The sequence below is a fragment of the Coregonus lavaretus genome (assembly GCF_964263955.1).
Source record: "Coregonus lavaretus genome assembly, chromosome: 18".
In the NCBI taxonomy this organism is placed as follows: Eukaryota; Metazoa; Chordata; class Actinopteri; order Salmoniformes; family Salmonidae; genus Coregonus; species Coregonus lavaretus.
In genome coordinates this window covers 20,337,825-20,409,913 of record NC_140005.1, presented here as the reverse complement: position 1 = coordinate 20,409,913, position 72,089 = coordinate 20,337,825, and the positions used below count along the sequence as shown (strand labels likewise).

Genomic DNA, 72,089 nt, shown 5'->3' with positions numbered 1-72,089 from the left:
TCAGCTTACTGCAGTGGCCTGCCCAGTCACCAGATCTCAATCCAATTGAGAATCTGTGGGATGAGATGGAATGAGCTATAAGGAATAGAGATCCACTATCAGCCAACATCACAAAACGGTGGGAAGCATTGGAGTCAACATGGGCCAGCATCCCTGTGGAACACTTCGACACCTTGTAGAGTCCATGCCCTGACGAATTGAGGCTGTTCTGAGGGCAAAAGGGGGTGCAACTCAATATTAGGAACATGTTCCTAATGTTTTGTACACTCAGTGTACATAGTTCATTCATTTGATGGGGTTGTTCAAAAAACATTATTCATGTTCCCCTCAGCAATCCCTTTCAACAAGTTGATTGTTTCAGGTTCAATGGCATTGACCTGTAAGAGCACAGCAACCAGGCTCCTGGAAGAGGAGATTTAGAGGAGAAAATGGGGAGGATCAGCTATTCTCTCTGAAAGCCGCCCCACCAACATCACCAGACAAGCTCTTTCCTCAAACCTGCAAGGCCAAGGGAAACAAGTGTGCATGCTGAATACCTAGTAAAGGGAACGAGCATGAGCCAGACAACACCAAGAGAACCAGGCATACTGAGGACTGCCCAAAGTAGGGTGCAGTGGAGAGGAGCGATGGGCCCAAGTAAAGTAAGTAAACTTTCATTAACCTGTGACCATTCCAAAAATGTGTCAACTGGTGTAGCTAACCACCAGCAGTATAACATGTCTCTAACACACTAACAACTTGTCCTGAATTCTAGGAAGTAGAAAATGCTTAAGGTAAAAAATGCCATTTTTAACTCATGTCCAGCAGCCACCCCTCCACGCCTTCTGATAATCTTAATTAGGTTTTAATTGCTAATATAAAAGACAGCAGGAGCAAAGCCGGACCCAGATAGTGTAGGTGAGAGAAGCAGCACTTCCTTACTGTTCACCAGCCGGTCAACATGTCTCTTCATCAAAACCCACAGCAGGTCTCTGATGAGCCAGATCCATCATCTCACCATTACATCTATAATTCCCCATTTACATTTACGTCATTTAGCAGACGCTCTTATCCAGAGCGACTTACAAATAGGTGCATTCACCTTATAGCCAGTGGGATCACCACTTTACAATGTATTTTTATTTTTATTTTTTTATTTTTTGGGGGGTTGGGGTTTGGGTTGGGGTAAGGGGGGGGGTAGAAGGATTACTTTATCCTATCCCAGGTATTCCTTAAAGAGGTGGGGTTTCAAATGTCTCCGGAAGGTGGTGAGTGACTCCACTGTCCTGGGGTCGTGAGGGAGCTTGTTCCACCATTGGGGTGCCAGAGCAGCGAACAGTTTTGACTGGGCTGAGCGGGAACTATGCTTCCGCAGAGGTAGGGGAGCCAGCAGGCCAGAGGTGGATGAACGCAATGCCCTCGTTTGGGTGTAGGGACTGATCAGAGCCTGAAGGTACAGAGGTGCCGTTCCCCTCACAGCTCCGTAGGCAAGCACCATGGTCTTGTAGCAGATGCGAGCTTCAACTGGAAGCCAGTGGAGTGTGCGGAGGAGCGGGGTGACGTGAGAGAACTTGGGAAGGTTGAACACCAGACGGGCTTCGGCATTCTGGATGAGTTGTAGGGGTTTAATGGCACAGGCAGGGAGCCCAGCCAACAGCGAGTTGCAGTAATCCAGACGGGAGATGACAAGTGCCTGGATTAGGACCTGTGCCGCTTCCTGTGTAAGGCAGGGTCGTACTCTCCGAATGTTGTAGAGCATGAACCTACAGGATCGGGTCACCGCCTTGATGTTAGCGGAGAACGACAGGGTGTTGTCCAGGGTCCCGCCAAGGCTCTTCGCACTCTGGGAGGAGGACACAACGGAGTTGTCAACCGTGATGGCGAGATCATGGAACAGGCAGTCCTTCCCCGGGAGGAAGAGCAGCTCCGTCTTGCCAAGGTTCAGCTTGAGGTGGTGATCCGTCATCCATACTGATATGTCTGCCAGACATGCAGAGATGCGATTCGCCACCTGGTTATCAGAAGGGGGAAAGGAGAAGATTAGTTGTGTGTCGTCAGCGTAGCAATGATAGGAGAGGCCATGTGAGGATATGACAGAGCCAAGTGACTTGGTGTATAGGGAGAATAGAACTGAGCCCTGGGGGACACCAGTGGTGAGAGCACGTGGTACTATAGAGATCGAAATTGTTTTTGAGGTCGGACAGGCAGATGGCGAGGCTTATATTAACCCCCGCTGTACCAAACTAAATGCTAGGCTGGAAGCAAGGGAAAATAATGTGCCAGTTGAGATACAAGAGATGATTCGGAAAGCAACAAGAACAGTGGCGATTTTAGCATGTACATTTTGGTGGGGCAAACTCCCCCCCCAAAATGTTATGCATGCCAGCAAAGCCACTACACAACTGTCATGACTTGCCCTCATGGGTTGAGGATCAAAGGCCAGTTTTATGACCGGTCGTAAATTCCTTGCAGAAACGTTATTTTCTGTGCAATGCAATATTGGGAGAGGGAATTTCCCTGTGGAACAAATGAAGTCTTCCCGCCAAGACTCCAACATCCAAAAGTGGATAATTAAATACTTCGGTGGCGACTTAAAGAACAATCATGTCAAATTTGTCACTATGTTGTGATGTCATTAAAGACGGTGGAACAACATGACTGTATCTCTGGGGGTGTACACTTCCCAGTTATGAGGTTTGTGTCTAATTGTTGTATAAAACGAATGATTAAGTATAATAATACTTTTGTGAAAATAACAATGTGATTTTAGCATTCTAGATGAGATGATTGTTTCCATATTGATTTCGCAAGTCCCCTGTAGCTCAGTTGGTAGAGCATGGCGCTTGCAACGCCAGGGTTGTGGGTTCGTTTCCCAAGGGGGGCCAGTATGAAAATGTATGCACTCACTAACTGTAAGTCGCTCTGGATAAGAGCGTCTGCTAAATGACGTAAATGTAAAAAATTGTTCTCAGTCAGTGGCCACCCCCAGATGAGCACAAACATGATTAAATGCCCCCTTTTCTACTCAAGTATAAAACCCCTCGTGACAAAACTCTCCTCAGACCAAGCAGATTACGATATAAGCCGGATGTTGCAAATGGTTGAATTTCTACTAGACCAGGAAGCGTGAAGCTGAAGCTACCTGGCTTAAAATGGGTAGACCAGGAAGCCCCACGGCTTAAAATGGTTGACACGCTACAGACCAGCAGATGTGAAGTGTGAGCTAAACATTACAAAATTGTGAAACTCTGAAACTCTCAACCTCTACATGAGGTGAAGAAGAAGACAACGCACTAGACCTTATCATCTCAGTCTGCAGCTGGCATGTATAGTCGTCTAGAGACCTTTCACTAAAGACACGAGTTGGGAAGGACAATCCCTCTCAGACAACCGTTGGTACATCTGAAGTACCTATTCTAACAGATCAACTCTACGAACTACAGGGTACGCTGAAGTAATCCATTCTAACCACCACTATGAGCAGAAACTCTACCAAGGACATTGGGATCTCTGGTGGGCAAGCCAGAGTCCTACATCATCAACTCAACTATCGAGGACAGCTACACGTAAATACATGTTGCATTTCTAATCCGAATGAGCGGGTGCTAAACATTTGTATTTCCGTGAGCGTAGTTTCCAAAGTATCAATGATAGTTTGAATCTCTGTCCCTCCCTTCCAAGCATTCATGCTAATGTTAGTCCAGTCCACAAGGGACCTGTTTTCATTGTATTAAGTTAGTAATCAATACCCTATGTGTGTGTGTGTTTGTATTGTGTTATTATTTAGTTAGTTAGTAAATAAATAATCAAGCCAATTTGTGTATTGCTGATACATCAATAAAGTTAGGGTTCTTGCAGGTTCAAGGATTATGCGATGTTCAGAATGAGACTGATAAGAGGTAATTATTTAATAAGTGACTTATTCTCCCACTTAAAAAGATGAGAGAGGCCTGTAATTTTCATCATAGGTACACGTCAACTTTGACAGACAAATTGAGAAAAAATTATCCTGAAAATCACATTGTAGGATTTTTTATGAATTTATTTGCAAATTATGGTGAAAAATAAGTATTTGGTCACCTACAAACAAGCAAGATTTCTGGCTCTCACAGACCTGTAACTTCTTCTTTAAGAGTCTCCTCTGTCCTCCACTCGTTACCTGTATTAATGGCACCTGTTTGAACTTGTTATCAGTATAAAATACACCTGTCCACAACCTCAAACAGTCACACTCCAAACTCCACTATGGCCAAGACCAAAGAGCTGTCAAAGGACACCAGAAAAAAAATTGTAGACCTGCACCAGGCTGGGAAGACTGAATCTGAAATAGGTAAGCAGCTTGGTTTGAAGAAATCAACTGTGGGAGCAATTATTAGGAAATGGAAGACATACAAGACCACTGATAATCTCCCTCGATCTGGGGCTCCACGCAAGATCTCACCCTGTGGGGTCAAAATGATCACAAGAACGGTGAGCAAAAATCCCAGAACCACACGGGGGGACCTAGTGAATGACCTGCAGAGAGCTGGGACCAAAGTAACAAAGCCTACCATCAGTAACACACTACTCCGCCAGGGACTCAAATCCTGCAGTGCCAGACGTGTCCCCCTGCTTAAGCCAGTACATGTCCAGGCCCGTCTGAAGTTTACTAGAGTGCATTTGGATGATCCAGAAGAGGATTGGGAGAATGTCATATGGTCAGATGAAACCAAAATAGAACTTTTTGGTAAAAACTCAACTCGTCGTGTTTGGAGGACAAAGAATGCTGAGTTGCATCCAAAGAACACCATACCTACTGTGAATACTGTGAAGCATGGGGGTGGAAACATCATGCTTTGGTGCTGTTTTTCTGCAAAGGGACCAGGACGACTGATCCGTGTAAAGGAAAGAATGAATGGGGCCATGTATCGTGAGATTTTGAGTGAAAACCTCCTTCCATCAGCAAGGGCATTGAAGATTAAACGTGTCTGGGTCTTTCAGCATGACAATGATCCCAAACACACCGCCCGGGCAACGAAGGAGTGGCTTCGTAAGAAGCATTTCAAGGTCCTGGAGTGGCTTAGCCAGTCTCCAGATCTCAACCCCATAGAAAATCTTTGGAGGGAGTTGAAAGTCCGTGTTGCCCAGCGACAGCCCCAAAACATCACTGCTCTAGAGAAGATCTGCATGGAGGAATGGGCCAAAACACCAGCAACAGTGAGTGAAAACCTTGTGAACACTTACAGAAAACGTTTGACCTGTGTCATTGCCAACAAAGGGTATATAACAAAGTATTGAGAAACTTTTGTTATTGACCAAATACTTATTTTCCACCATAATTTGCAAATAAATTCATAAAAAATCATACAATGTAATTTTGTCTGTCATAGATGACGTGTACATTTGATGAAAATTACAGGCCTCTCTCATCTTTTTAAGTGGGAGAACTTACACAATTGGTGGCTGACTAAATACTTTTTTTCCCCACTGTATATATCTAAGAGTTTATTTCGGGAGATGGTAACTCGTTAAACAACTTATTCCGTGGTGCCCCAAATTCCTAATGAGTTAATTGTTACATGATTAATTTAATCGAGTGACAATTAAACATAGTTAGTTGATTTGATAAATAACAGTCATACATTAAAATAAGTCACATCACGACACAACACTAAACAATACATTAATTGCACTATAATGGTGACAAACGGTGCCCACAAACTGTTAGGGCCTACATAAAGCTGTCCCAACTGCAGAGCTTTCTTTTCAGCACCATGGAGTGAATCCTTACCACCGCTACACCTGTCTATCAACAGAGCCTTGTCTGGCAGCGAAACAGTTCATTCAACCTCATTTACTGCCTTTTTAAAAAACATAGCTGATGTGGCTGACTTGCTTAAACAAATGTGGTTTCTACTGACAATTGAGATGTACAAACTATGGCATAAGGGAACGATGAGCGGATAAGAGGCAATCCGTAATTTCGATTAAGACATTAATGAGCTATCTAAGATGGACGTAGTCAATATAACTATTTGGTCAGCACTTTTGAAATGTACAGCGACAGAATTCAGAACATGGGCTGTTCTTACAGTATTCTCCCTGTACACCAAGTCAGAACCGTAGGATAAATAAAGCAGACAATGAATGCTCTTACAATATTCAATGATTAAGTAAGCATTTCACTGTAATGTCTGCACCTGTTGTATTCGGCGTATGTGGCCAATAAAATTTGATTTGATTTGATTTGATGATTACATTTCTCTAAAACAGGCTATAGGCTACATGTGCACCACCAAGTTAGAACAGTAGGCTAAGTTATGAGGGGAAACGGGACTACATTTTTAGGGTGAGGGTTACTAACAGCTTACTACACAACATACTCTTAGTATTACTTTCTTTGCTACAGTATACGTATCTCCCTGGCATATTACATAATTTATGCAGCAGCAGACAATACATTTTTGGACTCACCTTATTGTGCTGTGCTCACTTGAACAGGAAGGTGGCGCGGCCGTCCTTCTTGTGGGCATATTTTGTCATCAAACTTTGTCATCAAAGTCTGTCAATCTCTGGATTTATGGTGCTTTCAAGACAACTGGGAACTCTGAAAAAAACAAGGTTGAATCATGACGGCAGTGATCTTCAGGTTGGAGCTCTAGAAAGAGGCCCATGTTCTGAACTTGGAATTCCGAGTTGGATGACTGTTCAAAACGTATTTTCCCAGTCGGAGCTCGTTGTTTTCAGAGTTCCCAGTTGTATTGAACTCACTGAAGTCTGAGATTTCCCAGATCCGAGTTTCCAGTTGTTTTGAACGTGGCAGAAGTCACGCTGGATTGACAGCATGGCCAATGTGTTCAACCTTTTCTGGCCCATGGTGTTGCATGTGAATGTTTATCCTTTTAAGCTTGGAAACGAGACCCTTAAACCCAGACTTGGACCACACACCCGCTCCACTGAATAGCAGGCTAGTGATTGCTTTGCAACGATTGCAGTTCGCCACTGATTCCTTCTAAACCAGTCATGGTTGAATTTGCGATTTCCAACTTGTTTTGTAATGTTTATGTCCAATGGTCGATGAGCACCGATACGTTTTATCTATAATTACTCTTCATATGACAAGGATGGAAAAGGATTTGCCAGTAGATTGTCGACTTGATTCATGATGATCACTGCTTGTCTTGCTTGCTAGCTAAGATTTTGAAAGTATGATGTTGACATGATTAGTCCGATCAAATTTACGGTAGATATAACGTGATTTGATGTAATTTTATCTGTGGCCAATGCCCTTGTGCCTTCTTGGATGGGCACTTCTAATGTAAATCTATGGCAGCACCCAAGGGGCTTGAATTTTCTAGCACTCCCCATAGATTTTGTGGTGATGTAGTGTCCCCATGAGTGACAGAACACTGAGCCAATCACGGCGCAACTAGAGAACATTACCAATCCCTACGCTCTGTATTTTCTGCTGGCTGCCCCACCACCACAGAAAGCACTGAGCTAGGCTGAAACACCTGCATTTTGGAGCTGCCTTACTCAGGAAAGCAAAAAAGAGATTATGTTTGTATGCAGCTTTATTAATGCAATTATATATTTTTTTACATTGTTTGCAAACTGATATGTGACACATATTAATGCCAAAATAACATGCAGAACAGGCAACAACAAAACTATTAATATATATATATATATATATATATATTTTTTTTTTTTGCTAAACAGTTGAGGTTCAAAACAGGTCGGGCTCCCTTGACTTTTTCAACATTTTGTTACATTGCAGCCTTATTCTAAAATTGATTAAATTATTTTTTCCCTCATCAATCTACAAAAAATACCCCATAATGACAAAGCAAAAACAGATTTATAAAAATAAATAAATGGAAATATCACATTTACATACGTTTTCAGACCCTTTACTCAGTACTTTGTTGAAGCACTTTTGGCAGCGATTACAGCCTTGAGTGTTCTTGGGTATGATGCTACAAGCTTGGCACACCTATATTTGGGGAGTTTCTCCCATTCTTCTCTGCAGATCCTCTCAAGCTCTGTCAGGTTGAATGGGGAGCGTCGCTGCACAGCTATTTTAAGGTCTCTCCAGAGATGTTCGATCGTGTTCAAGTCCGGGCTCTGGCTGGGCCACTCAAGGACATTCAGAGACTTGTCCCAAAGGCACTCCTGCGTTGTCTTGGCTGTGTGCTTAGGGTCATTGTCATGTTGGAAGGTGAACCTTCACCCCAGTCTGAGGTCCTGAGCGCTCTGGAGCAGGTTTTCATCAAGGATCTCTCTGTACTTTGCTCTGTTCATCTTTCCCTCGATCCTGACTAGTCTCCCAGTCCCTGCCGCAGACAAACATCCCCACAGCATGATGCTGCCACCACCATGCATCACTGTAGGGATGGTGACAGGTTTCCTCCAGACGTGACGCTTGGCATTCAAGCCAAAGAGTTCAATCTTGGTTTCATCAGACCAGAGAATCTTGTTTCTCATGGTCTGAGAACCCTTTAGGTGCCTTTTTGCAAACTCCAAGTGGGCTGTCATGTGCCTGTTACTGAGGAGTGGCTTCCGTCTGGCCACTCTACCATACAGGTCTGATTGGTGGAGTGCTGCAGAGATGGTTGTCCTTCTGGAAGGTTCTCCCATCTCCACAGAGGAACCTTGGAGCTCTGTCAGAGTGACCATCGGGTTCTGGATCACCTCCCTGACCAAGGCCCTTCTCCCCCGATTGCTCAGTTTGGCCGGGCAGCCAGCTCTAGGAAGTGTCTTGGTGGTTCCAAACTTCTTCCATTTAAGAATGATGGAGGCCACTGTGTTCTTGGGGACCTTCAATGCTGCAGAAATGTTTTGGGACCCTTCCCCAGATCTGTGCCTCGACACAATCCTGTCTCGGAGCTCTACGGACAATTCCTTCTACCTCATGGCTTGGTTTATGCTCTGACATCCACTGTCAACTGTGGGACCTTATATAGACAGGTGTGTGCCTTTCCAAATCATGTCCAATCAATTACATTTACCACAGGTGGACTCCAATCAAGTTGTAGAAACATCAAGGATGATAAATGGAAACAGGATGCATCTGAGCTCAATTTCGAGTCTCATAGCAAAGGGTCTGAATACTTATGTAAATAAGGTATTTCTGTTTTTTATTTTTAATACATTTGCTAACATTTCAAAAAACCTGTTATTGCTTTGTCATTAAGGGGTATTGTGTATAGATTGATGAAAATAATTATTTAATCAATTTTAGAACAAGGCTGTAACGTAACAAAATGTGGAAAGAGTCAAGGGGTCTGAAAACTTTACGAATGCACTGTGTATGTTATTATAAACTGTGTGGTTCAAGCCTTGAATGCTGATTGGCTGACAGCTGTGGTGTATAAGACTGTATACCACGGGTATGGCAAAACATTTATTTTTACTGCTCTAATTACGTTGGTAACCCGTTTATAATAGTAATAAGGCACCTCGAGGGTTTGTGGTGTATGTCCGATATACCACGGCTAAGGGCTGTATCCAGGCAGACCGCGTTGCGTTGTACATAAGAACAGCCCTTAGCCGTGGTATATTGGCCATATACCACACACCTTCGGGCCTTATTGCTTAACTATAACACCAGACAAGTTTTTAAAAAATGCAATAAGTTGAGCAGTCATACATTAGCAATCATACAAACAAAAATCTATGAATGCCTAAGCTCTATTTTCTTGCCGCTCTCCCTCTGCAGGGCTTTCTCGGCTGCTCTGATTCAGTAGCTTGCTCAATGTCAATTTCTCGAGATACAGCGTTTCCCTTTTTGGGCGTTTTTCCTCTTCCTTTTGTAGCTGCCACAACTGTAGCTTTGGAGATGGTCTCTGGCACTTCCTCCGTGACATTAGGAGACTGAGTGTTGCTAGTGGCCTCAATGGGAGCTGCATCAGTAGACTTTGCTCCTTGTGTTGTTTTCTTGACAGGTTCCTGTTCTTGACAGGTTCCTGTTAGCAGTTAGAGGTGTGTCTGTGATGGCCAATACAGCACGGCTTGGAACGCTGCTCGTCCAATCAGCACCCAGGATCAAACAACCAGTTTTATAATATATAATTGTAGTGCAGGTATGTAATAATGTGGTCTTAGCAAATGTTTTAATAAATGTCTTAATTATGGTTCTACATTCACCCTCTTGATTTCAAGGATACATTTCCCCGTATACCCTCAAATATTTTAGGCTTTTCCCTTCAAAAGAAATCCTCAATAACCGATCCCAAGTGGTAACTTAACTCCAGAGGACCTTAGTTGTATTTCCCGGTAAAAGCTCAGACTGAGTGGTGTGTCAGCGCAGGATGTCCTCAGAGACAGCTGATTTATCCCTTTAGCTCCAGGACAGCCAGTGTCTCTGCTTCCCTCCACCATCCTACTTTAATTACTGCTAACGCACGCTCTCCATACCAATGAGCCATTGTGTTTATGATGCAACCTCTGTCTCCGCCAATGCTGATGAGATCTTAATCAGGTCAATATGATTCAGCAGATTCTGTTAACTAAGCAAATATAACCTAATCCCAGGAGGCCAAACTAGGTCAGGTCAATTTCCCTCAACCGCAGCATGGTAATAGATACATGATGATATCGCAGACCACGTCAGCACAGCAGCATATTCAATAAAATATTAATAACTACTCAATGACAAGAGTTCTTATCTCAGCAGAGGGAGCTAGTTAAAGCTAGAATCCTTAATTGAAACAATAACAAAGCAGGCAGCCCGCCTCTGTTTTGGTAAAAGGCTGAGGGATGAGCCTGGAGAAATGTAACTACTCTTAAATTCATAGACAGAGCTATTGATGCAAGGACTGACCATCCATGATATCACAATTTATAGTTTTAACCATGTTTTGAGTCTATAGAGTATTTCTTTTAAATTTTCATTGTTTACAAACATTGGAGTAAAGGAAGCTTATATTCTGGGTTTTGATGGGATACGACAGTTGAACTAAGCTCATGAGCAATTAATAAATTATATTCTTCAATAATCAATATGTATATATACTGTATCATTAATTAATAAGTCCAAAAATGGATTCTATCTTTAAGGTAATTATATGAGTCATTGATACACTATATATACAGAAGTATGTGGACCCCTTCAAATGAGTGGATTTGGCTATTTCAGCCACACCCATTGCTGACAGGTGTATAAAATTGAACACACAGCCATGCAATCTCCATAGACAAACATTGGCAGTAGAATGGCCTTGAAGCTCAGTGACCTTCAACGTGGCACCGTCATAGGATGCCACTTTTTCAACAAGTCAGTTCGTCAGATTTCTGCCCTGCTAGAGCTTCCCCTGTCAACTGTAAGTGCTGTTATTGTGAAGTGGAAACGTCTAGGAGCAACAACGGCTCAGCCGTGAAGTGGTAGGCCACAAAAGCTCACAGAACGGGACCGCCGTTCAACACTCACTACCAAGTTCCAAACTGCCTCTGGAAGGAAAGTCAGCACAAGAACTGTTCATCGGAAGCTTAATTAAATGGGTTTCCATGGCCGAGCAGCCGCACACAAGCGGTTGGCACTATGCATTGCGTCGGCTGGAGTTGTGTAAAGCTCGCCGCCATTGGACTCTGGAGCAGTGGAAATGCATTCTCTGGAGTGATGAATCACGCTTCAACATCTGGCAGTCCGAATGATGAATCTGGGTTTGGAGGATGCCAGGAGAATGCTACCTGCCCCAATGCATAGTGCCAACTGTAAAGTTTGTTGGGGTAGGAATAATGGTCTGGGGCTGTTTTTCATGGTTCGTACTAGGCCCCTTAGTTCCAGTGAAGGTAAATCCTAACGCTACAGCATACAATGACATTATAGACGATTCTGTGCTTCCAACTTTGTGGCAACAGTTTGGGGAAGGCCCTTTCCTGTGTCAGCATGACAATGCCCCCGTGCACAAAGCGAGGTCCAAAGCGAGATCCATGCCCGACCTCACTAATGCTCTTGTGGCTGAATGGAAAGCAAGTCCCCGCAGCAATGTTCCAACATCTAGTGGAATGCCTTCCCAGAAGAGTGGAGGCTGTTATAGCAGCAAAGTGGGGACCAACTCCATATTAATGCCCATGATTTTGGAATGAGCTTTTCGATGAACAGGTGTCAACATACATTTGGCCATGTAGTGTACAAACAAGCCCACCTCGTAGATTATGACTAAGCGGAAAGTTGCACAGTATGCTACTTGATAAAAGTTGTGCTCTCCATGCGTCCGCTTATCTTGTATTCCAGTGGAGTGCTTGCTGCCCTTGGCGGCTATTTCAGAGCTGGGTTCCTTCAGAAATAGACTTGAGCTCTCAGACTAAAGTGAATCCTAGCAGGGAGTCTGCAGGCTGTGCTTGAGTTATTGTGTTGGCTCCCACAATTCTCTCCAACTCCAGATAATCTGTAGGCCTACTTGTTGATATTGCCAGCTTTGCCTTTTGAGGTGCATAATATTACACATATATTTTAGGATTTGTGATCTAAGGGAGAGGTCGAAATGTATACAATAGTTACCTGGAGGAAAATGGGGGAGTGTAATGCTTTTAAAATTTCAGACGGAGAGGGTTTAGTATTTTTTTTATTTAGTCTAGGGGAGGGTCATGTAATTTGTAATCAATTAAATGTCATATTGCTCAGGGTTTGAGAATTAGTTGCTTAGTCTCTCATGTGTGCTCGACGATGCCCCTCATCCCTGACTCTCTGCTGGGTGTGCAATATCAAGTACGCCTAGTGTGGTCTCAATAAAATGATCCATAGCCTATAAAAGCCTTTCTTAAACCCCGGTCCGTGGACCGACAACAGTCTGTGGAGGAATGCTTGATGGTCTGCAGCATACAGTGCCTTCGGAAAGTATTCAGACCTTATTGGAGCTGTCCTGTGACCAAGGCCTGAGTGCTCGCTTTAATGAGATGTGCCTATCCACATTCTAGCTGTTCAGCAGCGGAGAATACCAGCAACTCTGTGAGATGGCAGTGAAGACGTTAATCCCCTTTCATTCTCCCTACTTATATGAGACCAGTTTCTCCTCTCTTGCTGCAACAATATCTAAATATGGCAACAGACTGGCTGTTGAAAACACCTTGACACCTCTGGGGTGTCCCTGGCACAAAAAAAGTTTGAGAAAGGCTGGCTTATACTGTAGATAAGCCATATTCAAGTAATTTACATACATTACTATAAAGCGGCCACCGTGGAGATGAAAGTAGGCTAATTGGAGAAGACCTAATTCTTTTAAACAGTCTTCATTTTAATTGTAATTTAGGCTACTAACAACAAGAGTTCGTTGTGTTGGAGCCTATTTCTTCCTTTTCAAGAAATAAGAGGTAGGTCTGTTTGACAGACGAAATTATAGTCTACTATCCATAGATTTGGTCAGCCAATTCCTTCAGTCACCATACACTCCTTAAATATCTCAGTGTCAGTGAAGAGCTTGGTGTGTTACGTTAAAACCAGGGCTCAAATTGAGGGGGTATGTGAGGGTATTGTGGCTTTTGTTAAAGAAAATGGCTAAAAGCATAGGCCTACCCCTTGTTAACTTAAGATTTGTAAAATATATATATATATGGACCTGTTTATATAAAGCGATCTATAACGACGCTTTAGTCCGCAATGCTTTATTCTAGAAACAAGCTGTAAAATGCTGGGGAAAGACGTGACTCCGATGCATATGGGATATATTTGGTTTGTCTCTATGACATTCAGAGTTTTCTACAGCCGACGAGGAGACAAAAAATGTACTTTACATTTCAACAGACTATTAAACAACATACTAACTGTAAATCAGTCTGGAGCAAGCCAGGTAGCCTAAGGAACAAAAATGAATTATTTAGGCTATATTACTATTATTTCAAGGCCATTTAAGAAATCAATTATAAAGCATTTGTGACACTCTACAGGCTGGCAGGAACGCTTAGTACTTCAACAACATGCCTGTACATTTAGCATTTAGGCTATATACAATTAAATATACATTTAAAAAAATCTTAGAATTAAATAATAATTAAACGAAAAATGCCTTATTAGGCTATACAGTCATTCAACAGTGCCTCTGAATTCACTTTTAGAAACTTGAGTTTGCCAGTCTTTGGTTTGAGTATCATGTGGTGAGCTATGCATGCCTAGTTTGTTAATTTAGCCTAGCAGATGCTCTTATATTCCCATGACCTAATCACAGTCAACACAAATCTATTTTGTAACAACAATATCATGGAATAAAATATAATACATTAGAAAATAATAGTGCATACCTGATGATATGTGGCTGTTGTATTAAACAATGAATGCCTTTTTCTCTAATTAATGGATGATCAGATACTTCAGTTGTAACTGGTTCTGTTGAGCTAAATTTTTACAGTTGATAAACAACTTTAGCACTGTCCCAAACTTAGATTATCCTATTTTTTAACAATAGCCTGTATAGAAATCAAAACATCTCCAGTGCTGCAACATGCAGTCATTCGTTGTCATGCTCTGTTGTGATATTAAAAAAGATTCTGCTTGTCTACAATCATGTAAAATGAAGTAGAATTGCATGAAATGCATTTATAAAAGGCCATTTCTTCTCGGACCACAAATAAGATAATAGATTCATGCAGTGCTTTTATTATAATGGATATCTTTTCACCCTTGTCCGCGGTGGTCTGCAAATTCACAACCTTCTGGCTAGTTTGCCATGTAACGCTAACAAAACTAATAACAGTTTCTAAAACTGCATATCTAAGGCTCTGGTCTGTCCTAGTAGTGAGGGTAAACAGTAGACATGGTCTCTGCTATACATTTTATGTTTTAATAATTATTTTGGGTATAGGGGAGGGACAGTTTTTTTCTTTTAAGCGTTCAGGGAGGGTCGGGTAAAAATATATTTCATTTCAGAGATACGATTTTCTCCAGGTATTCCTCATTATAAATAATGTACAGTCCCTAATACAGAAACAGCTCAGGATCTGTGGGTGGCATGTCGTTCTAATTTATATGTACATCAGTTTCATGCATAATTTTCATGTATCATTTTCATGCATTTTCCTAGGCTTTGACAAAAAGTGCAATTGTATGTGGTTAGAATTTTAAGTGATCCAAAAGAGTGCAGAATAAGAATTGTCATTCCAGACTGGATCATTGAATATGTTCAGAGATGACAAAAATGCACAGGGATTGCATTTGTCATTAAATACACTATACCTTCCATTCAGATAATAGAATGAAAGGGATATAGTTTAAATATGCAGAGTCTGAATGAGCAGGACCCATGAGGCTGACTAATTGAACAGATGTATGCGGAGAAAGCAGAGATGCCAGGATAAATACTCTATCTCCCATTCCCTGCTCGCTCTCAGCCAGCTGCAGCCCACTAGAATGGCTGATCAAAAATTAAGGCTCATGTAAAGCCAGTGTGGTATCATCAGTCATAATGACTGAATTAGTCTCTAGGGAGAGGACACGTCCACATATACTGAATCAACAAGTCTCTCAAGGCACAGCAGAGAAAAATAACATAGCTACTTGTGGATGGCAAAGAATCCTCACACAACTTTTATGACTTAAAAAATCATAGAAATCATGAACCGGAGTTAGTCTGGGACCTGATTCAACGAGACCTTTTCATTTTACCAGTAAACGGCAAAAGGCACACAGCCCATTAGGAGTGTTTAATCTTGTCTGTCCTAATTGGAGAACACCTGAGGATGCCTGCCTGGGTCTGGGATTACCCAGAACACACTGAGGAAAACAGGATGTACTCCTTCACTATCATTATTCTGCTTCTCCCTCGACGACTTCCCGACAAGAAAAATAAGACACGCCAGGCCAACCCCTCCAGATTAATTAACTAAGCTTTCATATTCAGACATGGTACTGTATTAACTCCATGGGATGCATACAACCATCACAGTTCTGCAGATTTTGTTGCGAGGATACAGAATCAATAGACCATTTGTTCTGGTATTTACATTTACATTTTAGTCATTTAGCAGACGCTCTTATCCAGAGCCACTTACAGTTAGTGAGTGCATACATTTTCATACTGGCCCCCCGTGGGAAACAAACCCACAACCCTGGCGTGGCAAGCACCATGCTCTACCAACTGAGCTACAGGGGACTATTGCCCTAAGGTATCCTGCTTCTGGTCTCAGGTTCAGGAATGGCTGAAAAATAATAACAATTATCAAAAATTAACCCTAGAAATACCTTACATGACCAAAGGTATGTGGACACCTGCTCGTCGAACATCTCTTTCCAAAATCATGGGCATTAATATGGAGTTGGTCCCCACTTTGCTGCTATAACAGCCTCCACTCTTCTGGGAAGGCTTTCCACTACATGTTGGAACATTGCTGCGGGGACTTCCATTCAGCCACAAGCGCATTAGTGAGGTCGGGCATGGACCTCGCTTTGGACCTCGCTTTGTGCACGGGGGCATTGTCATGCTGAAATAGGAAAGGGCCTTCCCCAAACTGTTGCCACAAAGTTGGAAGCACAGAATCGTCTAGAATGTCATTGTACTTTTTCCACATTTTGTTACGTTACAGCCTTATTCTGAAATGGATTAAATAAAAACAATTCTTAATCAATCTACCCCATAATAACAAAGCGAAAACAGGTTTTTATAAAAAAAAATCTAATGTATTAAAAATAAAAACCAGAAATACCTTATTTACATAAGTATTCAGCCCTTTGCTATGAGACTCGAAATTGAGCTCAGATACATCCTGTTTCCATTGATCATCCTTCAGATGTTTCTACAACTTGATTGGAGTCCACCTGTGGTAAACTCAATTGATTGGACATGATTTGGAAAGGCACACACCTGTCTATATAAGGTCCCACAGTTGACTGTGGATGTCAGAGCAAAAACCTAGCCATGAGGTCGAAGGAATTGTCCGTAGAGCTCAGAGACAGGATTGTGTCGAGGCACAGATCTGGGGAAGGGTCCCAAAACATTTCTGCAGCATTGAAGGTCCCCAAGAACACAGAGGCCTCCATCATTCTTAAATGGAAGAAGTTTGGAACCACCAATTATTTTCCTAGAGCTGGCTGCCCGGCCAAACTGAGCAATCGGGGGAGAAGGGCCTTGGTCAGGGCGGTGACCCAGAACCCGATGGTCACTCTGACAGAGCTCCAGAGTTCCTCTGTGGAGATGGGAGAACCTTCCAGAAGGACAACCATCTATGCAGCACTCCACCAATCAGGCCTGTATGGTAGAGTGGCCAGATGGAAGCCACTCCTCAGTAAAAGGCACATGACAGCCCACAGTTTGCAAAAATGAACCTAAAGACTCTCAGACCATGAGAAACAAGATTCTCTGGTCTGATGAAACCAAGATTGAACTCTTTAGCCTGAATGCCAAGTATCACGTATGGAAGAAACCTGGCACCATCCCTGAAGTGAAGCATGGTGGTGGCAGCATCATGCTGTGGGGATGTTTTTCAGCAGCAGGGACTGGGAGACTAGTCAGGATCGAGGGAAAGATGAACAGAGCAAAGTACAGAGAGATCCTTGATGAAAACCTGCTCCAGAGCACTCAGGACCTCAGACTGGGGCGAAGGTTCACCTTCCAACAGAACATCGACCCCTCAGCCAAGACAACGCAGGACTGCCTTTGGGACAAGTCTCTGAATGTCCTTGAGTGGCCCAGCCAGAGCCCATACTTGAACCAGATCGAACATCTTTATATTTAATACATTTGCAAAAATTCTAAAATGCTGTTTTTGCTTTGTCATTATGGGGTATTGTATGTAGATTGATGAGAAAAAAAAACGTTTTTAATCAATTTTAGAATAAGGCTGTAATGTAACAACATTTTGAAAGAGTCAAGGGGTCTGAATACTTTCCGAATGCACTGTATGCTGTAGCGTTCAGATTTCCCTTCACTGGAACTAAGGGGCCTAGCCCGAACCATGAAAAACAGCCCCAGACCATTATTCCTCTTCCACCAAACTTTACAGTTGGCATTATGCATTCAGGCAGGTAGCGTTTTCATGGCATTCGCCAAACCCAGATTAGTCCGTCGGACTGCCAGATGGTGAAGCGTGATTCATCCCTCCAGAGAACGCGTTTCCACTGCTACAGAGTCCAATTGCGGCAAGCTTTACACAACTCCAGCCGACGCTTAGCATTGCACATGGTGATCTTAGGCTTGTGTGCGGCTGCTCGGCCATGCTCGGCCATGGCCGTTGTTGCTCCTAGGTGTTTCCACTTCATAATAACAGCAATTACAGCTGACCGGGCAGCGCTAGCAGGGAAGAAATTTGACTAACTGACTTGTTGGAAAGGTGGCATCCTATGACGGTGCCACGTTGAAAGTCACTAAGCTCTTCAGTAAGGCCATTCTACTGCCAATGTTTGTCTATGGAGATTGCATGTCTGTGTGCTCGATTTTATACACCTGTCAGCAACGGGTGTGGCTGAAATACTTTTGTATATGTAGTGTAGCATTTTTGGAAGATTTGGCGAGACCTGGTCAGTCAATGGATAATATATTAATACTCTTAGCAAAAGTATTTATCTTCAACTCGCAATTGGTGGATTCTATTCGATTAGATATATTCAAATTGTATGTTAAACATCACAGCATAGTTGAAAGATATATGGCTTATAGAAATCCAAAGAGGGTGGCCAGCAGAGATAGGTGGGATGGGCTGAGGGAAACCGAGGGTTGGAATGTGGAACTGGAGATGAGTGGGAGTGAAGTTGCTGAGTGAGCAACCTGGTTTCAGAGCATTTTGTTTTATTCTGTATGTAAATCTGAGACACTCTATTTAGTATGATATGTTACATTTCGTATAGTATGTATTAATGTGTGGATGTCCATCACCCATTTCGTATGATATGTTACTAATTACAATTCGTATTATATGTTACGAATTTGCAAAACGTACAATATGTTACGAATCTGCAAAACGTAAAATATGTTATGAATTTGCTAAACTGAAGATATTTTACGAATTCTAGCTAGGTGGTTAGGCTAGGGGTTAGCGTTAGGGGTTAAGGTAAAGTTTAGGAGTTAGGTTAAAGGGTTAAGGTTAGGGTTAGGGGAAGGGTTAGCTTAAATGGTTCAAGTTAGGGTTAGGGGAAGGGTTAGCTAACATGCTAAGTAGTTGCAAAATAGTTAAAAAGTAGTAAGTAGTTGGAAAGTTGCTAATGAGTTAAAATGCTAAAGTTGTCCATGATGAGATGTTTGCATTATACGTATACATCAGAGTGGACAGGGCAGAACACCAGTCCATTGTGCACAGATCCCTGTGTCTCCCTGTGTTTTTCCACTGTTACATATTAGCTGAACACTACCTCTCTGGTTGGGCGGTGGTAGATAACTGACTGGGGCTCACTAGATTGATCTCTCTGTATGTAGTGGAGGGGAGTCTGCTCGAGTGTCTTGCTTTCCTCATCTCCTTCTAATTGTACTAATGGCCTTTGATTTGGTACGAGGACACGACAGCTTGAGTTCAGGAGAAGTTTTCACACACAGGGAGGAAGCAGCTGGCCTCCTGTCATGGAGCTGGTCCATGTGTCTCTCTCTGAGGAGACCAGGTCAGTGCTACTGTCGACGGCACATGTCCTTTTCAACTGTACAGCCTCTCTTGTGGAAATGTTTTCCCAACTTTAATAAAGAAGTTTCACCTCTAGCATTCAGTGTTTACTTCACAGGAATAAAAGATAGAGGGAGTCAGAGTGCGTTGTTGTTGTTTAGGGTTATATTTCAGTGAAGGAACCCAGGCCAGGCCAGCACAGTGCTGACTGAGAGGACTATTACAGTGAGTTGCAGGCTTTCAGCTGAGGAGCCTGGCAGCATGCTAGGACCTGTCAATCACAGGGGCCTCAGCATGTTATTGACCATGAAGTTGAGCCCCTCAGAGCCCCCGCTCCCTCTGCTCTCCCATCTATTATCGCCTCCCTCGTCCCCACCATGGCCAGATGGTAATTACAAGGCTGTGTCATCACTCTTCAGATTCAAGATAGCTAATATCAGCTCTCACACTGAGGCACTTTGGACAACCAGGAATTAGACACCCAAATGCAATTGCCCATTTTACGGGCTCCTAACCAACTGTGCTATTTTGTTAGTTTTTTCGCATTGCTTGTAACTTATTTTGTACATAATGTTGCTGCTACCGTCTCTTATGATATCAGAACAGCGATTACTCACCTCGAACTGGATGAAGATTTTTTCTATAATGAGTTCAATGCGAAGGATATACTGCTTCTCCAAGACCAGGCCCAAATCCCCGTCATTTGTGTGAAGAAAAGACGGAAATACAGGGGGCAGAGATCGGGGTGCCTTGTGAGAATTAGTCGTCGAGTGGGTAACCCGCCTCTACCATCGATTTTATTGGCCTACGTGCAATCACTGGAAAATAAAATGGATGATCTTCGTTTGAGATTATCCTACCAACGGTTCATTAAAAACTGTAATATCTTATGTTTCACCGAGTCGTGGCTGAACGACAACACAGATAATATAGAGCTGGCTGGGTTTTCCGTGCATCGGCAGGACAGAGAAGCTACGTCTGGTAAGACGAGGGGCGGGGGTGTGTGTCTATTTGTCAATAACAGCTGGTGCCCGATGTCTAATATTAAAGAAGTCTCGAGGTAGAGTACCTCATGATAAGCTGTAGACCACACTATATACAGTCGTGGTCAAAAGTTTTGAGAATGACACAAGTATTGGTCTTCACAAAGTTCACTGCTTCAGTGTTATGAGATATTTTTGTCAGATGTTACTATGGTATACTGAAGTATAATTACAAGCATTCCATAAGTGTCAAAGGCTTTTATTGACAATTACATTAAGTTTATGCAAAGAGTCAATATTTGCAGTGTTGACCCTTCTTTTTCAAGTCCTCTGCAATCCGCCCTGGCATGCTGTCAATTAACTTCTGGGCCACATCCTGACTGATGGCAGCCCATTCTTGCATAATCAATGCTTGGAGTTTGTCAGAATTTGTGGGTTTTTGTTTGTCCACCTGCCTCTTGAGGATCGACCACAAATTCTCAATGGGATTAAGGTCTGGGGAGTTTCCTGGTCATGGACGCAAAATGTCGATGTTTTGTTCCCTGAGCCACTTAGTTATCACTTTTGCCTTATGGCAAGGTGCTCCATCATGCTGGAAAAGGCATTGGTCGTCACCAAACTGTTCTTGGATGGTTGGGAGAAGTTGCTCTCGGAGGATGTGTTGGTACCATTCTTTATTCATGGTTTGTTCTTAGGCAAAATTGTGAGTGAGCCCACTCCCTTGGCTGAGAAGCAACCCCACACATGAATGGTCTCAGGATGCTTTACTATTGGCATGACACAGGACTGATGGTAGTGCTCACCTTGTCTTCTCCGGACAAGGTGTTTTCCGGATGCCCCAAACAATCGGAAAGGAGATTCATCAGAGAAAATGACTTTACCCCAGTCCTCAGCAGTCCAATCCCTGTACCTTTTGCAGAATATCAGTCTGCCCCTGATGTTTTTCCTGGAGAGAAGTGGATTCTTTGCTGCCCTTCTTGACACCAGCCCATCCTCCAAAAGTCTTTGCCTCACTGTGCGTGCAGATGCACTCACACCTGCCTGCTGCCATTCCTGAGCAAGCTCTGCACTGGTGGTGCCCTGATCCCACAGCTGAATCAACATTAGGAGATGGTCCTGGCGCTTGCTGGACTTTCTTGGGCGCACTGACGCCTTCTTCACAACAATTGAACCTCTCTCCTTGAAGTCCTTGGTGATCCGATAAATGGTTGATTTAGGTGCAATCTTACTAGCAGCAATATCCTTGCCTGTGAAGCCCTTTTTGTGCAAAGCAATGATGACGGCATGTGTTCACTGACATCACTGACATGTTGGCAGCTGGTCCTTTTGTGGCAGGGCTGAAATGCAGTGGAAATGTTTTTTGGGATTAAGTTCATTTTCATGGCAAAGAGGGACTTTGCAATTAATTGCAATTCATCTGATCACTCTTCATGACATTCTGGAGTATATGCAAATTGCCATCATCAAAACTGAGGCAGCAGACTTTGTGAAAATTAGTATTTTTTGTCATTCTCAAAACTTTTGACAACGACTGTACAAAGAGAGATTTCATCTATATTATTCGGAGCCGTCTATTTACCACCACAAACCGATGCTGGCACTAAGACCGCACTCAACGAGCTGTATAAGGCCATAAGCAAACAAGAAAATGCTCATCCAGGAGCGGATTTAAGGCTAACTTAAATCAGTTTTACCTCATTTCTACCAGCATGTCACATGTGCAACCAGAGGGAAAAAAACTCTAGACACCTTTACTCCACACACAGAGACGCATACAAAGCTCTCCCTCATCCTCCATTTGTCGAATCTGACCATAATTATATCCTCCTGATTCCTGCTTTCAAGAAAAACTAAAGCAGGAAGTACCAGTGAAGTGGTCAGATGACACAGATGCTCCGCTACAGAACTGTGTGGCTAGCGCAGACTGGAATATGTTCCGGGATTCATCCAATGGCATTGAGGAGTATACCACCTCAGTCACCGGCTTCATCAATAAGTGCATCGACGACGTCGTACCCACAGTCACCGTACGTACATATCCCAACCAGAAGCCATGGATTACAGGCAACATCCACACTGAGCTAAAGGCTAGAGCTGCCGCTTTCAAGGAGCGGGACACTAATCTGGATGCTTATAAGAAATCCCGCTATGCCCTCAGACGAACCATCAAACAAGCAAAGCGTCAATACAAGACTAAGATTGAATCCTACTACACCGGCTCTGATGCTCGTCGGATGTGGCAGGGCTTGCAAACTGTTATGGACTACAAAGGGAAACCCAGCCGCGAGCTGCCCAGTGACGCGAGCCTACCAGACGAGCTAAATGCCTTTTAGGCTTGCTTCGAGGCAAGCAACACTGAAGCATGCATGAGATCACGCTGTCCGTAGCCAATGTGAGCAAGACCTTTAAACAGGTCAACATTCACAAGGCCGCGGGGCCAGATGGATTACCAGGACGTGTACTCAGAGCATGCGCGGACCAGCTGGTGTCTTCACTACATTTTCAACCTGTCCCTGACCGAGTCTGTAATACCTACATGTTTCAAGCAGACCACCATAGTCCCTGTGTCCAAGAAAGCGAAGGTAACCTGCCTAAATGACTACCAAACCGTAGCAATCACGTCGGTAGCCATGAAGTGCTTTGAAAGGATGGTCATGACTCACATTAACACCATCATCCCGGAAACCCTAGACCCGCTCCAATTCACATACCGCCCCAACAGATCCACAGATGACGCAATCTGAATCGCACTCCACACTGCCCTTTCCCACCTGGACAAAAGGAACACTTATGTGAGAATGCTGTTCATTGACTACAGCTCAGCGTTCAACACCATAGTTCCCACAAAGCTCATCACTAAGCTAAGGACCCTGGGACTAAACACCTCCCTCTGCAGCTGGATCCTGGACTTCCTGACGGGCCGCCCCCAGGTGGTAAGGGTAGGCAACAACACATCTACCACGGTGATCCTCAACACTGGGGCCCCTCAGGGGTGTGTGCTTAGTCCCCTCCTGTACTCCCTGTTCACCCACAACTGTGTGGCCAAGCACTACTCCAACACCATCATTAAGTTTGCTGACGACACAACAGTGGTAGGCCTGATCACCGACAACGATGAAACAGCCTATAGGGAGGAGGTCAGAGACCTGGCAGTGTGGTGCCAGGACAACAACCTCTCCCTCAATGTGAGCAAGCCAAAGGAGCTGATCGTGGACTACAAGAAAAGGAGGGCCGAACAGGCATCGACAAACTCGACGGGGCTGTAGTGGAGCAGGTCGAGAGTTTCAAGTTCCTTGGTGTCCACATCACCAACAAACTATTATGGTCCAAACACACCACGACAGTCATAAAGAGGGCACGACAACACCTTTTCCCCCTCAGGAGACTGAACAGATTTGGCATGGGTTCCCAGATCCTCAAAAAGTTCTACAGTTGCACCATCGAGAGCATCCTGACCGGTTGCATCACCACCTGGTATGGCAACTGCTCGGTATCCGACCGTAAGGCACTACAGAGCGTAGTGGGTATGGCCCAGTACATCACTGGGACCAAGCTTCCTGCCATCCAGGACCTATATACTAGGCGATGTCAGAGGAAGACCCAAAAAAGTGTCATACTAGGCGATGTCAGAGGAAGACCCAAAAAATGGTCAAAGACTCCAGTCACCCAAGTCATAGACTATTCTCTCTGCTACCGCACGGCAAGCAATACTGGAGCGGCAAGTCTAGGTCCAAAAGGCTCCTTAACAGCTCCTACCCCCAAGCCATAAGACTGCTGAACAATTAATCAAATGGCCACCCAGACTATTTACATTGATGCCCCCCCCATACCCCCCCCCCCCCCCCCCCTTTGTTTTTACACTGCTGTTACTTGCTGTTTATTATCTATGCATAGTCACTTTACCCCTACCTACATGTACAATTTACCTCGACTAACCTGTAGCCCCGCACATTGACTCGGTACCGGTAACCCCTGTATATAGCCTCGTTATTGTTATTTTATTGTGTTACTTTTTATTTTATTTTTTACTTTAGTTTATTTAGTAAATATTTTCTTAACTCTATTTCTTGAACTGCATTGTTGGTTAAGGGCTTGTAAGTAAGCATTTCATGGTAAGGTCTACACCTGTTGTATTCGGCGCATGTGACAATTAAAATTTCATTTGATTTGAATTTGTGCTGCGACTTTTCCCTGCATCCAGACAGTATTATGGTTTTGCTTTGATCACACACACTTCAATGGTGTCTGCCTTAATCATCAACATGTCTGGACATTTGTCTTCCTATTGTCTGTGTTGGAATCCAGCCATATCTGCATTAACCAGTCTTGTGGCTCTTATCTAGCGTGGTCTTATCAACATCCCTTACCATTCTCCAAATAACTCATTTCAAAATCAAATGATTGCCTTAAAGGCATGATTCTCAATGGAACTTGTTTGGAGGGTCAATTTGACATAGCCACATTGTTCAAACAAGTCAGATCGATACATTCTGCATTTCTGTAGAATAAAAACACCTGAATCTGTTAGTATTATAACATCATTAACAACAAACACAAGGCTCTGTGTGCCAGGAATCACCTGTACCCCATCCTTGATCTATCAAGTCTGGCTCTGATTGAAATTCCCTGCCTGTCTTTGGATGCACTCTGAGGAAGAGACAGAGGCCCGCAGAGCCTCCTCTCCATCTCACCCCCTGACAGGCCCTGTTTGTGGCCTTCCAGTCTCGCTTGCCAGTGACAGCTCAATAAATTGGACAATTGGATAACAAATGTATTTTTGTGATGGCCACATCGTTGGGAGAAGGGCCATGCTCGGCCGCACCAGGAGTAATGGCCTCTAAGGTAATCCCATTCACACAGGAAGCTGCTGGTGATAATGCCCACAGTTTTTGGCTGGGGCAGAACAGAATAGACAACATTACACACCGCCTGGAGCCTTAAAACACCACCACGTGCAGCTCACATGTCTCTGTGACTAATGCCAGTAGATGCAGTAACATCCCCAGACATTGTGGGCTGTGTACACATCCCTGTCTGTGGAGGAGGTAGATGTTGAGCATGCTATGGTTGAACGCAGCTCAGAGAAGAATTCACTCAAGGAGGTGGATCATTTTTGGATGGAAAGTTACTTTGAATTGTCAAATGCTATGCTCATGGTAACATGGCAACATGGAAAGTTATCTATTTAAATTCGTAACAAAAATGTATTTTGATAAACACATAATGCAAAATATTAATACATTGAGTTTCTAAATGCTTCTAATTATTTCAGGATTAAGGAAATTGTCTGGCTTAGTAAATGACTGGAATTCAGGATGGTTCAATACATCTCCCTCTCAGCCTGTGAGATGGAAACATTGCCATTGTATTGGCTGAAATGGAATAACACATTTCTAGAAGAAAGGTTCTTCAGGTCTTTTTAATGACATGAATGAATAGAAATGTCAAGGGGCCCAACAAGCATTGTACTGTATGCTGGCATGTTAATTTCTACAAGATAAATTCTGTGCAGTGCAATTAAACTCTGTTGATGATGGAAAGCAGTGATGTAGTCAAGTCACTAAACCTCAAGTCCGAGTCAAGTCTCAAGTCCCTTGTGTACAAGTCTGAGTCCAAGTCCAGGTCCTTTACACTCGAGTCACAAGTCCCTTGGTAGTGTTAAAAGTTGCTGTCCAACCATTTTTAAAGCTACATTTCATTACAGTGTTACACATTTGTAAGGCTAAATAGATAATACAGCTATCTAACGTTTGCTGTTGTAGCCAGTATGTTGAATTATGCTAAATATAGTTTTTCTGACGACAAAGTGGTTGAGTCCAAGTCCAAGTCCGAGTCACCACTAGTCGAGTCCGAGTCAAGTCCTAGGCTCGAGTACTACAACACTGATGGAAAGGTTTTTCAGACTGCAACAGCACAAAGCTTAGTTAATGGCTGGAATAAAGCTCTCTGAGCACTCGCTAGAGCACGTGTCAAACTCATTCTACGGAGAGCCGAGTGTCTGTGGGTTTTCGCTCCACTCTTGTACTTGATTGATGAATTAAGGTCGCTAATTAGTAAGGAACTCCACTCACCTGGTTGTCTAGGTCTTAATTCAAAGGAAAAATAAAAAACCTGCAGACATTCGGCCCTCCGTGGAATGAGTTTGACACCCCTGCTCTAGATGAACGTACATTATTTTCATATTAGCTAGTGCCCTTACGCCCAAGGTTATCCATTTCCCCTCCATATGAAAGGACAAACCAATTGAAAAGCTCAGCATTCGACACTGTGCCTTTGAAAGGAATCACTTGGTATTTCTATATGACATTCACTCTCCGTGCACATTCACTCTCCTCTTTTTTGTATCTGCCTTCAAACTGCGTCCTTCACCAGCCTGATATTCAGAACTGTTTTTAGTATCAAGTTAAACGGAGAGAAACAGGTGTGATGTGTTGTTCTGTTTTAATACCGTAAGATGATGCTTTCAGAAAAATTAACCAGGTGTGCAACTGGAAATAAACACTTAGGACCACCGGCAGCGAACCTGGAAAACCTAACAAACAATGTCAACCTATAGACAACATTTGAAAGCAAGGGAAAAACTAGATTGCATTTTTATTATGTTGCTGTTACCTGTCTTGTAACACTGTATTTACTCTTGTAACAACATAGTCATTTAGTAATTGCTTTGTTCTGGCATTGCAATGGAGTTCAGTATGTTGTGTTATAACATGAAAAGCTGAAATTCTCGTGTACAAATAGATTTGAACAAACATTTCTCTGCTTTTCTGACAGCTTGGAATCATAATGTGGCCACTTGCAAAAATAAAAGCTTTCAAGTGCTATGAAATAGTGGCATGATGCAAACGCTTATTTTAGCCCAACTTCACACAGCAACTGAAAAGGCTTCTAGTTGTTACAAAGACTCAAAAGCTTGCTTGACAAATGGCTCTGACATTTCTTGCCAACTCTTTTTAAGCATCGACAGAACATTACTTTATGAGTGTGCTATTAATACTCCCGAGCAGGGACGGCCTGTTCAATAGGGCGATATGGGCGACGCACTGCCAAACGGGAAAAGGAAGGGATTTTTTTCTAATCAATTATATCACGGCAACAGTAGTTATCAGTGTTGTAATCTGATCTGACTGCCACTAAATGTCAAATCAGGCTAAAGTCGTGCTTCAAATGGCCCCGCCCGTTTTTGGGGCGATTTCAGTCAAGTTGAAAATCGCCCAGAAGTCTCTCATAGCCTGTCATGTAAAATCTATTTTTTTCTAATTTCAAAGCTTTCAATACATTCTCTATGGGTGTCTGTGGGCTTGCACTTACGCGCTTTCGTCATACGTGACGTAACCATGAACGTAGCTAAGAAAATGGCGGCTAGCAGCGTCTCTGTTGCGACCTGCAGTGTGGCGTTATTTTATGTTTTTAATTTGTAGACTTAGTTTACAAACATTCTGCCAACCATGGATTTCCAGTGGTTGGTTTTGGACTGATCTTGTTGATCGTGTACATACCCGCTACGAACGGACTAAATAATGAAAACGCTGCTGGCAGCGGAATCCAATACAGCTGGGAGACTTGGCTGGATGACAGAGTCCCGGACAGAGAAGTGGAGCCGGCCGGCTTCACCCTGGTCAGAGCGGACCGCGATCCTGGTAAGAGAGCGACTCTGTACCCCGACATTGAACTGCTTTCTGTGTCACTGCGACCTTACTATCTGCCCCGTGAGTTCCCCCAATTGTTTGTTACCGTTGTGTACTGTTGATAATCACAAGTTTACTGGAGAACTGAGACCAAGTAGAGACTTTGGACAGGGTGGATATGGTATAATAAAGGCAGTTTATTCAGAGGTAAAGATATCTGGAATCGCGTGCACGGACCCGTTCGTCAAACTCTTAGGGAGCTATCTGAAGAGAGCCCCGAAAACATTGTGCAGACATTTTATACAATAAATGATGTAGGTTGAATCTAGTAGTTCTGATCTTCTGATTGGTCCTGATGAGTTGGGCGAGGTCCCCTCCACTGTTGCATTGGCTCTGAGTCGGGTTCTCTGTCTTCAAATGTTCAGCCTAAAGAGAGGGGATTTTTGTGTGTGTGTGTGTGTGTTTAACAGTGATGATGTGTGTGTGTGTGTGTGTTATCAGTGATGATGTGTGTGTGTGTGTGTGTGTGTGTGTGTGTGTGTCCTCAGAGCAAGAACTCGTGAGTTGGAAGAACTGAGAGACCTATGGCGTGGGTGTTGTCCTTGGCCACCTGCTGACAAGGCTGACAAGATAGGACTCTTTTGTCCATTGTTATAGGATAGGAACAGCATTGATTGAAAACAAACGCCCAACACAAAATGGGTCATGCACAAGATTTTAGTCAGACCAAGCTATAACATTATATATTTACTACGACAGTACATTCAACCAAAAGCTAATATAACAAAGGCATCAGAGATTATTTATAATCTGTCACAGAAACTGGAATCCATCTCCCCAGATCAGTCAATAAATGCTTCTGGTATTGACTTATATGCTGCCCCTGTCTTCATGTTGTTGCTGGACATATATTTTTTTAAATGTGTGTAGGTCACCTAAATCATCAGAAAAATTTCCCCTCCTGAGAATTTTTTCAGGAGCCGCCACTGCTCCCGAGTGGTGCAGCGGTCTACGGCACTGCATATCAGTGCTTGAGGCGTCACTACAGACCCCCTGGTTCGATTCCAGGCTGTATCACAACCGGCTGTGATTGGGAGTCCCATAGGGCGGCGCACAATTGGCCCAGCATCGTCCAGGTTTGGCCGGTGTAGGCCGTCATTGTAAATAAGAATTTGTTCTTAACTGACTTGCCTAGTTAAATAAAGGTTAAATAAATAAATAAAATATTATATGAAAACTACATTTTTTATATTTTTGTTAATGGTATGGATGTTTTTGAGTTTCACTTCTACGTCAGTCTCTATTTCCATTTGATCTCACCTGAGATCTGCACCTGCCAATCATATACTAATTGGTTTCCCGCCATGAATTACATTAATTCACTCTTTCAAACCCTACTATTTTTAACCATGCATCTCATACAGGTAATGTACAGCTCTCCCAGCACTCCAATTGGCAATTGGCTTAGAGAGCTACATAGCTCAAAGTCCCAGTCAAAGAGTTACAAATATCACACTCTCGTTGGATGACCTCACCAGGGCCACTGTGTGTAACTGTTGTTGTTCTGCCATGCTCTTGTTCTCTCTAAAATCATGCAGCGATAGCTACTCCGCTCACTGTGAGTCATGGGCCCATTAAAAAAGGAGCTTGGAGCCATTATGGAGGTATCACTAGGCAACAGTGTTTCCAGATGGTGCAGAGAGGCAGAGGTAGAGCAGAATTAATCACCTGGGCAGGTCTGAGGGTAAATATTACAGGGAAGGACCTGCCTGGCAAACAGAAGGGAGGGCATTAGGATTTAAGCCATTGGTGGGACCAAGAAGTCATTATTATTTGAGTCACAAGTAAAGTCTCAATCATAAGGTATGAGACCTTGCAAAAAAGGGACAGACCCTCAGCATTTATTTGATAGAACTAGAGGAGATGGGCCTGTTAAAATCCACTTTTTTAACAATATGCCTTGGGTTGTTAATTTGGACTTGAAAACCCCTTGTATCCTTGGGCTGTGACTGTATTGCCCTTTTGTGTAGGATGGTGTGGGATGCTCATATCCCTCTCCAGCCCACACATGGTGCTGTTCATAACCCGCCCCCTCTCAGCCCACACAGGCTAACACACATCTTCAGAGGGAGAGAGAAACCTTGCACCTTCTGTCATGTCCTTTGCTCTCTCTCTCTCTCTTTCTCTCTCTCTCTATTTCTCTCTCATACTACCCATCTATTCAGTCAACTGAAATGTTCATGTCTTAGACTAATCTCTCTCTCTCTCTCTCTCTCTCTCTCTCTCTCTCTCTCTCTCTCTCATCATGTACAGAGAAATCTAATCTAATCAAAATCACAAACACACAGATTATTTCATTCTAATTGATTCTCAAAAGGGAGGTGCAATTCCAGCAAAGGAATGTATCTGTCCCACAGTTTTTGATCACCGAAGCGATTGATTGTTACACCTAATCTAGTGCTGTGTTCCCTGGACTGTGAGCTGTCCACAGTGTTGACCAGAGAGGACGCTGCCTGCCTGGGTTCTTCGCGCTCCAGCTGGTGGGTGAGATTCTACTGGCCCTTACGTAACATTATGATAGCAGTGACTCAAGGCTGAGTGGTATCACACATTCAGCAGTGTGTGAGGTGACAGTAATCTCAGGCACAAGATGTCCTGAGTAAATGGCCTGTGGACACTGATATCCTCGTTTTTTTTAAATGTCAAAGCATTAGAAGATGGGAGCAGTCCAATTGGGGAATGGAAGTTCCAACCTTCTGGATCTGAAGCAAGTACATTCGCTACCGTCCCTTGGAAGTGCTCATAACATGCATACCAAAGATAGGGCTTTTACAATACATTGCTTTCTGTAATGATGTAGAATTGCATTATGCCACAGAATCTACAGTGCCTTCAGAAAGTATTCATACCCCTTGACTTATTCCACATTTTGTTGTGTTACAGCCTGAATTCAAAATGTATTAAATATATGTTTTTTCTCACCCATCTACACACTACCTGTAATGATGTCATGTCATAGGATTGTGAGGACAGGGAAAGAGTTAAGAGATGAGTGGTTTGGGGCCATAAAGTCTACATTCCTTATGTCAAGGTAGATTAGTGATGTTTAGAATAGCATGAGTGATGGGCAGGATACTGACTTGGGGTAAAAAGTGATGAACATCAAAGACAGGGAGTGCCCATGGAGACTTGCCAGATGTATGCCAGCAGAAGGGTAATAAAGGCTATATAAGGTAGAGTGTCTTCTTTGTTTAAGTTAGTTCGTAGCATCAAGGGCAAAGCTCTGGTCATTGCTGTCACGAACCCGGTACCGATCATTAAATAATTGCATTAACTTTCTACAAAGTGTCTCAGTATATCCTTGCATCCTTGATTCTTTGAACACCAGAGAAACTCATCATAACACTACCCCATAATGACAAAGTGAAAACACGTTTTTAGAAATTGTTGCAAATGTATTGAAAATTAAATACAGAAATATCTCATTTACATAAGTATTCACACCCTTGGGTCAATACATGTTAGAATCACCTTTGGCAGTGATTACAGCTGTGAGTCTTTCTGAGTAAGTCTCTAAGAGCTTTGCACACCTGGATTGTACAATATTTGCCCACTATTCTTTTCAAAATGTTTCAAGCTCTGTCAAATTGGTTGTTGATCATTGCTAGACAACCATTTTCAAGTCTTGCCATAGATTAAGTCAACATTATAACTCGGCCACTCAGGAACATTCACTGTCTACTTGGCAACAGTGGCGGCTCCTGAAAAAATTCTCAGGAGGGGCAATTTTTCTGATGATTTAGGTGACCTACACACATTTTTAAAAAGATATGTCCAGCAACAACATGAAGACAGGGGCAGCATATAAGTCAATACCAGAAGCATTTATTGACTGATCTCAAAAGTGTTGGCTTACAAAAGCAAAATAAGTTATCACAGTAAAAATAATCAAGGGTGTTCTTTCACATTCCTCAACACTGCATAAACAATATGTATGGCTTTGTAAAAATGAACAACCATATTCTGGCCAATTGTATAGATTTGTAAATATGAACAACCATATTCTGGCCAATTGTATAGATTTGTAAAAATGAACATGAACAGATTTTTTATTTTTTTGAATGGCAGTACCTTTCAAACATGTCTGCTTGCAGTAAGGTAGCACTCACAAGGTGGCCAGAGAAAGAGAACCTTTCTTTGGTGTGATCCAGGATGGTGTTGCAGACCTCTTCAGACAGCCTCTGCTTCTCCTCTTCTCTCAAAGCTGTTCTGGGTCTTTTGGCTCCTGTTGCTTCTTGCAGCTGCTGTTGAGAGGAGTCCCTGAAGGCAAACAGACCAATGTGTTTGTTGGCTTTGTACAGTATTGTTGTCTATGTGATGCACAGGTATATGCAATGTATCCATGTATAGTACAAATACTTCAGTTCCACTTAAAATGGGCAGGGATGCATAAAGTCTTTAGTGTTTAAGTTAGCCTTTGTGTCTCACATAGCCTGGATGTTCAGCACAGTATACAGTGGTGCTCATAAGCTTATGATCCCATGCTAAAGTTGACTAAAAAGAGGAATAAAAAAGAAAAGAAAATTGGTGTCCTTAAAGGTTGGATTTTCCAACTTTTTTAATTAAGTCATTAAGATCAATTTCCAAAAGATGATTTTTTTATTTTTTTATTCCTCTTTTTAGTCAGCTTTAGAATGTGTTCATACACTTATGAGCACCACTGTACAGTACACATAGTATATAAAATAAGATAGATTACACCACTGGCCATATATAATGACAATAATGTAATTTCAAACACAAATGCAGTCTCCTTTCATGCATACATTTTCAAATAAAGCTCTGCTTTGAGAAAGATCGAATGATATTGTTTAATCTTTATCTTACCTTATGGCCTGCACACTGCTTGCGAAGCTGTCGAGGGCACGTTTGATAAAGACAGCATCGATGTCCTTATTCTGTAGCTTCTGGTACGGTGGGCTGGTCAAATGAACCCAATGAACCCGTCCGGATGGCTTCAAAACATTCTATGAGGTCGTCTCGATTCTCGTAGACAGTGTTCACGACTCTGCTGTTGCTAACCTCATCGTTGTGGCGGCGGACAGCTAGCCTGTATCCCTCATCCAGTTGAGTGGCAATATTCACTCTCACCAAAGCAGACAATCTCAAACAGCTATCAATGTGGGTCTTTGACAGCTCATTTTTCTTAATCTTTTCTGAAAGATGGTGCATGTCGGTTACACCAGTCGCTGTCCAAGCGTTGCTGTCTGCCGTTCATGGTTACGTTACGTTACGTATGACGAAAGCGCGTAAGTGCAAGCCCTCAGACACCCATAGAGAATGTATTGAAAGCTCAGAAATTTGAAAAAAAAATATTTTACATTAGAGGCTATGAGAGACTTCTGGGCGATTTTCAACCTGACTGAAATCGCCCCAAAACGGGCGGGGACATTTGAAGCACGACTTTAGCCTGATTGGACATTTAGTGGCTGGCAGATCAGACGTGAACACTGAACTACTGTTGCCATGATATAATTGATTAGAAAAAAAATCCCTTCCTTTTCCCGTTTGGCAGTGCGTCGCCCATATCGCCCTATTGAACACACCGCCCATGCTTGGCAATCAACTCCAGTGTAGATTTGGCCTTGTGCTTTAGGTTATTGTCCTGCTGAAACGTGAATTCATCTCCCAGTGTCTGGTGGAAAGCAGTCTGAACCAGGTTTTCCTTTAGGATTTTGCCTGTGCTTAGCTCCATTCCGTTTATTTTTTATCCTGGAAAAACTCCCCAGTCCTTAACCAGTTAAATGTAACTAAATGTAATCGAAAATGTAATCTATATAATCCCCAAAAGTAATTATTTATCATGAGAGGGCCATAAACAATAACTAGTAATGCTGCACAAAGAAAGGTTAAAATCTCACCTTTCTGGTAAAAATAGTTATAAATTGCTGAGGTGTAGTCACTTTTGAGGACACAAGCTCAAGTACCCAGTACAAATATGACAAAAATATGAAATATTTTATGAGACGTATTTCCTATTCAACAAAACTTTATGAATAAGGCTTGAAATGACTTATATGCTTTCTAAATATAATATAATCAAATTATAAAACGACTAACTATAAGATTTAACCTTCCTTATAACTGTAAAATACATATTTGTATGTTTAGTGTTAGAGAAAATGTGCATATTTTCTAAAGGTCCCTCTTGATCAAAACATCTGCTGTGAACGTCTCACAGAGCACTACCTTGGCTTCCTGAACTCGTTAGGAACTCACCTTTAATATCATATTAATAGCGTTTGTCTATGATAAAAATAAATATTTGTTTGTTTAAAATCTATTAATTATTTTTGATTAATAGCTATAAATCGATCTCTGAAACATGATTAAACCACTCCCCCCTGCTGCGCTATTATGTAATGATTGCAGGCAGGTGTATGGAGTGAGATACCTGTCAAAAGGTTGAACGTACGTATTGTTAGGATCATAAGAAAAGCGATGCGTGAAACATAAAACGTAAACGTGAAATTTCATCTGTGAACGTACAAACACCATGTTACGATTACGGACTAACATTTTCGGCTTGAACAAATCTTGTGTTGCAATTCTGACGTACAATAATACCTTTCAGAGTTTTGGCAGTTTCATCTCACCAACAAATAAAAACATACACGGCCTGTGAGGAGTGCTACGCGAACAAGCATAACACAGTTTAAGAAAAATGGAAGTCAGGATAACCGGAAAGAGGTATCCTACACATTTTCAAGTTAAAAGTCTCCATTCTCTATTACTCCTCAGTTGAGTTTACTTCACATTTAGGTAGCTAATGTAATGGATTTGTTTGCCATTGCAAGTCTAGATAGCACTCGCTGTATTATGCCTACAACAGTGACGTTTCAGTCCCTTAGATGTATCTCTACAACATGGGCATATCTCTGGGTGACATGGACATCCCCATGCATGCACCTCATCAAAATATGACTAATTCAATATTGCACCATCCCATTCTCTGGGCTATAGTAGTATCTACCAGGAATAATGAAACATATAATAATAATAGATGTTTGGTGAATCTATGAATTATGTATGACTGCTGGAGTCTTTGCCACTCAAAAAATATTCTTATAAAATATTTTTATATTTATTTCATCACTCAAAATCTTGCCAAACCATATTATGTAGGGGTTATATGAATTTAAAGTAATTTGACTTGATTTATATGAATCGGGTCATGAGCATATGGACTTTGAAATGAACAAGGGAGAGGTTAAACGTAGGCCAAGTCTGGTAGAAGCTTATTCCCACACTTTACAATAACTCTATTGGAGTGGTCTTAGGTAGTCTCCGTATAGGCTATTCCCTCCATCGCGACACTGCTGCCCAGTTGAAGAGCTTGTGATATCCATGTAGCACCACAGCACCATGCGCCTTCGGAAAAGCACCCCTTAGCCTCCGAAGATGCCCTTCTGGAGGCATGCAGCCATAGAGTCATTATACCCTAATGTAGACCAATTTGCCTACTAGCCAAATAAAGTGCAGAGCATGAATGAAGCGTGTAACTCGTCATTCCAACATATTTGAACATTTAATTCATCCTTCATTCAGTTCAGTCAGTCAATGTGTCATCCATTCAGTCATTTGTCTGAGCTGTATTAGGAACTAAATCAAAGAGAATAGAACAGTCTTATCCATTTGTTTATTGAAATCCATGTGTGTATACAAATTTATCTACATTCTCCAATGTTCTTTAGCCTATCACTTTAATAATTCAATGTTTAATTTAGGCCTATCCAAATAAAAAATAGGCCTTCAACTTGTAGGCACTGCAATTTAGGCTATCATTTTGGGTACTGGTGTCTTGCAGAATAATTTTAGAACTCTTATATATATACTTTTTTTTATTTAGGATTAACACTCCAAAACAGCCTACCTGACTGCTCGGAGGCGTCCGCATGGTCCTAAAGCACACCGTTGCCTCTATTTGTCCCCCCATCCCCAGTGAAAGTTGCACCCCTGGTTTTATAACTGTTTCTATTATAAGGCTCCCCTTAAAAAGAGACCCTAGCTCACAGGCCTCTAAATATAGCCTCTAAATACATTTTAAACTAAATAGTTGAAGAAGCACGTGCAGTGGCTGATAGGGAAAACAATACTGACAATAAGAATAGGCTATAGATAGTCTTGACCATTTGGGACCCCTTGGCTATTTCACTCAGGACAGGTTATAGCCAAGACTTAATCAATATTTTGCTTTGTCTCATTTATTGATATGGATATAGCCTCTGTGTGATGGGATTGTGCAATGCAAATGGCTATAACAAGCCTACATACAGAGTGGAATTCACTACTACAACAGTCAAAATGCCTAATATAAGGCCTACAGTCCGTGCTCCCAAATACTGGAAAACGTGTGATTCATTAGGTTCCATGATCACCACAGTAGCCCCATGCGGCTATAAAAATTAATTATGCAATTATATGACCATTAAAGAACACACAACAGCATGGCATATTTAGATAGTGGAATAGGCCTAGCCTAAATCATATTTACTTTCTATTTTGCAGCTCAGGCGATTATTCTAGACAAGGCTCTTCTGTGTCTTTATCATTCTCACACAAGTCATTTGCTGAAGGCCCAAGCCTACACTACACCATCTACTGGTATAACGTCATTATTGAATGCAGTTCTAAAACAAGCTCTAGACATTTATTTTGGAAATGAAACCGGAAGCTGCAAAGAAACTCTAATGTCTGGGCTAGAGTTGCTTGATTGACTAGCTAACTTCAACAAGCTACGTTCGGTTCATGTCCTTTGCAGATGCCACATTACTGACAAAAGTTTGTACGCATTAAAAAGATCTGTAACCGAGTAAAGGGAGATGTAAAGTAAGAATTGAACATGTAAATGTCCATTCATAGTCGTAACATAGGGTTTGTACGTTTACAGATCTAATTTAACGTTTACGTTTCATGCATGGCTTTTCTTACGATCCTAACAATTTATGCATGGATTTTCTTATGATCTTAACGATACGTACGTTCAACCTTTTGGCAGCTATCTCGCTTTGTCAGTGGTTGGGATGTAGGGTTCAGCCAGGAGTTGATGGACAGTCGGAAGAGCGAATGAAATGGTAGGAGGGACATACCAGCTTCTAGTGGTTTCAGATGTCACATCCTATGTCACACAGGCTCAGAAAAATACTACTGTGTCCATGGGAAACACGATTTATAATGGAAAATGTCGGTCGGAACCAGTACCAGAACCACGCAGGTCCTCAAAACAGGGGACCTTACATCTAAGAGTGATTAAAACCATACCCATAACATGATGCAGCCACCACTATGCTTGAAAATATGGAGCATGATACTCAGTAATGTGTTGTATTGTATTTGCCCCAAACATAACACTTTGTTTTCAGGACAAAAAGTGAATTGCTTTGCCACATTTTTTGCATTATTACTTTAGTGCTTTGTTGCAAACAGGATGCATGTTTTGGAATATTTTGCTCCATCCTCAGTTCTCGTATCAATGCCATTAAACTCTGTAACTGTTTTAAAGTCACCATTGGCCTCTTGGGGAAATCCCTGAGCAGTTTCCTTCCTCTTTGGCAACTGAGTCAGGAAGGATGCATATATCTTTGTAGTGATTGGGTGTATTGATACACCATTCAAAGTGTAATTAATAACTTCACCATGCTCAAAGGTATATTCAATATCTGCTCTTTTTATTTTTACCAATCTACCAATAGGTGCCCTTCTGACCTCCCTGGTCTTTGTGATTGAATCAGTGTTTGAAATTCACTGCTCGACTGAGTAACCTTACAGATAATTGTATGTGTGGGATACAGCGATGAGGTAGTCATTCAACAATCATGTTTATAACTATTAGTGCACACAGAGTGAATCCATCCAACTTATTATGTGACTTGTTAAGCAAATGTTTACTCCTGAACTTATTTAGGCTTGCCATAACAAAGGGGTTGAATACTTACTGACAGAAGACATTTCAGCTTTTCATTTTGAATTATTTAGTAAAAATGTCAAAAACCATAATTCCACTTTGAGGTTATGGGTTATTGTGTGTAGGCCAGTGGCAAAATATCTCAATTTAATAAATTTTAAGTTCAGGCTGTAACACAACAAAGTTTGGAAAAAGTCAAGGGACGTGAATAATTTCTGAAGGCACTGTATGTGAAGGTCTGATAAACGGGTCCCCATGTCTTTTCCTGATGTGACAGATTGTCTTTAAACCCTCTCCCTCATCTAACTGCTACTGTGGATAAATGTTTCAACTCAGAGTATTCCTCAGCTCCTGACAACATATCCCTTAATGTGTGGTGTGACACTTGCACCTTCCACATGCCTCTCTCATCGCCTTTGTGGGAATGAATTAGCCATTTGGGGCTTTAAAATCATAATAGACAGAGAGAAAGAGCATTGTAATTATGTGGAATTATGAATGTGTAAGCCCATTGTGTTCCAGATTGGTGGCCATGACAGGCAGAAGAAGAGCTTTACAGCAGAAGATCTGCCAGGGCCCAATCTCTGGTTTCCCTGTATTGAAAGTAGAGAGAGACAGAGGCACTCAGGCAATAGGATCCAGTTTTCACGTGTCATCTGCTTAAATACAAAAGAGCCAGTGAGCTCAAACAGCATAGCTAGTTATAAATAGCGTAGCGCCTCTCCATGCTTTTACTAAATTGCTTCTCCCCTGTCTTCACTGTGTCTGTCATTAAGATGCACTCAGTTCACTCAGTAATGGACATGCTGTGATGACCCTGGCCTGTACACGCTTGTCATTTGGGCCTAAATATATGCCTGTATACAAACAAGCACACTCACACAATACAATGAAACAAGCGATGTGACTGAAAGTTAATCATCAGAAGGTAGCCAGCTACCTGTATTACCATAAACTCTGAAAACGAATGTGTTATAACAATACAATTAGATATAATGCATAATGCAGATAAAGTTCCTTCATTGACAAATGATTGAGTAGGAAATTGTATTTAACATCACTGCTACTAACTACATAGAGCTGGTAAAGCTAGTCTCCCATGGTGGGAGGAAGTCTTCTTAAATGCACATCAGTTCATCCTTTTAGGATTGTACCTCATTCTTCAATCTATTAAGCCAGAAAGATAACTAAGAGTTAGAGGCTTGTGTTTGAAAATTTCCTAATATCCTTGTACTGATCTCTATTAACTCTAAGATGACTATCCAATTAATCAACTCATTGATCACCTTAATAGGCCTCTCCGTTTTGTATTAGAGCACTGTGAAACACAGAAGAAAAAAAATTGTAATAAATACATCCCATACTGTAGTATCAACACCTCTAACATGTCACACCCAATATTCTCAGATATTGACCATATAAATCTATCTCCTATTGCTGAGGAAGAGGAAGGAGGGGAGATAGGTCCAGGAGCATGTCAACCACATAGAAGCCCACCCCGTCTTGCTGCTTCTCTCCAGCCTGGTCTACCTGCTCAGGGAAGTGGGCCCCCACACAGACGTTCACAGCCTCCCACAGATAATCAGGAAGTGACCTCATCTTCCTCTCGTGCTCCGCCAGGGCCTCCTGATTGAGCTGCAGACAGGTGGAGGTGAGAGGTCAGAGAGGGTGAGTTGGTGAGAGCTGAATAGGCCTCTATTTGCATTATATAATTAACCCTTATAGATGTATATGTTATCCAAAGGGCAAGGTGGATGACCTCTGCATCCCTGCCTTCAGGTCTGAATGATATTTAAGTTTGGAAGCATGGTCAACTGGAAAATCTATTGTGTAGCCTATACATTCATCAAATAAAATATTCCATATGATGTTCACACGTCAGCATCGGAACCATACTGTATCTAGCACATGTTGGAACACAAGCTAGATTTCCACATTTGTAATTTGTCTACCAGTAGGCATATAGGATCTGTACATGCTTATGATTGAACTGCATGCATCATGCGTCATTACATGTGTTAGCTCATTTGCGTATTGGATGGCCAAGGCCTGGATGGCCATTCTGTTGTAACATTTACGACAACCGGCACTATCTACCCATACATGCGTACGGACGTGTGGACAGGTGTGTGTATGTGAATGTGCGTGTGTGTCAGACCAGGGTTCATATACATGTGTATTTGATTATTTAAATACTTACTTTCTGTGTATTTGAGTATTTTCAAATAATATGGCCAGAATCAACTACTTCTATTATAAGTATTTGAAAATATTTTCAAATAATTATTTCCAAAAACATTTCAAATACTCCTAGGACCTGGGTTCAAATGCATGGGAGTATTTATTTGTATTTGAAAATGCTCTGTGTATTTGAATATTTTCAAATACTGTACATGCCAATGCTTTCCAAGTGTATTTCCAAATACATTCCAATATTCAACTACTTGTATTTTCAAACAAAAAACATATGAATACTTACTTCGAAATGTATGTGAAAGTAATTAAAATAATTGATGTGTGTGTGCGAGCGTGTTTGTTTACAGCACCTGATTGGCCAGGCCTTTGATCTTGTCCAGTGTGGCCGTTTGTCTCTTGACCTGAGCATCCTGCTGAGGACTGCTGTCTGTAGACTACAGTACCAACAGGTGGCAATGTGAGCAGAGACTTTGTATGGCTGGCTGTGTGTGTACCAAGCAAGTGTGAACGCTTGAAGGACATGAAGTATGGGGAATGAGTATGTCTGTAAACAGTTAATCTGGTGACGTTACTCTACGTGTTACATTTACATTTTAGTCATTTAGCAGACGCTCTTATCCAGAGCGACTTACAGTTAGTGAATACATATTTTTTTTATACTGGCCCCCCGTGGGAATCGAACCCACAACCCTGGCGTTGCAAACGCCATGCTCTATCAACTGAGCTACATCCCTGCCGGCCATTCCCTCCCCTACCCTGGACGACGCTGGGCCAATTGTGCGCCGCCCATGAGTCTCCCGGTCGCGGCCGGCAGCGACAGAGCCTGGATTCGAACCAGGATCTCTAGTGGCACAGTTAGCACTGCGATGCAGTGCCTTAGACCACTGCGCCACTCAGGAGTACTAAGGTTACAAAGTAGATGAGGAGAGAGTGAGAGACAGTGTGAGATGTCTGGTACAGTACACTCAGGAGGTGCAACCTGAGAGGAGATCAATGCTGTAGGGTCACAATAGATTAGACTTGTCCAATTCCATCAAGTGGTCTTTAAGATGTGGAACATCAGCTACAAGTTGTGTTGACCAAATAAGTTATCACATTATAACCCCTCTCAGAAATGTATGAAAGAGCAAAATATTTAATAAAATCTGCTATTAAACCCTTCTTTATTGAGGTGTTCAGATCAACTAGACTGAACTGGTGTGAAAGTAGCAGAGTACAATAGACGTGAAGTGCTGGTGACTGTGCATGCATGTGTGAGTGTGTGTGTGAACAGAGAGGGTGGTCATGTGAATGAATCAGACACTATTGTGTACAGTACACTTCTGGAAAAGCTCTTTCATTCAGTGTAACCATAGTTACTCTCCCTGTCTACCACAGTAGATGGACAAATGATAATGAAAACCATGTGAATTTCTCTATATGGATGTGGAAAGCACTGCAAAAGTTAGACACGTGTACATCCAGGTGTTGCTATTAAAGTAATAGACCTGAGACATCTATAATTATAATCTGTAATAGCAGGTTCTATTTTAACTCAAAAGGAATATACTTGCCACTGTATCAGTCTTGGCAGACTCCTCAGCCAGGTCCACGCTCATTGCCCTTTTCAGCCTAAGTATATATTTAAAAAAAAAATTGAATTGATTAAGTTACCATTAAACTATGTAGTCTATGTCTAAGACGAAGTTGGTGCAACTCAGAACACAGCAGCACTCTGCCTCGTGCAAACAGTTTTGCTTTCCAACCTGCATTTAAAGCTCTGAATACATGAGCTCTGTACTGTTTGTACAGTACTAGTACATCAAACAACGAGATAATCATTGAGTTGAATGAGTGGTCTTTTATGTGATTCCATAAGCACACGTTCAGCTCACCTTGCCTTGTCTGAACCTGAGCACTTTGACTGCCCTTTCTTCTTTGTCTACTTGGATTCACTTGGGGAGGAAACAGAGAACACACGTCACTGGGTCTGATTTTGAGGCCATTTAAGTGAAAGCCTCACTCATCCCATTACATGAAAACTACCATTCAAAAAACATCTTATGCAGTCAGGCTGTATGACCTTGTTCCAGTTCATATTTTGTAAGTGAAAGGGGTAAATAAAGGGGTCCCGTATCTGTTTGATGAGTAAAAACAGAAGTTGTCTTATCCCTCATACTGCTGTCTGAACACCTGGTGGCTAATGGCTGGCCTTGGATAACCATCTGCCAGCTGGGGACACTGGATAATACTCACACACACACCCTGTCTCATATACACATATATACACACGCACGCACACACACACACACACACACATATATATATATGCACAGTCTTTCTCTCTCTCATACTGTCACAACTTCCGCCGAGGCTGCCCCCCTCCTGGTTCAGGCAGGCTTCGGCGTTCGTCGTCATTGGAGTACAAGCTACTGCCGATCCCATTCTCATCACTCCACTTGTCATGTCTTGTCAATCACACACACCTGGTGCTCATTCCCCTAATTAGTATGTGTATAAGTGTTCCCTCTGTTCCCCTTGTCTTTGTGAGTGATTGTTTGTTGTGAGAGCGTGTAGCTCGGTTGAGCTACTATTCACTGTGTTTATGCCAAGGTGGATGTTTCCCTTGTAATAATTTTGTTTGACGCTTTGGGCGTTTGATTTATGTAAACGGAATAAACTCTGGACTTTGGTATTCTACCTCCTGCGCCTGACTCCTTCATTCACACCTCGTCACAGAATCACTCACCTGATCTGATATGGAGTCAGCAGGAGAAGACTGCATGCCTGGAGTTGTGGCAAGGGTCCAGGAGCATTCCTCGATGTTGGCCAGCTTGGGGGAAGCGATGGATCGGGTTCTTCAGGTGGTACAACGCCTGGAGGGGAGAGGATCCGATCTATCGAGACCAGCTGGTCAACCGGATCCAGCCACCTACACCCCAGTCCCTGGAGGGATCCAGATATCCCGGCCACCGGCGTTTGATGGGACGGCAGCGCGATGTAAGGGATTCCTACTCCAACTGGAGTTGTATTTCTCCAGCATCAGGCCAGCGCACCGGGAGCGGGAGAAGGTATTCATCCTCATTTCCTGCCTTTGTGGGAGAGCCCTGGAGTGGGCCAACGCGTTGTGGAATGAGGAAGGTACTGCGTTGGAGGACTACGGGGAGTCTGCTCGCCTCTTTCGGGCCGTTTTTGATCAGGCGGGCGAACGACTGGTTCATCTGAGGCAGGGGACGAGGACCGCTCAGGACTATGCGCTGGAGTTCCGGACGCTGGCATCGGGGTCCGGGTGGAACGAGCGGGCCCTGATCAACCATTTCCGGTGCCACCTAAGGGAGGACGTCCGACGGGAGCTAGCCTGCCGGGATGCCGTGCTATCGTTCTCCCAACTGGTGGACATGGCCATCCGGCTGGACAATCTGCTAGCAGCCAGAGGACGTCCTGGTAGGGGTCTGCCCGTTCCCACTCCGGACGACTCTGACCCCGAGCAGATGTAGCTGGGGGGAGCCGCCGGTCGAGAGAGCGCAGGAGGACAGCGACAGTGCCACTCTGGTGGCACGAAGGGACAATCCACCTCACGTCTCAGTCAACATACTTTTGGGTCTGGAGGCGGTAGGCAGGGTACTCACGCATCACCCCAGGTAACGAACACCCAAACGTGTTCAGAGCCCTTTGCGGCGCACTGTACTTTATCTATCTCCTTTCCCGATCACTTGATAGGTTCCCAGTGTAAGGCGCTAGTCGATTCAGGCGCAGCTGGGAATTTTATGGACAGGGCATTTGCACGCCATCAAGGCATTTAATTGGTTCCCCTAACCATTCCACTCCCCATCAGAGCACTTGATAGTCGACCATTAGGGTCCGGGTTGGTTAAGGAAGTTACGGTACCAGTCACCATGATTATGCAGGAGACGCATGTTGAGCATATCACCTTTATGATTATTGAGTCAACTGCTTACCCTGTAGTCTTGGATATCCCGTGGTTAGCCCTTCACAACCCCAATTTCTCATGGCCGCAGAGGGTTCTTACGGGGTGGTCGCGTGAGTGTCCGGGTAGGTGTCTAGGTGTTTCCGTTGGTGCGACCACGGTGGAAAGTCCAGACGGTACCCCCACCATGCGCATTCCCCCCGAATACCATGATCTGGCGCTCGCGTTTTCCAAGCGACTAAATTACCACCTCATCGGGAGGGGGATTGCGCGATAAACCTTCGGGTAGACGCTGTACCTCCCAGGAGTGATGTGTATCCCCTGTCGCAGGCTGAAACAGAGGCTATGGAAACATACGTCACCGAGTCCCTGCGCCAGGGGTATATACGTCCCTCCACTTCACCTGCCTCCTCAAGTTTCTTCTTTGTGAAGAAGAAAGATGGCGGTTTACGCCCGTACATTGATTATTGACCACTAAATAATGTGACGGTACGATGTAGTTATCCTCTTCCCCTCATTCCTTCAGTGATTGAGTCAATGCATGGGGCCCGCTTTTTCACCAAATTAGACCTCAGGAGTGCCTACAACCTGGTGCGTAGTCGGGAAGGGGATGAGTGGAAAACAGCATTCAGCACAACCTCGGGGCATTATGAATACCTGGTGATGCCCTACGGTTTGATGAATGCTCCATCCGTTTTCCAGTCCTTTGTGAACGAGGTGTTTCGGGACATGCTTGGTCACTGTGTGGTGGTCTACATCGATGACATCCTGGTGTATTCCGCTACCTGCGCCAAGCATGTGTCCCTGGTTTGCAAGGTACTGGTCCGACTGCTGGAAAATGATCTTTATGCCAAGGCAGAGAAGGGAGAGTTTTTCCAGCAGTCAATCTCCTTCCTCGGATATCGCATTACCACCACAGGTGGTGCGCCGTGCGTAATTGGCCGACTCCAACCACGGTAAAGGAGGTGCAGCGCTTCCTTGGCTTTGCCAACTACTATCAAAGGTTTATTTGGGGCTTTGGCAAGGTCGCAGCTCCCATTACCTCCTTGTTGAAGGGTGGGCCGTCCCGGCTCCGCTGGTCTGCTGAGGCTGATTTGGCCTTCAGTAGATTGCGGGGTCTGTTCACCTCAGCCCCGGTACTGGCTCACCCCGATCCATCACTACCCTTCGTAGTGGAGGTGGATGCGTCCGAGGTAGGGATAGGAGCTGTCTTATCCCAACGCTCGGGCACGCCACCCAAGCTCCACCCCTGTGCCGTCTTTTCTAAGAAGCTCAGCCCGACAGAGCAGAACTACAGCGTTGGTGATCGGGAGCTGTTGGCTGTTGTCCGAGCTTTAACGGTGTGGAGACATTGGCTCGAAGGGGCGAAACACCCTTTCCTCGTCTGGACAGACCACCGTAACCTGGAGTACAATCGGGCAGCGAGGAGGCTGAATCCTCGCCAGGCCAGGTGGGCCCTCTTCTTCACCCGGTTTGATTTCACACTCTCATACATTCCGGGTACGAAGAACGTGAAGGCAGACACACTGTCTCGGCCTTACGACACAGAGGAGAGGCCCAGAGACAACACCCCCATACTCCCGGCCTCATGCATTGTGGCGCCGATAGTATGGGCAATGGACGCAGATATAGCGCAGGCATTACGCACAGATCCATCTCCACCGCAGTGTCCAGCTGGGCTGCAGTACGTGCCTGCGCTTATCTGTGATCGCCTGATCTACTGGGCACACACATCACCCTCCTCTGGTCATCCAGGTATCGGTCGTACAATGCGCTGCCTGACCGAGAAGTACTGGTGGCCTACCTTGGCTAAGGACGTGAGGGTGTATGTTTCCTCATGCTCAGTGTGCGCCCAGAGTAAGGCACCTAGGCACCTCCCAGCGGGTAAGCTACAACCTTTACCAGTTCCACAACGACCATGGTTTCACCTGAGTATTGATTTTCTCACTGATCTTCCCCCCTCCCAAGGTAACACCACTATCCTGGTCGTTGTGGACCGCTTTTCAAAGTCCTGCCGCCTCCTTCCTCTGACTGGTCTCCCCACGGCCCTACAAACGGCGGAGGCTCTGTTTACTCACGTCTTCCGGCACTACGGGGTACCAGAGGATATAGTGTCCGACCGAGGTCCCCAGTTCACGTCTAGAGTCTGGAAGGCGTTCATTAAATTTCCTCTGGATTTCACCCCGAGAGTAATGGGCAGGTGGAAAGGGTGAATCAAGATGTGGGTAGGTTCCTGCGGACCTACTGTCAGGACCGGCCTGGGGGAGTGGTCGGTGTTCCTGCCATGGGCAGAATATGCTCAGAACTCTCTCCGCCACTCCTCCACTAACCTAACACCCTTCCAATGTGTTTTACAGTGGGGAAAAAAAGTATTTAGTCAGCCACCAATTGTGCAAGTTCTCCCACTTAAAAAGATGAGAGAGGCCTGTAATTTCCATCATAGGTACACGTCAACTATGACAGACAAATTGAGAAAAAAAATCCAGAAAATCACATTGTAGGATTTTTTATGAATTTATTTTCAAATTATGGTGGAAAATAAGTATTTGGTCACCTACAAACAAGCAAGATTTCTGGCTCTCACAGACCTGTAACTTCTTCTTTAAGAGGCTCCTCTGTCCTCCACTCGTTACCTGTATTATTGGCACCTGTTTGAACTTGTTATCAGTATAAAATACACCTGTCCACAACCTCAAACAGTCACACTCCAAACTCCACTATGGCCAAGATCAAAGAGCTGTCAAAGGACACCAGAAACAAAATTGTAGACCTGCACCAGGCTGGGAAGACTGAATCTTCAATAGGTAAGCAGCTTGGTTTGAAGAAATCAACTGTGGGAGCAATTATTAGGAAATGGAAGACATACAAGACCACTGATAATCTCCCTCTATCTGGGGCTCCACGCAAAATCACCCCGTGGGGTCAAAATGATCACAAGAACGGTGAGCAAAAATCCCAGAACCACACGGGGGGACCTAGTGAATGACCTGCAGAGAGCTGGGACCAAAGTAACAAAGCCTACCATCAGTAACACACTACGCCGCCAGGGACTCAAATCCTGCAGTGCCAGACGTGTCCCCCTGCTTAAGCCAGTACATGTCCAGGCCCGTCTGAAGTTTGCTAGAGTGCATTTGGATGATCCAGAAGAGGATTGGGAGAATGTCATATGGTCAGATGAAACCAAAATAGAACTTTTTGGTAAAAACTCAACTCGTTGTGTTTGGAGGACAAAGAATGCTGAGTTGCATCCAAAGAACACCATACCTACTGTGAAGCATGGGGGTGGAAACATCATGCTTTGGTGCTGTTTTTCTGCAAAGGGACCAGGACGACTGATCCGTGTAAAGGAAAGAATGAATGGGGCCATGTATCGTGAGATTTTGAGTGAAAACCTCCTTCCATCAGCAAGGGCATTGAAGATGAAACGTGGCTGGGTCTTTCAGCATGACAATGATCACAAACACACCGCCCGGGCAACGAAGGAGTGGCTTCGTAAGAAGCATTTCAAGGTCCTGGAGTGGCCTAGCCAGTCTCCAGATCTCAACCCCATAGAAAATCTTTGGAGGGAGTTGAAAGTCTGTGTTGCCCAGCGACAGCCCCAAAACATCACTGCTCTAGAGGAGATCTGCATGGAGGAATGGGCCAAAATACCAGCAACAGTGTGTGAAAGACTTACAGAAAACGTTTGACATGTGTCATTGCCAACAAAGGGTATATAACAAAGTATTGAGAAACTTTTGTTATTGACCAAATACTTATTTTCCACCATAATTTGCAAATAAATTCATTAAAAATCCTACAATGTGATTTACTGGATTTTCTTTTCTCATTTTGTCTGTAATAGTTGACGTGTACCTATGATGAAAATTACAGGCCTCTCTCATCTTTTTAAGTGGGAGAACTTGCACAATTGGTGGCTGACTAAATACTTTTTTTCCCCACTGTAGGTTACCAACCGGTCCTGGCACCATGGCACCAGAGCCAGACCGAGGCTCCTGCAGTGGATGACTAGTTTTGGCGCGTGGAGGAGACTTGGGACGCTGCCCACGTTCGCCTCCAGCGCGCCGGGCGTCGTCAGAAGGCCAACGCTGACCGCCACCGCAGGGAGACCCCGGTGTTCGTACTGGGGGATCGGGTCTGGCTCTTGACCCGGAATCTGCCCCTCCGCCTGCCCCGCCGGAAGCTGAGCCCGCAGTTTGTGGGGCCATTTAAAGTCCTGAGGAGAATAAACGAGGTGACATACCGTTTGTTACTCCCTCCGATTACCGTATTAACCCCTCGTTTCATGTGTCTCTCCTCAGGCCGGTGGTAGCTGGTCCGCTCCAGGAGTATGAGGTGCGGGAGCTTCCTCCACCTCCTCTGGACATTGAGGGGTCCCCGGCATACTCGGTCCGTTCCATCCTGGATTCGAGGCGTCGGGTGGGGGGCCTTCAGTATCTCGTGGAGTGGGAGAGGTACGGTCCGGAGGAACGGTGCTGGATCCCAAGGCGAGACATCCTCGATCCCTCCCTGTTGAGGGATTTCCACCGTCGCCATCCGACTCGCCCTGCTCCGCGTCCTCCTGGCCGTCCCTGAGGCCGGGGTCGGCGCACTGCTGGAGCCGCGCGTGGGGGGGGGGGGTTACTGTCACAACTTCCACCGAGGCTGCCCCCCCCTTCTCGGGTCGGGTCGGGCAGGCTTTGGCATTCGTCGTCACCGGAGTACTAGCTACTGCCGATCCCATTCTCATCACTCCACTTGTCATGTCTTGTCAATCACACACACCTGGTGCTCATTCCCCTAATGAATATGTGTATAAGTGTTCCCTCTGTTCCCCTTGTCTTTGTGAGTGATTGTTTGTTGTGAGAGCGTGTAGCTCGGTTGAGCTACAATTCACTGTGTTTATGCCAAGGTGGATGTTTCCCCTTGTAATAGTTTCGTTTTACGCTTTGGGCATTTGATTTATGTAAACGGAATAAACTCTGGACTTCTGTATTTTACCTCCTGCGCCTGACTCCTTCATTCACACATACACCAAAAGAAAATACACTCTAACACCTGCACCCACACTACAGACCACCATAAGCTGGCCGAGGACCTTGAATAACCTGCATGGATGGCTGACTCATCTATTACTTCAGTTATTGTCTTTGCAAAAGGTCAAATACTTTCCCTGTCTAACACACATGTGCTTTATACAGACACACACAGGTCTTGCATATTATAGGTAGGCTACTGTGATGTGTGTTGGCCCACCTCTCCAAGCATTGAGTTCAATGATGTGTCTCTCCGTGGCCATCTCCAACAGCTTGGCTAGTCGCTGTCAGTCACACAGGAAACAGGCAACAGGAAGTATCAGTAACAGAGCGGCAGCTCTACCAAGTGCAAAACAGACCTAGTGGAAGTCTCCACTGAAATGTGTTAGAGATCTGATAAACAGCATGCGGTATGTGCTGTAAAACTTCATATATAGATAGATAGATAAATAAATAAAACTACTGTAACACAACCTTTGCCATGCATTTGCATGCACTCTGACTGAAACTGATTCTGACTGTGACTGACTGAGACCTGACTATGAGATGCTAGCTCGATTGGCCTTCCAGTCCACAGGGGTTTATTCCCTGAGCAGTGAGGTCACAACCCAGAGAAAATTACCTGATTGACCTCTATCTGATGCAGATCCAGAGCTTATGCTAAGAGCACCTGGTTGTGATGGATAATCAATACTGTGCTACAGGCCTGGCTCCCAGCCATCAGCTGAAGGCATGAGGTGAGATTCACTCTTGAGGTTAGGTGCATGGTGGGGCTCTGCACGTGGGAATGAGTCCCAGTTTTGGGTGAGTCCTGAGGAAATCGATAGGTGTGGTGAACAGAGCCAAATCAAATCAAATCAAATTGTATTGGCCACATGCGCCGAATACAACAGGTGCAGACATTACAGTGAAATGCTTACTTACAGCCCTTAACCAACAGTGCATTTATTTTTAATAAAAAAGTAGAATAAAACAAAAAAGTGTTGAGAAAAAAAGAGCAGAAGTAAAATAAAATAACAGTAGGGAGGCTATATATACAGGGGGTTACCGGTGCAGAGTCAATGTGCGGGGGTACCGGCTAGTTGAGGTAGTTGAAGTAATATGTACATGTGGGTAGAGTTAAAGTGACTATGCATAAATAATTTACAGAGTAGCAGCAGCGTAAAAAGATGGGGTGGGGGGGGCAGTGCAAATAGTCCGGGTAGCCATGATTAGCTGTTTAGGAGTCTTATGGCTTGGGGGTAGAAGCTGTTGAGAAGTCTTTTGGACCTAGACTTGGCACTCCGGTACTGCTTGCCGTGCGGTAGCAGATAGAACAGTCTATGACTAGGGTGGCTGGAGTCTTTGACAATTTTGAGGGCCTTCCTCTGACACCGCCTGGTATAGAGGTCCTGGATGGCAGGAAGCTTGGTCCCAGTGATGTACTGGGCCGTACGCACTACCTTCTGTAGTGCCTTATGGTCGGAGGCCAAGCAGTTGCCATACCAGGCGGTGATGCAACCAGTCAGGATGCTCTTGATGGTGCAGCTGTAGAATTTTTTGAGGATCTGAGGACCCATGCCAAATCTTTTCAGTCTCCTGAGGGGGAATAGGCTTTGTCGTGCCCTCTTCACGACTGTCTTGGTGTGTTTGGACCATGATAGTTTGTTGGTGATGTGGACACCAAGGAACTTGAAGCTCTCAACCTGTTCCACTACAGCCCCGTCGATGAGAATGGGGGCGTGCTCTGTCCTTATTTTTTTCCTGTAGTCCACAATCATCTCCTTTGTCTTGGTCACGTTGAGGGAGAGGTTGTTATCCTGGCACCACATGGCCAGGTCTCTGACCTCCTCCCTATAGGCTGTCTCATCGTTGTCGGTGATCAGGCATACCACTGTTGTGTCGTCGGCAAACTTAATGATGGTGTTGGAGTCGTGCCTGGCCATGCAGTCATGGGTGAACAGGGAGTACAGGAGGGGACTGAGCACGCACCCCTGAGGGGCCCCCGTGTTGAGGATCAGTGTGGCAGATGTGTTGTTACCTACCCTTACCACCTGGGGGCGGCCCGTCAGGAAGTCCAGGATCCAGTTGCAGAGGGAGGTGTTTAGTCCCAGGATCCTTAGCTTAGTGATGAGCTTTGAGTGCACTCTGGTGTTGAATGCTGAGCTGTAGTCAATGAATAGCATTCTCACGTAGGTTTTCCTCTTGTCCAGGTGGCCAAGAGTAGTGTATGGTGAGAAGTGGTTAGGGTGCTGTGCTCAGGACCAGAGGTGAATAGAGTCACAGTTGTAAGTTTATTACACACTGTTGTCTTTAAATAAACACATCTTACCTCAACTACTTATTCAGTACATAGATGCAATGTAAAAATAAAGATATCCTTGAATAAGAGATACATTATGTTTATGCAAAGAACTATCAATAATATCCTTAATATCGAATTGACTCTGGCAGTTAGAGTTTGTCTGTCCTTTATTGTACCTCTTCTTCAGCTGATCACACTGCTCCACCCACAGAGCTCTGAGATCCACCTGCAGCCTCTCCTTCTGCTCCGTCACCCTCTCCTCTCTGGGGACGGGCTCTGCCGTCTCACCTCCTCTCCTGGGGGACACAGTCACCCCATCAGAGACCAGGTTCTAGACATGACATGGGGAAGGGAACAAGAGTCTGCTGCTGATCCCTACAGTAATACCCAGAGGGGGGTGGATGATCCATAGAGATCCTATGAAATTACTATAGGGGCTGTGTATAAACCCTCAAAGTTCCATAATGGGGTGAAAATGGCAGCCATATTGGTCAGGGAGAACTCCAAACCAGTTTAATTGGAATGAATGACAGTATAGGCATAATCCATATTTGATTTATGCATGAAAATAAAAGGCATGTGATATATCATAAATTGTGTAACAGAATTATTGACAACCTTATACATATTTTCTGTATAAATAGCCTCTAAAATGTATGTAAACAGACCATAAATGTTTCAATTTATGTTTTCTTGGAAAGCTGTGAGTGCTATTATATGTTACAATATCAGTACTTGTTGCATTTACAACTTGTCTAAGTCCTATCATCAACAGATTTCAGCCAGTGTATGGCTGTGGATTGACTGCATTGTTCGAATAGAATGTTGGCATATTGGCAGTTCATTGAAAAAGTATTGGAATCATTCCCCTAAAACTGGCTGGCTAGCTAACAAAGCTAGTGCAGATAAATTCTTCAAATTCATTATTTTACACAATATCTTATCACATCGCTGGTAAACCATGTATGAACAACTCACTGACCAAAATGTTTGACCTTTATCCCATCATAAGAAGGTTAATCTCCATTTTAGTATTCTAATTCCTATTTCTATGGGATGATCTTTGTAAAAGGGGCTCTATCAGCGGCTCGGGGGTGCTATCAGGGCTCATGACGCTCTACCAGGCCTCCATATCACTGCCTCACATAGAGGTCTGTTACTTCATCCTAGCAGCAGTATGCTGATATAAAGTAGGATCTTAGGGCCAGGAGGTTTTCCTGATAATGTAACCTGACCAGGAAATACTCAAGCAAAGCATCCTGGGTACAAGCCTAGAGGTGTTCTTCCACAAGCAATACATGTTTCTAGTTAAAAACATATCTTACATTTCACATTTTAGTCATTTAGCAGACGCATTTGGAGGATATTTTTATCCCTTCATTAACTGCTCTACCAAGAAAAACACATTAGCTTAGGAATATTCCAAATCTCCGTGCAGCTAATTATTATCAGTCTAAATATAATTCTCATTAATTAAACTGGCCAACAGAAAAACAACATGAATACATTCTGTGTGTCTGCCACCACCCCCTAGTGGATGAGATGAAAATAAAACATGAATTTGTTGAGTCAGAAAACTTTAACTCCAGAGGGCTTAAAAACATCTAGGAGTGTATTCCATTACTATTTTTTCTTCATGGCGTTCTTCTTCTTGAGGGCTTTGAATGTGTCGCTGTATTACTGGATGAGCTCCTCTCCTTTCTTCTGGAACTTATTCTCCAGTTCCTTCATGTCCTCACAGGGAACTGTGGACGGCTCTGAAAGAGGAGAGGGGAGACTATGGTTGGATGTTGTCAGATTTTACACTGTTCCTACTTTCTATGTGCTGATATATGTATTTCAGTGGAGGCTCCTCGGAGCATCCTCCTCAGTGAATTTCATAAAAATAAAAATAGTGAAATATTTAAAAAAACATCATTTTTAGATAAAACTATACTAAATATATTCACGTCACCAAATAATTGATTAAACACACTGTTTTGCAATGAAGGTCTACAGTAGCCTCAACAGCACTCTGTACGGTAGCACCATGGTGTAGCTGGAGGACAGCTAGTTTCCGTCCTCCTCTGGGTACATTGACTTCAATACAAAACCTAGGAGGCTCGTGGTTCTCACCCCCTTCCATAGGCTTACACAGTAATTATGACAACTTCTGGAGGACGTCTTCCAACCTATCAGAGCTCTTTCAGTATGAACTGACATGTTGTCCACCCAATCAAAGGATCTGAGAATTAATCTAGTACTGAAAGCATAAGCTACAGCTAGCTAGCACTGCAGTGCATAAAATGTGGTGAGTAGTTGACTCAAAGAGAGTCAACTACTCACCACATTTTATGCACTGCAGTGCTAGCTAGCTGTAGCTTATGCTTGGAGTAAAGACAATAGTTGAACAGTTTTGAACAAATTAATTTAAAGGAGAAGCAAGAGAGAGAGAGCTACAGTGAGGGAAAAAAGTATTTGATCCCCTGCTGATTTTGTACATTTGCCCACTGACAAAGACATGATCAGTCTATAATTTTAATGGTAGGTTTATTTGAACAGTGAGAGACAGAATAACAAAAAAAATCCAGTGGAGGCTGCTGAGGGGCTGAACGACTCATAATAATGGCTGGAATGGTGCAAATGGAATGGCATCAAACACCTGGACACCATGTGTTTGATGTATTTGATACCATTCCACTGATTCCGCTCCAGGCATTACCACGAGCACATTCTCCCCAATTAAGGTGTCACCAACCTCCTGTGGTGGATTCAACATCTGGATCAGAGGTAGGGACGACATCGGGTGTAACATCTAGGGTGGAGTCAACATTTGGGGTGGGGTCGACGTGACTGTTGGGGTCTGAACAGGTAGTGGAGTCAACCTTGGGGTCAGGGGTCAACTCTGTGGCTGGAGCAGTCTCGGGGTCAACCTTAGGGGCATCACAGAGAGCCTCAGGCTCTGGAACCTTCTCAACACTCTGGATGGGGTCAACAGACGGCTGAATGATTGGGGCAGGTTCAGCCTCCACACTGAAAGTGTTTGAGGGTGAAGGTGAATCCATGTTGGGTTCAGGCTCTGGAGGGGCCTCTTCAGGAGTAGGTGGAGTATCCTGGGTATCAGCAGAAGTATCAGCTTCCTTCACTGGAGAGGAAGCTTTAGTATCTGGCTCTAGTGGAACAGCATAGGCAAAGAGCACAGTGAATTACAAAACAGCATGTATTTTCACACACTGTGCACTCAAATCTTGGCCCTACCCAACAGGAAACAGCCTTCATTACCTGTTTCTGCAAATGCAGTCTTCTCTCCCACAGTCTGTGTTATGTTGACAAGGGGCGTCTCATATGGGGAGACGTAGTCTGCTGATGACTGCGAGGACAGAGCACAAGACCATCAAAGCCCTAACAAAGACACCATAAAACCAACCAAGCCCTTTTCACATCTCACTATGGAAATGTTTTGTTGTGAAAGGATGAGAACCTTGGGAATGAAACATGTACTTTTCACGTGTTTCAATGAGCTCTGTCTGGGAATTGATTTACCTCTGTTGTCTTTGTTGTCTTCTCAGAATTCTTTATTGGGTTGAATAAGGCATCTATGAAATCTGAGGCAGAACAAGACAATACAGAAGAAATCAATCCCCTAGTGACTTTCAAATAAATTACTCTTAAAACATCATCTATAGGTGTAAATCCTACCTACACAATCATGCGAACTGAAATGTGAAAATTAAAATGTGAATTAAAATGATTTGGTGCCTTTTCTGAAATATAAACTAAAAGTAAGTGTACTGTACCTGCAAAAGCAGCAGGGATGTAGTCCTTGACCTCGATGTACACAAAGAGAGCTGGCAGAGTGAGCGGCATGTTGCTCTTGCTGCGCAGACAGATGTGCTGGAAGCCTGCAGGGCACAAAACCCCATGAATCAATCAGACACAGGCAGAAGCCTTCTGACTCAAGGTCTACTTCAATCAGCCTCATTGTAGGGAAGACAGGGCAGAAGTGCAGTTTAAACCCATGTAGAAATAGGTAACACTACATGAAGTTGCTCTAATATCTGTGTAGTAAAGCGGTAATCACTCAACACTGTAACAACACCATGTTAATACTGTGGTGTTACTAGATTAATAACAGTGTTACTTCACCGGTATAAAAGAAAGGTAATGTAACATGTTATCATACAGACCTGACTGAAGGGCCTCAATGGGGATGATCCTGTGGCCCAGAAACCTCCCGCCCTCCTCGTGAACCACGATCCTGAGGGAGGCCATGTCAGGCAGCAGGATCTGTCCACACAACAACAAGCTTGACCCTTCTGACATGCATTCATCAAGGCAAAATTGTTAGCTTATAGAAATGATAGCTGAACGAATTGAATGAGTATACCTTCTCAAAAACAAAGGGTTCCTCGTTCCACACTGGGTTAATGGTGTTCGTTATGGGAGACCACTTGGTCTGATACTTCTTCCACGCCTGTCTTCACACTCTTGTCTGACAGGAACTGGCCTGAGTAGATCTTTAAGGAATTATGATAACAAATATATATGATACACAGGAGGTTGGTAGTACCTTAATTGAGGAAGACGGGCTTGTGGTAATGCCTGGAGCGGAATAGTATCAAATACATGAAACACATGGTTAGCATTTTTTTGTATGCCATTCCATTGGCGCCGTTCCAGACATTATTATGAGCCGTACTCCCCTCAGCAGCCTCCACTGATGATAACACCTTTAGAAACACATGTAGGCCTTTGGTAAAAGGGTCTTTCTATAAACTAGGTTACCATTGAGGATTTCCTACACTGGACATCTTGTTACAGCTGTTGATAAGTCATTGATAATAATCTGCCAATTCTTTTCATGTCATTACATTAAGATATAAGGGGAGATCATTGCTAGATTCAATAAAATTCATGAGTTGATTTAAAACCTGTTTAACTCTTTATCATGGTTGGTGTATTGACAGATTTGTCCACAATCGTGTGACATAAAACATTTACTTTCTGTCCTTGCATTTATGGCAGTGTCAATTTTTATTATATCACATATTAAGTATAAATCAGTTAAATTAGACATTGAACTTGAACCCAGTAAGAATCCAGGATCTAGCTGTCAGACAGAGTTTTTGTATAGAGATCTCAGAAATGCAGTGTAACTAGGTAACATTTCGTGTCTCTTTATGTTATGGGGTGAAAACAGTTTTCTTGGCACAGAAATCTGAAATAATGTATGCATTGCAAAATCAAATGCTTAAAGAGTCACCTTACCTTGATACTTAAAACCTAAATCGATACTGTCATTAACGTGGTTTTTCAATAATTATGCATAATACTTGTTGGATGCGCATTTGGTGGTTTTTCAATAATTATGCATAATACTTGTTGGATGCGCATTTGGTGTCCAGCTGATTATGCATGATATTTTCACATATCATACATTACATTTTACATTTTAGTCATTTAGCAGAAGCTCTTATCCAGAGCGACTTACAGGTGGTGAATGCATACATGTTATTTTTTATTTTATTTTTATTTTTTCATACTGGCCCCCCGTGGGAAACGAACCCACATCCCTGCCGGCCAAACCCTCCCCTACCTTGGACAACGCTGGACCAATTGTGCGCCGCCCATGGATGCCATGGGCCGCCCAATTGTGCGCCGCCCCATTATCATCTGATCCAGGAAGGAACTTTTCGAATGATAGTCATGTGACGAACAGCTGTTGTGATAGCGCATGCCATGCTACAACAGCCCAAGTGCTGGAAAAAAGGTGTTCGAAAGGCATGTCCAGAATACTTTGGTGTCTCATTCGTTATGCCGGTGAAAACAGTTGTGCGTGGATCCACGTTGGATCTAATAATTGATGTTGATCATTTGTTGTTGTCTGTTTGATTTACAGCAGGGTCTCGTTAGATTTAACAGAGAAAGCTTCAAGGTAATGAGTTCATGTTTTTGAGCCTGGGATTGGACACAATTAGACTATTGCTCAACACCCAACGCTCATTAATTTCCAATTAATTATTCTGGATATAATGACAACAAATTACTTAGCCTAGTGGGCTTATTCACAATATGATCTGGTAATGAAATAACATACATTTACATTTTTACATTTACGTCATTTAGCAGACGCTCTTATCCAGAGCGACTTACAAATAGGTACATTCACCTTATAGCCAGTGGGATAACCACTTTACAATGTAATTTTTTTTTTTTGTTAATGTTTTTATATTTTTTTATTATGTGTGCCTGCGTCGGCCACATAGGCTTCAGAAAATCAGCCATGCATCCAATCTATTTAGTCAGGCAATGTCCACATTATTCTCACATATTTTAGAATGTAATAATAATTTGAATATCAATGCATTGGCAAGACCCCCCAAAAAATGCATTATTCTTAAAGTGGTAATGGCCTACTTTCTTGACACTTTTGCATGGTTTTTTGGGGGAGGGGGTTCAAAATTAGGCCCTATATGTACAATTATATAAATTATACAATTGTATAATATTGAGGTCCTTGAAGATTGCAATTAAGTGTTTGAAAAAGTCCCTGAAAGTCCATGTATTTGACTTGCCAAATGTCTGTATGAACCCTGCTTAAAGGATGTATAGTCCTAGGCCTATGTTGTTGTATAGGTGGAGTTATGGGCTAATTTGAATATATTCATTTGAATCCTCTAAGTACACATGTGGAACTGCTTCAAACCATTTAGAAATTTGATCCCAATGTCACACATTGCCCCATTATTTATAGAAATACCCAAATAAGGGAAGAAATACAGCTCCAGACGCAGCAGGCCTGTATACACACTGACTGTCCACTTACAGTAGACTATCACAAAACAGACAGACATATTCAGCCAAGACGAACACACACACATAAAGAGAGAGAGAGAGAGAGAGAAAGCCTGAGGGTATGCTACTCAGAAAAACAAGTGGGAGGAAAATAGCCCCCAGATCCAAACAGCCAGCTGCGTCAGCTCTTCCAAAGTGAAACCATGGATAATGATCCAGAGTGGTTTGATAATGACTAAACAGTCCAATAACTACATTAGAACTCACACATTTTAGACCTATAATTTTTTATGAGATGTTTTAAATGCCTGTCACAAAAGCCTGAAGCAAGAATACTGAATAGTGCCGATGTCTGCTGCTCTCTCTGTGTGATTGGATTAAACGTAATAATAATAAATAATAATAATTGCCTTGATGGTCAGTGTGTTGTCCACGATGGTGTCGATCCTGTCACAGTAGGGGTCAAACTTCTTGTCACTACCACAGAAGAGGTCATGCTTGAGGCGGTAGCCTGTCCTTCTGTTGAATTCAAATAAAGACATGTTGTGCTGCATTGGGAAATCTGGAGAAAAAACAACATATTTTCAGAACATTTCAAAATCACATTCATGTTTCTTCACTGCTGCATACAGCACAACATTTTCATGTGAGCTGGATCTGCATTTTTATGGCATGTGCATTAGAGCTTTGTGCAACTCAAAACAGTGCAACACTGACCTGCAGTGGTGAATATAAGAAACACTTATACTCACTCTCGGACTCAGAGTATAACATCAATAAAGGAACTCTACAAGTGTGCCTTATCATGACTAATAATAATAATAATAATAGGAACAATCAAAAGTTATCAAACCAGTTTATCAGCAATAAACCAATTCCAGACAGATGGTATACAGCAGTGTGTAACATGCCTATTTTGTATTTCAGGAAATCACATATATTCTGAAAGAGCTCAGAAGAGTTCAGAGACAACTTGAAGGTAAGTGCACATTTATCACAATAATTGAGTAAACAAGCATCACTTAAAATGTTTTTATTTTTTTGTTAATTCCTGACATTTAATCCTAGTAAAAATTCCCTGTTTTAGGTCAGTTAGGATCACCACTTTATTTTAAGAATGTGAAATGTCAGAATAATAGCAGAGAGAATGATTTATTTCAGCTTTTATTTATTTCATCACATTCCCAGTGGGTCAGAAGTTTACATACACTCAATTAGTATTTGGTAGCATTGCCTTTAAATTGTTAAACATTTCAGGTAGCCTTCCACAAGCTTCCCACAATAGGCTGGGTGAATTTTGGCCCATTCCTCCTGACAGAGCTGGTGTAACTGAGTCAGGTTTGTAGGCCTCCTTGCTCACACAAGCTTTTTCAGTTCTGCCTACACATTTTCTATAGGATTGAGGTCAGGGCTTTGTGATGGCCACTCCAATACCTTGACTTTGTTGTCCTTAAGCCATTTTGCCACAACTTTGTAAGTATGCTTGGGGTCATTGTCCATTTGGAAGACCCATTTTTTTTTTTTGTCATTTAGCAGACGCTCTTATCCAGTGCATACATTATTTTTTTTTTTTTCATACTGGCCCCCTGTGGGAATCGAACCCACAACCCTGGCGTTGCAAACGCCATGCTCTACCAACTGAGCTACATCCCTGCCGGCCATTCCCTCCCCTACCCTGGACGATGCTGGGCCAATTGTGCGCCGCCCCATGGGTCTCCCGGTCGCGGCCTGCTACTACAGAGCCTGGATATGAACCAGGATCTCTAGTGGCACAGCTAGCACTGCGATGCAGTGCCTTAGACCACTGCGCCCCTCGGGAGGTAGGCATTTGCGACCAAGCTTTAACTTCCTGACTGATGTCTTGAGATGTTGCTTCAATATATCCACATAATTTTCCTTCCTCATGATGCCATCTATTTTGTGAAGTGCACCAGTCCCTCCTGCAGCAAAGCATCCCCACAGCATGATGCTGCCACCCCCGTGCTTCACGGTTGGGATGGTGTTCTTCGGCTTGCAAGCCCTCCCCTTTTTCCTCCAAACATAACAATGGTCATTATGGCCAAACAGTTCTATTTTTGTTTCATCAGACCAGAGGACATTTCTCCAAAAAGTACGATCTTTGTCCCCATGTGCAGTTGCAAACCGTAGTCTGGCTTTTTTATGGCGGTTTTTGAGCAGTGGCTTCTTCCTTGCTGAGCAGCCTTTCAAGTTATGTCAATATAGGACTTGTTTTACTGTGGATATAGATACTTTTGTACCTGTTTCCTCCAGCATCTTCACAAGGTCCTTTGCTGTTGTTCTGGGATTGATTTGCACTTTTCGCACCAAAGTACATTCATCTCTAGGAAACAGAACGCGTCTCCTTCCTGAGCGGTATGACGGCTGCGTGGTCCCATGGTGTTTATACTTGCGCACTATTGTTTGTACAGATGAACGTGGTACCTTCAGGTGTTTGGAAATTGCTCCCAAGGATGAACCAGACTTGTGGAGGGCTACAGTTTATTTTCTGAGGTCTTGGCTGATTTCTTTTCTTTTCCCATGATGTCAAGCAAAGAGGCACTGAGTTTGAAGGTAGGCCTTGAAATACATCCACAGGTACACCTCCAATTCACTCAAATGATGTCAATTAGCCTATCAGAAGCTTCTAAAGCCTTGACATCATTTTCTGGAATTTTCAAAGCTGTTTAAAGGCACAGTCAACTTAGCGTATGTAAACTTCTGACCCACTGGAATTGTGATTCAGTGAATTATAAGTGAAATAATCTGTCTGTAAACAATTGTTAGAAAAATTACTTGTGTCATGCACAAAGTAGATGTCCTAACCGACTTGCCAAAACCACAGTTTGTTAACAAGACATTTGTGGAGTGGTTGAAAAACGAGTTTTAATGACTCCAACCTAAGTGTATGTAAACTTCCGACTTCAACTGTATGACTCAGACAAAGGGACCTGTCAGTTCCTGACAGACAGTCCCACTCACAGGGTACTTGTCCAGAGGATCCGTTAGCAGCATATCTCCAGATTTGGTTTTACAATAGTTAGCCATTTTCTCCTGCTGCTTCACGCTGGAAAAACACAATATAGCTTAGATAATGATCCCTTAATGTCTGCATGCAGGTTACAGGCTCAATCAGATTATATAAAAAGTCACATCCCACTGGGCACACACTGTTTGAATCAACGTTGTTTCCACGTCATTTCAATGAAATTATGTTGAACCAACGTGGAGTAGACGTTAAATTGACGTCTGTGGTATCATATTATGAAGAGCATACAAATAAGTATTTGTGATAGTAGTGGCCCTGCTTTTGGTTAAAGTCAAACCATGTTTTAATCTGAAAAGAGGAGTGAAATGTAGTGTTTTACGAGTCTATGTGGTTCTCAAAGGAGAGGATGACTGGGTACTGGGAGGTTTTGAAAGCGCTCTCTGGGATGACCTCAATCACATCCTGTCACACAGAAAAACAGACAGACCAATCATCTACTGGACTCTGTGACATACTAAGTAGACAAACAGGATGACTGGCAGTATCAACACAACTCTCAGACCTAACTAAGGGATGGATCGACATTTACATAATGGGTACCTGGAAGAAAATGGTGGAGGATCATTCTTTTTCAATTTCAGTCAAGGGGAGAGTTTAGTGTTTTTTTCAATCTAGTCCAGGAGAAGGTCATGTAATTTGTAATTGATTACATTTCAGTATTTCTCAGTGTTTTAGAATTAGTTGCTTATTATGTTATATATTGATGTGTGCCCGATGTCGCCCCTCATCTCTGATTCTCTGTTGGGCACGCAATATCAAGTGAGCCTATAGGCTATTTAGTGTGGTCTCAGTCAAATGATCCATAGCCTATAGCCTATAGGCTACAAAGTGCATGCTCGGAAAAGCACAGAGCAAAGTACATTTTCTAAGATAGCTGCTGGGATGGTGTAAATAAAACTAGGCTCATTACACACTGCAATGTATATTGTAACCCTGAGCCCTGCTCTGCTCTTGCTGATCAAAAACGTTTGTGTGTGCTGCCTAACCAATGGCTGTGCTGTGTAGGCCTACGTTGGCAGTTCAGGAAGAGAGTCAAAGACTTGTTCCGGAAATAATTTTTGATTAGGCCTAGTCCCAAAAATTCCCTATCTTGCGCAAGGACTAGCCTATAGTCTGTGTTCTGTTCAGTTTGAGAAGGAGGGCGTGAAGATGAGAAGGAGGACCAGAGGTCAACTTTGATAGCTTGCTACTACTATAATTGATTTGATTAAAAACAATATGCTTCTTGCCCATGATGTAGGCCTATTGATCAGAGTTATTGACCTCACAATAAGCCAGATTCTAGTAAGTTACATTGTGGTGCTGAAACTTGAAGCAGCAGCCGTGGCACAATCAATTGGAAATGGACAGCTCATGGTGCTGAAAGTAGGCAAATCCGAGCAGGCATAATTCATTTCAAAGTCTTCATTTTAATTAGACTTTACTAACAACAAGAAGGCTTTGCATTGGAGCCTATTTCTTCCTATTTAAGAAATAAGAGGTAGGCCTACCTGTTTGACAGACAAAATTAGGCTATATGCTGCTATATCCATAGATTTGTCAGTCAATTCCGCCACCCACCATGCACTCTTTAAATAGCCTACCTCTTTGTCAGTGAAGGGCTGTTCAGTTAAAACCAAGACTCAAATTGAGGGGGTATGAGATGGTATGCCATAGGCCTACCTTTTATTAAAGAAAATGGCAAAAAGCACAGGCCTACCCCTTGTTAGCTTAAGATTGAGGAAAATAGAACGAATCCGATTATATAAAGTGATCTATAACAACGCTTTGGTCAGCAATGCTTTATGCTAGAAACAAGCTGTAAAATACCCGGGAAAAAGACTCCAATGCATTTGAGGATATCATTGTTTCGTTTCTTTGACATTCAGAGAATGAGCTACAACCTATAGCCTAGGAGACAAAACATTGACTTTGCTTGGGAAGTAATCTAATTCTGTCACTATCAATTGATTAAGCTATTCACTTTCAGTACAATATAATATTTTAAAACCCAGACAGCTTTTAAGGAAACACTTGTGACCTTCTCTCATTGCAAAAGGGGACAGTTTGGTCTGTGTGCCAGTTATAGCGGAGCTCTGGGTACCCTTAAATGGCAGTGTTGAGTGAGGGGGCCAGGGGATGTGTGGTGTGGTGTGGCGTGGAGAGGCTGCTGTGCTGCACGCATGCTCCAGTGCCCAGGCCCAATATGACACTGCATTGTGTCTCAATGGACACCTGCTGGCAGAGCCACAAAGGAAGCTGTCACTGTGAGATGTAAAGCAGGGGCCACTTCCTGGTACACTGTTTCTGTAGGCGCTGGGGTCTGGACTACTGTTGTAACACTCTAAAACATATTGTAAAGTGGTTATGCCACTGCCTATAAGGTGAATGCACCAATTTGTAAGTCGCTCTGGATAAGAGCGTCTGCTAAATGACGTAAATGTCTATGAGTCTTAATGAATGAGGGATGTGTTTATGGGGACTACAAGAGGGGTCGACAATGGGTCAATGGTCTACATTAGCTAGATGCTTTGTCTTTGTTTGGCACACACCATATTGGATCAATAGGACTATTCTCTAGCATTGAGGTCCAATATAGCATTAGGGTAAGTGTTAGGACTAGGGCTAGAATACCCCAACATAGGTTGCATATTCCGTTGAAAATGGGTGAATAATTGGTTTACTTCAGCACCACTGCACTGCCTGGCACAGAGATATGAGGGCTGACTGACACCTGACCTTGAACAGGATCTTGGTTGTCATGGTGAATCCGTGGGTGATGGGTTCTTCATCCGGTGGTTTTCCCTTCCAGCAGTCCAGCTCCAGGCAACGGCAGCCGGCCAGCAGACACTGGCGGTACATCTCCGGAGACGGCACGCCACTGTGGAGGGATCACCGGGAAATATGTCCCATACACTCTAGAGACACTCAAAGGTGTAAGCAACAGTCAGCACGATTTCCAGTTATTTGAATTAATGAAATAACCAAAAAAGGATTGTAAATTATCTTTCAGCCATAGACTTTTTATTGCTTCTACTACTAGCTCTGTGCTCACATTTACTGACAATAAAAATAGGTTTCTCAAGTAGGTCTTTCCATTTGTATAGCTCTGAGTAGACTTTCATAAACCTTGTTTACCATAGCCATGTTCAAATGTGTGATACCAGGTCTAATGACGGTTCTTGTCTGACCTGTCAGGCATGTGTCGGACTTGATTAGGCAATGTAGCAGCCGTTGGCTCATGTTGGCCTGCTTTTCCAGTATGACCACAGATGTCTCAGGCCCCATCAGATAGAACAGCTGACCTGTAGAATAAATCAAATGTTATTTGTCACATGCGCCGAATTAGGGGGCAATGCAAATAGTCTGGGTAGCCATTTGATTAGATGTTCAGGAGTCTTATGGCTTGGGGGTAGAAGCTGTTTAGAAACCTCTTGGACCTAGACTTGGCGCTACAGTACCGCTTGCTGTGCAGTAGTAGAGAGAACAGTCTATGACTAGGGAGGCTGGAGTCTTTGACAATTTTGAGGGCCTTCCTCTGACACCGCCTTGCATAGATGTCCTGGATGGCAGGAAGCTTGGCCCCAGTGATGTACTGGGCCGTACGCACTACCCTCTGTAGTGCCTTGCGGTCGGAGGCCGAGCAGTTTCCATACCAGGCAGTGATGCAACCAGTCAGGATGCTCTCGATGGTGCAGCTGTAGAACCTTTTGAGGATCTGAGGACCCATGCCAAATCTTTTCAGTCTCCTTAAGGGGAGTAGGGTTTGTCGTGCCCTCTTCACGACTGTCTTGGTGTGTTTGGACGATGTTAGTTTGTTGGTGATGTGGACACCAAGGAACTTGAAGCTCTCAACCTGCTCCACTACAGCCCTGTCGATGAGAATGGGGGCGTGCTCGGTCCTCTTCTTTTTCCTGTAGTCCACAATCATCTCATTTGTCTTGATCACGTTGAGGGAGAGGTTGTTGTCCTGGCACCACACGGCCAGGTCTCTGACCTCCTCCCTATAGGCTGTCTCATCGTTGTCGGTGATCAGGCCTTCCACTGTTGTGTCATCGGCAAACTTAATGATGTTGTTGGAGTCGTGCCTGGCCATGCAGTCATGAGTGAACAGGGAGTACAGGAGGGGACTGAGCACGCACCCCTGAGGGGCCCCCGTGTTGAGGATCAGCGTGGCGGATGTGTTGTTACCTACATCGCCTCATGCCTGTACTCTCCAATTGGTAAGAATCACACTGCTGTTTCCATTTCGAATTTCACTTACTAGGATGTGAATATCTCATATATCTCAGGCCGGGGGCAAAGACTCATCAGGAAGAGCTTGAAAGCAGCTTCGGGGAAGATGTCCGGCTTCATAGTGTCACCCTGAGAGAACACACAAGTTGCCTCTCACATTATTACACTCTCACATTATTACACTCCACTGGAAATAATTCATGATACACCTCAGAAAGGACTATAAGTACTAGGACTATACATTTTTGTAATTTAGCAGACGCTCTTATCCAGAGCAACTTACAGGAGTAATTAGGGTTAAGTGCCTTGTTCAAGAGCACATAGACAGATTTTTCACCTACTCGGCTCAGGGATTTGAACCAGCAACATTTCGGTTACTGGCCCAATGCTCTCAACCTTTAGGCTACCTGCTGCCCTATATGGATGCAAACCCCAGAATTGTGAGTGTTTAAAATCACAGGGCTTTCTCTCTGACCTTTCCTTTGGGGAGGTGTGCTGAAGCCAGGGCACCCTCCACCCGCTTAAATACTGAAAATGAAAATAAAGACAACACATGAATCTAGTTTGAATTGTTTGGATATGTTAAACTAATGTGGGAGCTGTTCAACCAATTATACAGGACATTGTCTGTGACTCACTTTTTGACAGGGATCTTGACATCCTTATTGATCTGAAGGGAGATGTGGACATACCTAGGATGGAGAGGTTCATCATTTTTTTTACATCTAATTTACATTCAACATAAAGACCGGTCCTTGTCCACTCACATTTTCTCCATGAAGACTTGTCTGCATGCGTTGTTCATCGAAGGGTTGTAAGCAATGGACAGGATATCAGTAGCCCAATTCTATAACATCAGACCACAACTGCATGAAATTGCTGTCTGAATTTACTACTTGTGATAATAACTGTTTCGTTTTTGACCACTAGAGGGCATGGAAATGATCAGTCACAGTGCCTCAGGAAGAGAACAAATTGTTATTTTTATTAGGGCTCACTAAACCGGATATTGTAGTCGTAAACTCATAAAGAGTGCAAGGACAGAGGCTGCTTTGTGGTGGAAATGAAGGCTCATATATGGTTGACCTGAGGCAAGGTTAGAGCTTCAGAGCAAGTTTGGAATCTGGCAACTAATATACAGTGGGGAAAAAAAGTATTTAGTCAGCCACCAATTGTGCAAGTTCTCCCACTTAAAAAGATGAGAGAGGCCTGTAATTTTCATCATAGGTACACGTCAACTATGACAGACAAAATGAGGAAAAAAAATCCAGAAAATCACATTGTAGGATTTTTATGAATTTATTTGCAAATTATGGTGGAAAATAAGTATTTGGTCAATAACAAAAGTTTCTCAATACTTTGTTATATACCCTTTGTTGGCAATGACACAGGTCAAACGTTTTCTGTAAGTCTTCACAAGGTTTTCACACACTGTTGCTGGTATTTTGGCCCATTCCTCCATGCAGATCTCCTCTAGAGCAGTGATGTTTTGGGGCTGTCGCTGGGCAACACGGACTTTCAACTCCCTCCAAAGATTTTCTATGGGGTTGAGATCTGGAGACTGGCTAGGCCACTCCAGGACCTTGAAATGCTTCTTACGAAGCCACTCCTTCGTTGCCCGGGCGGTGTGTTTGGGATCATTGTCATGCTGAAAGATCCAGCCACGTTTCATCTTCAATGCCCTTGCTGATGGAAGGAGGTTTTCACTCAAAATCTCATGATATATGGCCCCATTCATTCTTTCCTTTACACGGATCAGTCGTCCTGGTCCTTTTGCAGAAAAACAGCCCCAAAGCATGATATTTCCACCCCCATGCTTCACAGTAGGTATGGTGGTCTTTGGATGCAACTCAGCATTCTTTGTCCTCCAAACACGACGAGTTGAGTTTTTACCAAAAAGTTATATTTTGGTTTCATCTGACCATATGACATTCTCCCAATCCTCTTCTGGATCATCCAAATGCACTCTAGCTAACTTCAGACGGGCCTGGACATGTACTGGCTTAAGCAGGGGGACACGTCTGGCACTGCAGGATTTGAGTCCCTGGCGGCGTAGTGTGTTACTGATGGTAGGCTTTGTTACTTTGGTCCCAGCTCTCTGCAGGTCATTCACTAGGTCCCCCCGTGTGGTTCTGGGATTTTTGCTCACCGTTCTTGTGATCATTTTGACCCCACTGGGTGAGATCTTGCGTGGAGCCCCAGATCGAGGGAGATTATCAGTGGTCTTGTATGTCATCCATTTCCTAATAATTGCTCCCACAGTTGATTTCTTCAAACCAAGCTGCTTACCTATTGCAGATTCAGTCTTCCCAGCCTGGTGCAGGTCTACAATTTTGTTTCTGGTGTCCTTTGACAGCTATTTGGTCTTGGCCATAGTGGAGTTTGGAGTGTGACTGTTTGAGGTTGTGGACAGGTGTCTTTTATACTGATAACAAGTTCAAACAGGTGCCATTAATACAGGTAATGAGTGGAGGACAGAGGAGCCTCTTAAATAAGAAGTTACAGGTCTGTGAGAGCCAGAAATCTTGCTTGTTTGTATGTGACCAAATACTTATTTTCCACCATAATTTGCAAATAAATTCATTAAAAATCCTACAATGTGATTTTCTGGATTTATTTTCCTCAATTTGTCTGTCATAGTTGACGTGTACCTATGATGAAAATTACAGGCCTCTCTCATCTTTTTAAGTGGGAGAACTTGCACAATTGGTGGCTGACTAAATACTTTTTTTCCCCACTGTAGGTTACCAACCGGTCCTGGCACCATGGCACCAGAGCCAGACCGAGGCTCCTGCAGTGGCTTAAACAAATGTTGGTGGTTAGGTGATGCCGATAGGCAAAATTGCTCTAGACGTTTACATACCTATCGATTTATGTTTATGACACATACAGTATGTGCAGTATGAGCTCTGGTTATGTCATGTTGCTGTGATGAGAAGATGTAATGATGCAAGCATTATAATGGGTATTACCTGTATCACATTCCCCTTGTAAGCAAATAAGCTATGGTAAGTCAGATTGTCAGGGCCTGTGACAACAGTCAGGGTTTTGAGTAGATGGTCGCTGTTTGGAACATCCAGGTTGAACACATTCCTGACTTTAGGGTGCAGTTGATGAGAACGGACAGACATTTGTAAACCTCCAGTGACCAAAAGTAATTCCTATGTTCCTATGTTATCACAATGATGGTTATTGTGTAGGCAAAGCATTTATTTTATGTTTTTATGATCTCTTTCTTTCACAGTAAAAAATAAATAAAAATTGACACTTTCTCTTGTATTCCCTGTCATCCTCTACTTCCAGTCCAACAGGGTGTCTCCATGTATGTTTGGAGAGGGGGATATGAGGCCTGCAGTACCCTGGTGTCTGTTTTTCCATACACAGGACACCTGGAAGCTCAAGCCTGACCAGACAGGCAAATCACTGCAAGCAAACTCCAGACCAGAGCAGAGAAAAATGAGAGCAGCAGCTCAGCAGAGGGACTGGGGATCTACTATATCATCAACTACTACAGTGCAAACAGATCAAACATTTGTTTTGATACAGTATCCGTGGCTTATAGAGGAGCAACTGATCTCCTTGAAAGCAGAACAGAGGATAGAGTGTCATCCGATGGCACACCAGCTACAGTGAGGGAAAAAAGTATTTGATCCCCTGCTGATTTTGTATGTTTGCCCACTGACAAAGACATGATCAGTCTATAATTTTAATGTTAGGTTTATTTGAACAGTGAGGGACAGAATAACAACAACAAAAATCCAGAAAAACGCATGTCAAAAATGTTATGAATGTATTTGCATTTTAATGAGGGAAATAAGTATTTGACCCCTCTGCAAAACATTACTTAGTACTTGGTGGCAAAACCCTTGTTGGCAATCACAGAGGTCAGACGTTTCTTGTAGTTGGCCACCAGGTTTGCGCACATCTCAGGAGGGATTTTGTCCCACTCCTCTTTGCAGATCTTCTCGAAGTCATTAAGGTTTCGAGGCTGACGTTTGGCAACTTAAACCTTCAGCTCCCTTCACAGATTTTCTATGGGATTAAGGTCTGGAGACTGGCTAGGCCACTCCAGGACCTTAATGTGCTTCTTCTTGAGCCACTCCTTTGTTGCCTTGGCCGTGTGTTTTGGGTCATTGTCATGCTGGAATACCCATTCACGACCCATTTTCAATGCCCTGGCTGAGGGAAGGAGGTTCTCACCCAAGATTTGACGGTACATGGCCCCGTCCATCGTCCCTTTGATGCGGTGAAGTTGTCCTGTCCCCTTAGCAGAAAAACACCAAAGCATAATGTTTCCACCTCCATGTTTGACGGTGGGGATGGTGTTCTTGGGGTCATAGGCAGCATTCCTCCTCCTCCTCCAAACACGGTGAGTTGAGTTGATGCCAAAGAGCTCGATTTTGGTCTCATCTGACCACAACACTTTCACCCAGTTCTCCTCTGAATCATTCAGATGTTCATTGGCAAACTTCAGACGGGCATGTATATGTGCTTTCTTGAGCAGGGGGACTTTGCGGGCGCTGCAGGATTTCAGTCCTTCACGGCGTAGTGTGTTACCAATTGTTTTCTTGGTGACTGTGGTCCCAGCTGCCTTGAGATCATTGACAAGATCCTCCCGTGTAGTTCTGGGCTGATTCCTCACCCTTCTCATGATCATTGCAACTCCACGAGGTGAGATCTTGCATGGAGCCCCAGGCCGAGGGAGATTGACAGTTCTTTTGTTTTTCTTCCATTTGCGAATAATCACACCAACTGTTGTCACCTTCTCACCAAGCTGCTTGGCGATGGTCTTGTAGCCCATTCCAGCCTTGTGTAGGTCTACAATCTTGTCTCTGACATCCTTGGAGAGCTCTTTGGTCTTGGCCATGGTGGAGAGTTTGGAATCTGATTGATTGATTGCTTCTTTGGACATATGTCTTTTATACAGGTAACAAGCTGAGATTAGGAGCACTCCCTTTAAGAGTGTGCTCCTAATCTCAGCTCGTTACCTGTATAAAAGACACCTGGGAGCCAGAAATCTTTCTGATTGAGAGGGGGTTAAATACTTATTTCCCTTATTAAAATGCAAATCAATTTATAACTTTTTTGACATGCGTTTTTCTGCATTTTGTTGTTGTTATTCTCTCTCTCACTGTTCAAATAAACCTACCATTAAAATTATAGACTGATCATGTCTTTGTCAGTGGGCAAACGTACAAAATCAGCAGGGGATCAAATACTTTTTTCCCTCACTGTATAGGGATTATGTTGTTTATTCCACAGGGAATAGCTGTGACCTGTGACCTCCCTTAGTAGTAGGGAGTAATGGCTGCACACTGAAACTCTCTATGGAAACAGCTCAGGGTGGGTGCAAGCAGTGGGAGAGATTCAAACTGTCAAACTCAATCATCTCTCTACAGCTTGATCTGCTGCACAGAAATCACAAAACTGGGCTCTCTCGCTTTAGCTGCAATCACATCACCAACACTGTGTGTGGCTCGGTGTGTGTGCACTGGCATTGTGTTTATTGCTGCTTTTGCAATACAAATTCCCCCTCAGTTACACAACACACAGGTTTTGACAGGCAAGCAGATAAAGACTGGCTTTATTGAGTGGATCACTCAGCAGTGAAAGCTATAAACCCCTTAGACAACGGTACTCACATTAGGAGGTTTTGCATATTTTCCTGATCTGTTCTCAACATCCAGGAACTCTGTCTCCTAGGAATGGGGAATTATAAAATCACAAGCCAATCATACTGAGAATACAAATTATGATGGAACAATTATTATTTTTGATTGCATCAACAGATAGGCATCTGCAGCGCCCATTTTAAATTGTAATATGCTTTCTACTACTTGCGTGAATACTCTGTATGGAACACTTGGTTAACAGGCTGATGTACTGCAGACCAAAAGGTGCTGAGAGAGGAGTGAGACAGAGAGAGGTAGAAAGCGAATGAGCAAAAGAGGGAACGCTACGGTAGAGAGAGAAGCAGCTGTCAGCACAGTGAACATTGTGCAGTGCAACAGCAGGCAGGTAAAGCCCACATCAGCTGCGATCAATATAATTCACAAGGCTGCTGGGACTGTAACGTGCAACGCAGCACTCTGAACCATCTCACAGCTAGATCCAATTCACATCTGTTAACATACAGTACACTATGGTTACAGAGGTTGGGGTCGCTGAGTCATCCCACAGCCTGACGGACCCCTATTCTAGAGCTTGATTCTCATCCAAAGTGAACTAATTAACTTGTTTTCAACTGAAGATTTTCTCCAGGAATTTGCTGCACTTTTAAGAATAGCCAACTCACCTCTGACCATTTGGTAAACCTGCTTCCTTTGACCAAGTAGCGTTTGACCTCTGGTGGCTCCAGGGTATACAATCTCTTGTCCATTGTGTTGGTTTCTATTGTTCCTCTCCTGTTGTGTGACTGGTGGAGGTGACCCCTCTACACCATGACCCTGACCAGTGACTGCTCTACCCTACCTGTACTCTCACTGTGCTCTTGAAGAGATGTACTGCAGATACAGCAAAATAACTCGTTTTTCAACCACTCCACACATTTCTTGTTAACAAACTATAATTGGTTAGGACATCTACTTTGTGCATTACACAAGTA

At 43.4% G+C, this 72,089-nt stretch overlaps 1 pseudogene across 1 annotated transcript; it reads right to left on the bottom strand.

Annotated features, from left to right (window-relative positions):
* Window positions 1-39,479: 39,479 nt before the first annotated feature.
* Window positions 39,480-71,864, bottom strand: LOC311145345 (annotated as a pseudogene). Its single transcript has 17 exons — window positions 71,781-71,864; window positions 65,514-65,614; window positions 63,989-64,130; window positions 61,590-61,672; window positions 61,200-61,288; window positions 58,635-58,786; window positions 55,817-55,946; window positions 55,617-55,716; window positions 55,227-55,331; window positions 54,973-55,034; window positions 54,712-54,799; window positions 54,188-54,601; window positions 53,132-53,207; window positions 51,627-51,746; window positions 41,208-41,223; window positions 40,595-40,678; window positions 39,480-39,683 (listed from the first exon to the last, which is right to left on the bottom strand). The product of its transcript is annotated as an uncharacterized misc_RNA (transcript).
* Window positions 71,865-72,089: the final 225 nt, after the last annotated feature.